General features: G+C 34.9%; 4 protein-coding genes, 1 non-coding gene and 1 pseudogene across 5 annotated transcripts; 2 read left to right on the top strand and 4 right to left on the bottom strand.

The window, feature by feature from the left end:
- Positions 1 to 250: 250 nt before the first annotated feature.
- Positions 251 to 6,053, top strand: LOC145623788 (IQ domain-containing protein IQM3-like). Its single transcript, XM_081676657.1, has 9 exons — positions 251 to 562; positions 698 to 806; positions 1,010 to 1,075; positions 1,172 to 1,260; positions 1,905 to 1,992; positions 2,092 to 2,241; positions 2,357 to 2,449; positions 4,848 to 4,949; positions 5,166 to 6,053. The coding sequence occupies exons 1-9, from the start codon at positions 330 to 332 to the stop codon at positions 5,619 to 5,621; spliced, it is 1,386 nt and encodes a 461-aa protein (XP_081532783.1). The 5' UTR covers positions 251 to 329; the 3' UTR covers positions 5,622 to 6,053.
- A 13,970-nt stretch (positions 6,054 to 20,023) lies between these two features.
- On the bottom strand, positions 20,024 to 20,130 carry LOC145625808 (small nucleolar RNA R71). Its single transcript, XR_014110710.1, has one exon. It is a non-coding gene; the product is annotated as a small nucleolar RNA R71 (small nucleolar RNA).
- Positions 20,131 to 28,448: 8,318 nt separating this feature from the next.
- On the bottom strand, positions 28,449 to 31,233 carry LOC145611147 (protein FAR1-RELATED SEQUENCE 11-like; annotated as a pseudogene).
- A 7,971-nt stretch (positions 31,234 to 39,204) lies between these two features.
- LOC145611145 (uncharacterized) lies at positions 39,205 to 43,967 on the top strand. The gene is made up of 6 exons (XM_081666407.1): positions 39,205 to 39,762; positions 42,405 to 42,539; positions 42,674 to 42,751; positions 42,847 to 42,912; positions 43,028 to 43,093; positions 43,191 to 43,967. Exons 1-6 carry the CDS (start codon positions 39,433 to 39,435, stop codon positions 43,965 to 43,967), a joined length of 1,452 nt encoding a protein of 483 aa, XP_081522533.1. The 5' UTR covers positions 39,205 to 39,432.
- Positions 43,968 to 44,822: 855 nt separating this feature from the next.
- On the bottom strand, positions 44,823 to 51,692 carry LOC145624780 (subtilisin-like protease SBT4.15). The gene is made up of 11 exons (XM_081677869.1): positions 51,609 to 51,692; positions 50,187 to 50,281; positions 49,983 to 50,080; positions 49,702 to 49,848; positions 49,490 to 49,595; positions 48,455 to 48,959; positions 47,895 to 48,010; positions 47,092 to 47,313; positions 46,018 to 46,129; positions 45,514 to 45,727; positions 44,823 to 45,421 (listed from the first exon to the last, which is right to left on the bottom strand). Exons 1-11 carry the CDS (start codon positions 51,690 to 51,692, stop codon positions 44,823 to 44,825), a joined length of 2,298 nt encoding a protein of 765 aa, XP_081533995.1.
- A 3,170-nt stretch (positions 51,693 to 54,862) lies between these two features.
- Positions 54,863 to 69,981, bottom strand: LOC145623787 (uncharacterized). Its single transcript, XM_081676655.1, has 15 exons — positions 69,554 to 69,981; positions 68,974 to 69,112; positions 68,843 to 68,883; positions 67,649 to 67,742; positions 65,600 to 66,759; positions 64,150 to 64,290; positions 63,316 to 63,388; positions 62,976 to 63,015; positions 62,702 to 62,774; positions 62,305 to 62,370; positions 61,956 to 62,033; positions 58,829 to 59,001; positions 57,006 to 57,052; positions 55,378 to 55,633; positions 54,863 to 55,296 (listed from the first exon to the last, which is right to left on the bottom strand). Exons 1-15 carry the CDS (start codon positions 69,919 to 69,921, stop codon positions 54,953 to 54,955), a joined length of 3,093 nt encoding a protein of 1,030 aa, XP_081532781.1. The 5' UTR covers positions 69,922 to 69,981; the 3' UTR covers positions 54,863 to 54,952.
- Between the last annotated feature and the right edge of the window lie 2,108 nt (positions 69,982 to 72,089).

Raw genomic sequence — 72,089 nt, 5'->3', positions numbered from 1 at the left:
TTTAATTTAATTTATTAAACTAGATATTCTATTCATAATATTAATTATTTAATTATTATTTCTATTCATAAAATAAACACGCGCGACTAACAAGTCTACAACTAACCACTACGAAAATGCCAACCTGTTTATAATAACTGCTATTAATTCAATTTTAATTTTTATAAAATTACGAAATTTCCACGTCACAATTTCCGGCAAACCAACCCACCCTTATTTAATATTTTTATATTCTCTCTCCTCCTTCTTCCTCCATATATTCCGATCATCTCCTTTCTCTCTCTTCCACTCACAAAAAAAATAAAAATTAGATAAAAAAAAGGGCGAAAATGGAGGTTGACACTCTGAGTACAAGAAATGCGACGCAATTTACCTTCACAAACCGTCGTAAATGCAACCTAGAGACCGAGTTACCACCGAGTCAAAGCTGGGTTGACTCGTTGGATGAACCATCTCCGGTGAGTTCTAGCGTTGGTGCTGCGTTGAAGGTTCAGAAGGTTTACCGGAGTTATCGTACTCGTCGTAGATTAGCTGATACCGCCGTTGTCGCCGAAGAACTCTGGTATAATTATTACTACCTCCGTTACATATTATTTGCAACGATTAGACATTTATTTTTCTAGACAATATTGCATTTTGTTATTGTTAGTTATTTTTGTTGCGAGTGTGATATTAATGGCGGTTTTTTTTTTGGTAGGTGGCAAGCGATTGACTACGCTAGGTTAAACCATAGTACAATCTCCTTCTTTAACTTTCCTGAATCGGCGGCGTCTCGTTGGAATAGAGTTAGTTTGATTGCTTCCAAGGTTTTCATCCACTCTTTTTTGTTGTTTCTCTCGCATTCGTAATTTTGTTTAATTTACGACAAGTGTCGGTCAGTGAGTAAATTACTTTTTCGCGGTTGTCAAGGGCTGTGTATATCATTTTCCTTTTTTCAGTCGAAGAAAGACGACTGTAATTGAGATGAAATTTTGGAGTGGTGTTTGAATTTGGGTGTTTATGTAAACAGGTGGGTAAAGGTTTGTCTCAGGACTCTAAAGCGCAGAAGTTGGCTTTTCAGCATTGGATTGAAGCTGTAATTTTCAACACTTTTTTTTTGCTCTTGTTTTTTATTTATTTATTTTTTTTGGAATTTTTTTGACCAAATTATTGATTTTGTACTGTATTATAGATTGATCCAAGGCATCGTTATGGACATAATTTGCATCTTTATTATAATGAATGGTGTAAAGCAAATTCTGGTCAACCATTTTTCTATTGGTAAGCATCTGAGTCTGGAATTATTCTGTTATATAGCGCCTTTTCCGGGAATTAGATTTGGGATTGTGTTCTTTTGGGATATCTTTGTAGATGAAAATGTATATTAATAATGATTATTGGATGTACATTGTTTTTCTATGCCATTTTGTGATACAATTGGAATATGGTGTTTATGGACATTGCATCTTATATGGTCTGGTGAGGGGCTGATACGCGAGTGTAAGGGTTAGGTTCACTGTGCTCTGAATGGCTTACTCAATTATCGGAATCGGGAAACCATCTATTTGTGCATGCTTAGAAATTGGTTGAGTTGGAACACTTTTTTCTGCTGAATAAGGGGAAAACTATTGATCCCTTAGGAACTACATTTGATGTTGTTGACATCCCATGAACTGTCTTTTGCTTGTCTTGCTTTTAGTGTGATCTTATGTTGGTTATTCTGTTTGGCAATGAGGAAACATCCCATGAATATGACATAGCTTAATCATAGATTTCGTATGATTTCAAAATTAGTTGATCATGAGTATCATGTGCTCTTACAGGAGGCTAGGATTGCTCAAACAGTATTGTTAAGTTTTATGCCTTTTATACATGATAGAATGGGTTAGGATTTAGGAATCATGTTTGTTATTGTGTTTTTGTAGGCTGGATGTCGGAGATGGAAAGGATTTAGATCTCAAGGCATGTCCCAGATCAGATTTACGTGAGCAATGCATCCAGTATCTTGGACCTGTATGCACTTCTGTTAATAAAGTTGACTAGTGGAAGCACTTTTATCTTTTATAGTGTTAATCCTTTTACGTCTGTTATTGATTTATTTGGTATTTTCAGCAAGAGAGAGAACATTACGAGTACATTTTTTCTGAGGGGAAGATCATCCACAAAGTTACTAGGGAGTTGCTCGAAACAAGGAAGAAAACATCAGAGATTACTAAATGGATATTTGTTATGAGCACCTGCAAGAAATTGTATGCTGGTGAGGTAAGATCTCCTAGAGGCTAGAGAACTCAATAGCAAAGGATTGTCTTTAATTGATTTTATTCTTGTTTTTGTTTTGGGTAGTGACGACCACTGACACCTTCCAAGCTTATTGCAGAAAAAGAAAGGAAAATTTCATCATTCTAGCTTCTTAGCTGGAGGTGCTACTGTAGCTGCTGGACGATTTGTTGTGGAACATGGTACTCTCAAGGTACAGTTTACTTTCGTGATGGATTTCCATCACTTTATTATTCCAGTCTGTAGTTCATGTTAGAACAGTTTTCTGAGGTAATTATTCCAGTCTGTAGTTCATGTTAGAACAGTTTTCTGAGGTAATCCAGTCTTTTGTCCTGTTTTTTTTAGATATTGTTAATCTTCAAATAATAAATTGTGTGTTAATGTTGACTCACTTTATTTCCATCATGGGTAGAATTATAGGCTTGTAGTTTGTTTGCAACTTTGCATGGGTGTGTAGGATAGTTTGAAGCTTGGTTCTCTGCAATGTGAGGCACATGTGACTGCCACTGCAACGCAAATATGTGTTGGGTGCCAGAAGCAAAGCTGCATGAGTGTCCAACCCTGTGGCATGTTTGTTCTTCTCTTGGCTTTTGGGTTTTTAACTCCTCTTCTTGAGGGAGATTTTCAGATTAATTACTTTTGTCTTTCAAGCTTTGTTTGATCTTCCAAAAACACTATTTAGATAGCTTGCTGAGTTATCAATTTATTTGTTATGTATGCCCAAACTATACGCTACATTCTCCACCAAACTTTAGAATGTGAATTAGAATAGAAGAAAGACAATCATTTATCCAATGTAATCTGAATCATTACATAAGTGTTTGAGTAATATAGAGAACATTTGTGCAACTTGGGCACAATTTTTGCAAAACTATTGAGGTAACCCTGATGCTTATCCTGTTGGATCTGCTTTGTAACTTGGTTCTGGCAGGTGAAAAAGAGAGGGAGGGAGGGGGGGTTCTCACAATTTTTATAAAGCCAAACGTCATAATTTTTTTTTGTGGTTTGTATCTTATTAAGTTTAAAGCACAAGCTACACTGAACAAAGGTTTGCATATAAAAATAAAGACATAGCTGAAATTCTCCACTCATACCCAAACATCTTCTCACTCTTTGAGCTTCCTCACAATGAAAAAACAAATCAAAGCATGTGCTGTTTCACCTCTGTCAAAGTAGATATGTTTTGAGAGGGAACCTTGTGTCCTTGTCGGATGTTTTGTGTATAATATTATTTACTTTTTAAAGCTAATCCACACTTTATGTCAGTAGGCACTTTGGACCTCCATGCGAAGGCCAAATAAGCACAAACGGGAATTTAATGAGATAGATTACATGCTCATGAATAATTATGTGAATGAATTCTCTATAAGAATAAAGATCCAAATTTTTGTTTTCACATCAAAAGGTATTTTACAAAGTTTAAAACACCTGGCATAGCAGAACACCTTAAATTCTGCAATTGTTTATCTTGTGGGATTGAAGATTTTGGGAAGGGTACACCCTCAGTCACACAAGAAGCATCATCAAGGAGAACATGGAACAAATGGGAAAATCTTGTAGGAAAATGGCCCCCTCTTTTCCATGTATCATCCTCATTGAAGAACCTATCTATCTGTAGGAAAAGAGAGACACATCACACAAGTTGAATTAGCTACAAGTGAAATCACGAGTATAGTAATGGAGCCAACATAGGAATTTTGATGGTTTTGCAGAAGTTTATTCAATGTTTCGGGGCCTTATACTGCCGGATATCGGTTTCTAAAGGGAAAGCACTACCATCATTACCTCATTATGATATTAGTGGACTTCATGTTTTACCAAAGCCACTCTACCCCTTATACTTATATACTTGCTTACTCTGAATCTAACACCTGACAAAAGACATAATTAGTCCAGTACAGACATACAGTGTTATTATCTGAATATTGAAGATAAAGCACTAGAACACTTCCCCTGCCCTGCACCCTATTCTTTGTATTATTGATTATAGGTCTTTGCTCCCCTCCAATTACTGTTACTGGTATGGTCTTTGTTTGCTTCTTTGCTGGTTTCAAAGTCTTATGTGACTCTCGATAAGTGTTGCAATGCAATTTTTATATCATGGATATGGGACTGTCGTGCACATCCTGATCCTGAATGCACATATTGTTAAAAATTAATGAACGTATAGTTCAAAGATTGTAGGCATATTTTCCATGTTTGTAATTTTTGAACTCTATTTATTTGCTGCTGAAGTAAATGAGAATTACTTGTATATCTTTGAAACCTATAAACCATGTGTTCCTGTTGGATTTGAATGAATGACTACTGACCAATGACCTCCCTAGGATTCAAGGTGTGCTCATTTCTGTGTTTGTGCCCAGGAAATTTCCTGTGCTATCATCAGGCTTGAAGCAAACATTTAGTATGGTTCCTGCCTTAGCGAAGCAGAGAAGCATATTACCGTTGATGATTTGACTTCCTTAGTTAAAATATGTTTGTTATTGAGGATCAAAATTCATTCAAGTCATTCTTTAACACTACATTCACTTTGTAATAGTTTGTTCTAATCCTTTTCTGAAATCTAATTTTTATTCAACCTTATTTTGCAGTCCATCTCAGCATACAGTGGACATTACCGTCCATCTGATGACCGCCTTGACGCCTTTCTTTCAGTTTTAAAGGATAATGGTGTAGACCTCAGTGAAGTTGAGGTAAGTTGGTGGTTCTTTTCCTCCCACTTTTCTTGGATGTGTAGAGAACTAGTTAACATCTTACATCCTGGCTTAAACAAAGCGATGTGTGATTAATGATATTGGCCAAACTTGGAAATAACCTCTGGCTCTGATGAAAAAATGGATGGAATGGAAAGGTTACTCTTTGAAATGTTGACATTAGCAATTCCTAAATTTTGCATATTCTACTTTCAGATTGAGCGACCAGATGAGGACTACTCTAGTTATGGTAACAATCAATCCAGTAGTGTGACCAAAATTGAAACTTCAGCTTTTGAAGTACCTGACAGTGATATTTCTTCTATAATCAATGAAGAAAGTGTGAAACAAGAACCTTCTATGCCGGAGCAGGCTGAATCCCGAAATGAATACAGGAGAACTTTGTCTGGCGGTCTTCAAAGTCCAAGAACAGAGGTTCCCAAAGAAGCAATACTCGAAAGGATCAATTCCAAAAAGATGAATACATATGAACTGGGACATCAACTATCGAGGACCTGGTCAACTGGGGCTGGCCCTAGAATTGGATGTATTGCTGATTATCCCTTAGAACTCAGATTCCAAGCACTGGAATTTACTGAACTTTCTCCCAGAGGGCTGCCTCCTTCTTCACCACACAGGCGTGGAGCTGGCTTTGCTCCTTCTATGCCGTGATCATCATTCTAGAAATACTTCTCTGATCGTTGGAATCGTGAGAAGTTTTGTACTTAATCCATGCACAACCACCCAAAACAACAGGAACAAGAAAAAAGTCTTCCTGAAGGAAAACTTATTTTCACTGAGAAAGATAAAAGCTTGGAAATTTCGTCCTGCTTAGCAGTCCAGGGGGTTCTGAACATCATGTTCATGTTGTGGATTTATTTTATCTAACAATTGCTTTACATGTTTTCGGCAAGATAAATGATCTTGTTAATCCCTTTAAGTTGTACTTCCGCTTGCTCTCATGAAATTAGAGTTTGTATGGGATTGTTAAATTTTGGAACACTAATATCATTTCCCCTTAAGCCTTATTGTGCTTTCTGGTGTATATGTGTTTTAGTGTTATGTAATTCATCTATCATATAGTTGGATTTTGTTACTGATTTCTGTAGTACTCTGTGATCTATTTTGTACCGCGAGATATGAGCATGTAAACTGTGTTGCTGCTTTGGTTTCTTGTCTTTGGTGTCTTGGCGATCAAGCGTACACTGTGGTATTCTTGATCACCAATGACTTAAATGAGGGTTGTTGGATGTTGATCAATGGCTGATTTTTCTTAGTTGCAGTACAATCACACAATCTTTGAACTTTTTTTTTGAGGGATCTATATTTGATATCTGTAACTTGCCAATCAACAACAAAAAAAAGCAGCTTCACCCCGCATAAAAAAACTCATATACGGAGTAGGATTCACTGCAATTGTTTATAGTCCTTTGGTTTAGGTTGTGTATGTTCTTGTTTTTCCTTCTCTGTCCTTGTTTTTTTTTTTCCTCTTTGTTCTTCTAATTCCTTTCTAGGTTGTATCCCTTGCTTCATATCTTATCTTGGGTATTTGGTTTTGGGGATTGTTTTAGAGTGTTGTCCGAGTTTCATGTTTTAGTAGTTCTGTGAGCTTTTGATTTGTAGTAGTTGTTGAGCGGCTGTGCTTGGGGGGAAGTTTTCTCATGTTTGTTGTTACAGTGCTTTGTGGAGTTTCTTAGTGTAGAAGTTTGAGTCTCAATATGGAGTTATTTCCGGCCTTTATTTCTTTTCATCTTTCCGATGATTTCAATGATGAGAGTATTTTCCACCTTCTATATATCATCTATGGATAATCCAGGTGATGTAGTTGTTTGTTCCTCGGAGAAGGAGCAAGGAAACTCCTTATTTGAAGCTGGCAACTTTAAACTCTAATTTTTAATTATTTTTTTTTTATGTATGAGATGGCTAGTAAATTGTTGTGTCTTACTATGTCGTATTCTATTGAAGCTTTTTCTTCGTTTCGATCTTTGACATCTGCTTTGCATCTTAATCTTGCGGCTTGTGCTTTGAAGCTTTTGGATTATTCAGTTGTTGTTGAGCTTTAGTTCCTTCGTGTTAGAGTTTGAAACTTGTCATATTAAGGCTCTTTATAGGAGGGTCTCTGCTTATTAAGAATTCGGCAAGCTTCGTTCCGCTAGAAAGGGTCTGGTTAAGGCTACTAAAGGTGATCCTAATAATACAAAGGTGGTAACAAAATTACATTGTGTTAAGGGTTTGCTACATGATGTGTCTTTGGTCGATCAGAAACAAAAGGATAAGATGGTCCAGTATGTTATCCAAGTTGAGTCGACTTTCCAAGTTCCCAATGACTGTGTAACTAGTTGTCAAGTTAAAAAGGATTGTTGTGTAGCGGATGTGGCTATCCGATTGTTGAGCTTCAGTGTAGTGTGTTAAGTTCAATTGTGGTTTCAGAACCAGTATTATCGCCTAGTTCATATGGTGGTAATAAGGATTGTAATCTTCCACAACGTACTGATGAATGATAGGAATTCAAAGAGTGCTGATATGGAATGTTTTTTTTCAATTAGATTCAATTGGTAATGATAGGAATTTAGAGAGTGCTGATATGAAATGTGTTTTTTTAATCAGATTTAGTTGGTGATGACATCATTTCAGAAACTGCTGATATGGAATGTGATTACCATTCAAATTCAGTTGGTAATGACAAGAGTTGTAAGTCTTTACCACCTTTTTGTCAGGAAGCTGAAGTCCCTCGTATGCATGAATTTGTTTCTCGAAATGGTTCGGTTTCATCCATTCGGCTTTCTTCCTCAAATTTGGAGCAGGTTAAGCAAGGCAAAGTCATTTATTTCTACTATTCTAAGTCCATGTCGTTAATGTCTATTCGGGTTCGTTCGAGTAAAACTTTTATCCGAACAGAGGTCCCCCAATATGTAGCTTCTAGGGTAGCAGAGGCCTCTATTTCTACTTCAGTTAAGTTTTCAAGTGGATTGGAGCAACAGACGGTGTCCATTTTAGAGTTCCTGTCAGCTTCCATTTTGTAGTCCACGTATCATCCGGTTTTGCAATTGTTACCGGAGAAGGTTATCCCCACTGTTACGACAGAGGTCTCCCATAATGTGAAGTCCAGTGTAGCAATGTCCTCTACCTTTACTTCACTACAGGTATCTTGTGATGAGGATCGACAAACGCTGCCCATAAAAGAGTCTCACCCGCTTCCTATTTTGCAACAGCCCTTATGTGCTTTAGTGGCGCAAAACAATAATTCAGAGTGCATTATTTCCCTTTTTGATGTTGATAGTCATATGGGAGGGTTAAATTCCAGGAATTTGAGGGAAAAGTTTGTGTTTTCAGTTTTGAGCTCGACACTTCGCATTCCAATACCAAGCCTTCAGGTCAACCGTTTCGCCATCACAGGTCTATTTTTCATCCTCGGTTTAGGAAAATGAGTTGTGTGGTGGACCGACCCATATCAACTGCAGATTGCAAGGTGGTTCGTGTGGGTATAAAGCGTGTTCGTGGGCCTAGTGTGGACTTCAAGTGCTCCAACTTAGCTCAAATAAAGTTTGCTCATAAGTGTCTCTTTAGTGTTTTTAAATAGTGTTATTTGTTGGTTGTCTTTGTTTTTTGTATTTCTCTATTAGTACTCTTTGTCAAAACAAAAATGGTTGAATGTTTGCATTTTAATGAACATGGCTTGGTACGTATTACGTGCTTCCCATTGATGATAATGTTTGTTGATGAGCCTCCTCTCCTTCCCCAAAAAAATCCAAAACCCAAAAATCCAAAGCCCTTAATCCAAAATTTTTAGTTAGTTACTCATATCCTTTTCTCCTCTCCTAATCTTCTTTAGCTAGTTCCACCTCCCTTAGTCCAATTCTTTAGCTAGTTCCTCTTCTTCCCACCTAATAGGGAAAAAAAGTGTTTTATTTTTATATTAGGCTTTGTATATATTGTTTTTTCCTGTAGTCATTTGGCTTGATGATTTGATTAGTGTCTTTGATGGTTAAACGAATTCAAGTAAGCATATGATATAATCACCATAGTTTTGCAAGCAATAGCTTATCAATGAATTGTGGAATGATTGTTCGACTCTAATCTATATGATCCACTCATGCTATTCTTTATTGCTTTACTACTAATCACTATTCTTTTATCATCTTGTTTATATACGGAAGACACTACTACACCAAGGAAGACACTACTATTCTCACACCACCCATATCAAAGGAATACGAACCTCGAAAGGTAGTATTTGATCTCACATTGTTCCCAAAAGTGGGGTTTTAATATTTTTCAAGCCTACTACATTTTGAATGAGTGGCAAGGATCCTCTTTTACTTAGTACCTATATCGAGAACTTGAGTCCCAACTCCTAAGATCGCAGCTTAAACTATTCTTAGTGTTGATGAAGGTTGTTACATATTGCTTATTTGCTAAAATAGGTTTCTTTAGTTCTTTCTTTTGTTTATTACAATTAGTAGTTTGTGATTTAAATGTTCAAGTTTGAAAAAAAAATTGTATGTATAAGAAAAAAAAAAAAAGAACTGATGAATAGCCACCACCCTAGCAATTAAACAAGGTTGGGGGTACGTTTCTATTTTGAATTTATTCATGGTTTGTAATTTGTGTCAAAGTTAGAAACCTCCTTAGGTTTGCTCTTAAAGTGATACATCTTAGATTGACTTTAAATGCAAATACTTCTAGTTTACTATATGCCTTAATTTGTGTCGTAATCCTGAAGTTGTGTAATGTTAGTAAGAATAGTTGAAGTCCTTGTTGATGGAGGCAGTTGGTTCACAAGCATATTGATAAGTCTATTTTATATATATTTTTATTCCCCGTCCCACGGTCATATATGTGTTTATTTATGCTCTATGGAGCTATTTTTATTACTAAAATACGTTTTTTTAGTGTTTTTGTAGAGTTGGTATTATTTTGTAGGAATTTGCTGATTTATGATACTTCTAGAGCTTCTTGAGCCACTACAAAGATATTGGAGTTTAATCGTATATTATGACCATATATTTGAAGCCCCAGGTCAAGCTAATTAAATTTAGTTTGGTGAATACGGGTTAGGTTCGTTTGGAATACTAATTTTATCACAAGTCCAATAATTGTATATCAAGAAGAAGGAGATTGGGCCAAAGAATTAATCAGCCCAAGCATACAAATACAAGCGTACATGAGATTGTGGGGCGTGAAGCTGGCAGGCCCGATCGAATGGATCAAAGCCTGACCGGGTTGATGTTTTTGAGCTGCTGATATTTTAGTTTGAGCTTTTGTTTTGGGTTAGAAAGCAAGTCGGTGGATTTAGGGTCTGTTCTCATTGACTGAACCGAATTGAACTAAACTGAACTTATTAGAGCTGAGCTAAACTGAACTGAATATTTTATAAGAGAAAGAAATTAGAAGCTGAATTGAACTGAACTTAATAGAGCTGAACTGAATTGAAAATAATCGTATCAAAACAAGGCCTTAGTTTTTATTTAAGTGGAGTTTTGTTTTGTTTGAGGAGTTTATGTGGGAATAGAAGTTTTATTTTAGTTTTGTTTTATTTAAATAAACTTCTTTTTTTTTCCTATAAAAGGAGGTTGTAGTAGTTACGTGGGTAAGCTTTCATTAGGTAGTTTTTAGTTTTATTTTATTTTAGTTTAGTTTTCTTTTCTTTTCTTTTCTACCTTTCATTCAAGATTTATTATTTTGTTTTCCTACTACTTGAATACTATTATTCTCTTTATCTTAATTCTTGCTTTTTACTATGCTTTATTTAATTGCTTTGATTAGTTTAGATTTAATTATGTATGAGTAGTTTTATTTCTAGGGTTGTGGGGATCCATGAATAATATGAAGGGATAACTTATTATTATTAATTGTTGTAAGGAGGGTGTTCCCATCGTAGGAAACCCTTCTCCTTAGATGCCCTGTGGCCCTTTAAAAGCCTAGGACTTTAAACTTGTTAGGATGTATTAGGATTTAAATTCCTGACTGTTTGGGGGACCTTGAATTAGAATTGATCCTATCATTACGCTTTTTTTGTAAGAAACGAGTAGGAGTCGCCAATAAGTTTTAGGAAAACTCATAAAACTTGTTCATGCCTTTCTCCCAAGTAGAGTTCAAGGGATATTTATCACAAACCGTAAGTTTACCCATGCCTAAATTGGTTTACATGTACCATAAATGAGTTCGGAAGCGAGGGTACTAAAATAACGTTCCTTTTAGGGAGGAATCACTATTCTATCCCTAGTATGACCTCTACTAGCTCTTCATTTTTTCACAATTTCATCACCAAACAATATATGCAACGTGGCTCCTAAAAACTAAAGTTAGTTGATTTTATTTACACGCGTTAATCATGTAGGAAGTACATTGCAAAAGTCGTTATTCTTATTTAATCAAATTCGTGAAAAGAACAAGAAATAAACTAACAATATTCGCCTTGTCTTAAGTGATAAAACAACAATTAATTATCAAATTCTAGTCTTGATTAACGAAAGAGTACTATGTGAATTAATTAATTAAAAGTTTGTTTAAGTGATAAAACAACACTAATTAATCAATTAAAGTTATTTAAACAATAAAAGAAAAGTGATTTATCTAAGTGCTCAGGAAAGTAACCGTTCTTCTTTTATGTTAAATCTCCGTTTAATGCGTTTAAGGACTTTTTTTCTTCTTCGTACCTCCAAGGACTTCAATGGATTCAATTAGGGTTGGAAAGTATTTGGGAAGAGAGAAGAAAAGTAGTATGATAGTAAGAGGGTTTAAGAAATTAAGGATTTCAGAATTTAGGGTTTTTTCAATTTTTTTTTTTTTTTTTTTTTGTCTTCTTTCGGGTTGAACAAAGACCCTTATTTATAGGCGTAGGGATCTAGGTTTAAGTTTTTGATGAGTGTCATTTATGGCACTCATAGGGTAGTCTTTTAGGGTTATTTCTTTCCCTTTTTCATGCTTTCTTCTCTTATTTTTGGTCCTTTTTCCTTTAGTTTCTCTTTCTCCTCTTTTCTTTATGGTTCTCGTGTTTTCCTTTTATTTGGCTCTTTTTCCCTTTTATTTCCTTTCTTTTTTTGCTTGTGTAGGTACTTGGAGAATCACCTTTGCAAAGGAATCAAGTTGGGACCTTAATGACCAAGCAAGGAAGAAGCATTTGGCTAGAGAGGGCTTAGAGAGGCCTTGGAGAGGCCTCGGAGAGGTCTCCAAGGTATTGCCAGCAGGCCGCGGGCGCGGGTCAGTGAAGCCGCGGACGCGGGCTCAAGAAGCACAAATGGCCAGATTTTGGCAGGAACTACCCGCGGTTGCCCCGCGGGCTCTCCGCGGGCGCGGGAAACTTGGAGAGGGCGCTCCGTCTCAGAGAGACCGCGGCCCCCTGATTGAGCTTTGGGAGCAGGGGATTAGACGCGGGCGCGGCAGTGTTGCCCAGATAGCCCGCGGAGGGTTCCGTAACCATTTCTCCGCGGCCGCGGGTTCATCGGGAGAGGGCGCGGGATTTGCCGGTTTCTTCTTTGCTTATAAATAGAATTGTAATTCCTTTTTGAAACCAACTTTTTGATAATATTTCATTAGCTTAGTTTTAGAGAGAGAATTTAGAGAGAAGTTAGAGAGAAGTTCTTGGTTTTGGACTTGTAACTCAACATTTGATCAATCAAGTTTGGATTTCTTCATTTTCAATCATCAATATTAGTGAGAATCTCTTCCTTCTTTCATCTCTTACTTACTTGCTATTTGATTTATGCTTGTTGCTTGTTTTTCTTTGGATTTGAGTTTGATATTGTTGAATATTTTGATTTCTCTTAGATTTTGATATAGAAGGATGATCAATGCAATTTCTAGTTATTTGTTCTTGAATTTCACCATGATTAGTGAGTAGATTAGTTGCTAGGGAAAGACGGAAGCATGTTTGATTAATGAAATTGCTAGTTGATGCTCTTTGATTGATTGATTTGTTGCAATTAAATTGGTTGACATAGTTTTGCATGTGATTGATTAGACTAGGAGTGATCAACCTATAAGATTAATCTAGATTGCATTGCAACTCTTAATGACATGAACAATTGATTTGAAAGTTGCTCTAATTGATTGGGTTTGCTTGTGATTCTTCTTGATTTGCCTTTCATAGTGACTCCTAGATTGGCCTATAGGAGATAGCATTTGAACTCTCTTGATTGCTACTATTGTTTGTCCATTGCAATACTTGAATTAATTGATTGAGCTCTAAACTAGCATTATCATTGAACTTGCATGTGTAACCCATATCCCTAGTGTTTAGACCTTTGATTTACTTGATTAGACTTGTTTTAGTTTACCATAGTGCCAACCATAATCTCAACTCCTTCTTCGAGGTAGCTTGACTTAGACTCTAGTTTTCATCATTGCATTCCCTAGGGATCGACCCTTAACTTGCCCTATATTCATATAAGGTTGGTTAGGTGTTTACAAATTTAGTTTGACTTGGGGGAAGGGTAGATAACGACATACATTTTCCTCTTGTCAAAATGGCGCCGTTGCCGGGTGGCGCACGCAACTCTCTGAGTCGCGCAAGGTGTCGAGTGCAACCCACTGAGTTGCGCTAGGTGCGGTTTGCCTTATACGAAAACGCGTTTTTAAAAATTCCATAACTTTTATTTGCAAAGTCGGATTAAGGCGTGTGAGATATCATTGGAAAGCTCTGAATGTCTAATTTCCAATTCCATTAGAATTAGGTTAAAATCTGTTATGGATCAAAATATATGGCCGTTGGAATGCAAGGGTGTTGGTTTTAGGGCCCGGTTTAGTGTTTTGATCATAACTTCTTCGTTTTAGCTCGGAATTGGGCTTATAATATACCTTCAGAAATCTCTTTGAAAGGGATATCCATTTGTATAGGCCATTCATGTAAATATGATGGTTGGTTTATCTTTTTGGCTCGGTTTTTGTAGGGAATATTTCAAGCGTTAACCCCTAGCTCGAACCCCACTGTGATCATACACTAAAGTACAGTGGCGTCCAAAAGGGAAGAAGATAGAACAAAAGAGTCGCCAACAAGTTTTTTAGGAACTTGTAAACCGTTCACGAGGTGAAGGTTACATCCCTTAAAGATCCAAGAGATCGTCAACTCCAAAAGGTCTTGAACCAAATAGGGTTTGGGGATGAAGGTACAAATTCAACCTAAAAGAGATTGAACCTGCCCTAATCATAGGCCTCTATTTTATTCTGATCGTATTCATGTGCGCTTTCTGATTAACAGGCAATCAGTAAGATTAACCCTAAACTTGTTTATCTGTGTTGGTTGAATATTAATGCACAAATAAAACTATTATTGGTGATCACTTGAATTATAATCAAATTAACCCTAAACAAGATTATTAAATATCTTATTAAGCGTGATTACAAGTACCAATTCCCTTTAAACATGCATAAAAGGCGTGATCAAGCAATAACAATAAAAATCAAGCAACATAATAATAATCAATCATAAAAATAATAAAAATAATCATGAATCATGTTAAAGCATAATAATAGCAAGATCCTAGGCATGATACTAACATGATTAATAACAAACCCTAGCATGTCACTAAACAATAAAAATTAAATCTTTACCCTAACATGATACTAACAATCATAAATATTAAGAAGAACATAAAAGGCATCATACTTTAATTTTAATCATATTTGATATTAAAGTTACCCTAGACATGATACTAGGAATATCATAATAACAACCTAAACATGATTTTTATATTATAACATCCATTAATACCATTAAAGTACTTACTTTGATACCTCGTACCTCTTTCTAATAACAAAATACACACGTTAGTAACTTCAAGGAAAATAACAAACAAAACAATTAAATTAAATAATTGAAATAGAGATTTGGGACCAAACCCTCAGAAATTAAACCTTTCACGTCTAGGGCGAAGGCAACTTCGAATATGGCTAGGTGTTTCTAGATCTAATGAATGCGGAATTTTAGATTTGAGAGAAGCTAGTTTAGAAAAAGAGAGAGAGAGAGAGAGTAAGGGTAATCAAGAAAATCTTAATGAGAGTTGGTATATGATTAGAGAAGAGAATGAGAGAGAATTGATGATTGTTGGTGAATGAAAATTAGTTGTAGATGAAAAATGGTTATCGAAAACGGAGTTTTTAATACGTTATTTATAGAGAAAATCAGCCAAAAAGATAAAAACTCAAAACAGAGTCTGGCGCACATAAAATTGAACTAGCGCCAACGCTGGCTATTGGCGCCAGGCGCCAACATTAGTGCCAGGCGCCAATGCTAGCGCCAGGCGCTACAGCTAGCGTTTGGCACTGATCTCGAAATTCACGTGTTTTCTTAAAATCAGATAAAAATTGTCGTACAGGAGGATAAAATCGTATCTTCCTCAAAAAACGTTCTTTGATTTTAATTAAAACTCTGAAAAGTCAACAAAAGTCAATTTATCAATGCTAATTGAATTAGGAATGAAAAGAACCTTCTAGAAGAATCTAAAAGACTAAAACCATTCCTAATTGCATTAGGAATGATAAGTCTATATTAGGCCCTCCCCTAGATCATTGGGCCGCATATAAGGCTCAAACCGGGCCCAGTTTAGTAAATTGGCCATAACTTCCTCAATATTCATCGGAATTGGGTTTATAATATATCGTTGGAAAGCTCTTGTCAAGCCCTATCCAACTACACTACTATTGGACCCATATCATGGACCAACCAAACTGGATTGGCTGTTTTCTTAAAAATAAGTTTTCAAAAACAGAGAGAAGAGAAAAGAAATTAAAAATATCCGCAACACTAATCTTTCCACACTTTCACTTCATTCGATTATGATTCGACGCGAAAGGTACTCATCATTGGGTTTGGTTTTGGGGAGACACAAATGGGTGTCTACAGTTTTCAACAATGTAAGATCAATTGGATCGAATCATTGCATTTGCCCCATTTGGGTCCGTTATTAATCAAGTTTAAACATGTATGAGCAAGTTTTAGGCCTAATTAGTAATCAGAAAAGGCTCTAAGATAACATGGTCTCAAATATGAGTTTTAACTTACTTCATAATGCATTTTGTAGTCCATAAACACTTCAACTTTGATCTAGCATGAAGAACGGGTTTTTGTAACATCATCGCACTTCCTTGTACAAGAAGAGGCCAAAAGTAGGTGTCTACAATTGTCAATGCTTAAATAATTTCCTCTTTATTGATTTAATGCTATGCAATTAGATTTGATCAGATTTAATTGTATGAGTTATGCAATATTGATTCGAGATTCGAGAGATGAGAATTGATATTTAGGCTTAGTTTCAATAGGCAGGTTAATTTATAAATGGTTAGGTCAAGATTTGAGAGATGCAAATTAATACCGGTAAATTAATTCAGTGATTTTAATACGTAGCGAAAACCCTTTATGATCTGATTAATTGATGCATTGATGATTGATTATTGTGTTTTACCCTGGAATATTATTTATTGGTGAACCTTTGCCCTAGGCTTTTATTTATTGATTTCTCCCTACTTTAATTCTCCTTAGTTTAATTTCCCCAATAATATCTTGGTTTCTTATTAATTTATATTATAATAATTTATTAGAAATAAAATAACATTGTTTCCCTGTGGATTCGACCCTACTTCCCCATCTATTTAGTTAGTGGTTTTAGGAATTACTTTTGATTAGGTGATACGACTTTAGCTTGCCACATATGGAGTGGGTACTTAACATTGAGATGTCGAGTGTTGTAAGACCTTCTTTTGTCTATTTTTCTTCCGGCTCCTTCAGAGAGTCATGAGACATTCACTACAAGAAAACAGCTGAATTCCAACGGAAAAAATCCGTCGGAAACACCCCGTTTTCCGTCGCAAAACCCGTTTCCGACGGAATTCCATCGGAAGCGGTTGTCGCAATAGAAGTTGTCGGAAAATTGATGTTTTCCGACAAAAATTCCGTCGGAGTTTTCCGACGGAATTTTCTCTGTCGGACGACAAATTCTGGCCCAGGAAGATATTATTCCGCCGAAAAATTCTGACGGAAATCCCGTCGGAAAATTCAATTAAAAAAAAAAAAAAAAACTACACCCCACCCAGAACCACCAGCCCGTTCTTATCCCACCACCACCAACACAACCACACCAATAATGAACCCTAAAAAATGAAAATAAATCCCGAAAACACCAAAAAAACGAAAATTAAACACCGAAAAACGAAAATTAAACCCAACGAAATAAAAATCAACCCCAACGAAATGAAATCCACCCCCAAAAATCGAAAATTAACACCACAAAACGAAAATTAGCCCAAAAATCTTAAATTAACAACGAAATCGAAAAAATCCACCCAATTATCCAATAAAATTCATAAATTAACATAACAATTACAAAAATATACAATTATCCAATAAAATTCATAAATTAACATAACAATTACAAAGAAATTAACTAGATCTACAATCTAACCTAAATTAAAACTAGATCTACAAAACAAAAACCTTGAAAGTTGTTGGCTTTGTTATTGTTGCGTCGTTGTTGTTGCTGTTGCGTTGTTGCTGCCGACGTTGGTGGTGGTTGACGTTGTAGCGTTTGTTGATGTTGTTGCGTTCGACGTTGGTGGTGGTTGACGACGTTGCGGTCGATGCTGGTGGTGGCCGGAGAGAGAAGAGTACGACGGTGAGAGAAAAAATAAAGATAAGAGGAAAGGGAAGAGGAGAAGATGGAGGATTGGAGAAGAGTAGAGGGAGAAGAGACTGACAGGATGGGCAGAGGGAGAAAAGACGGAGAGGAGGGGCAAAGGGAAAAGAGGAAAGAGAAGAGGAGAGGGGAAGAGAATGTGAAGGGTAAAGTGAAAAGAGGCGGAACGCGGAAGAAGGGGATTAGGGTTAGTATATAAATTTTTTTCTGTTTTTTTTTAAATTATAATTCCGACGGATTTTGTCGTCAAAAATTTCTGACGAAATATTTTTCCGTCGGATTTGACCTTTTTCGACGGAATATTCCGTCGAAACGTCTAATTATTCCGACTGATTTATTTTCCGTCGGAAATTTTGATGTGTCTATTTTATATAGTATTTTACCCTCGTCCCTTGGTCATAATTAGTAGTGTTTTTGGCTCTTTAGAGCCACTTTTATTACTAATTGGTGTTTTCTAGTGTTTTCGTAGATTTGGTTGACTTTTGCAGGGATTTATACTTTTGGAGTATTTTCCCGAGATATTTTGGAGCAATCACAAACATTGGAGAAGCACGACCAGATTTTATAGCCCAGGGCCGGTTAGAGCCATCGAAGCGGTGATTAAGGGCTTGGTATGTGTGATACCGGGGCATTTGGACCGAGTATTCAAGAACCAAAGAGGAAACCCAGATTGGCCCGAAGAATTGGAGCCCAATCGTAGTCCAAATAGTGGCGCCCAGAGGCGCGCCCGGCCGGGCGGGTGAAGCTAAGGCTGGCCCCCGGTGACGCGCCCATCCGGGCGCGAGATTATTATTATGAGCAAAAAAGGCGCGCCTGATCGGGCGGTGCCTCACCCAATCGGGCGCGTGTATTTATTAGTTGACGATTAGCGTCGTTTTAATTTGTTTTAGTTTAGGATTTTGTACGGAGTATTAATACTCCTCCGTAATACGATTTTAGGATCTCTTCTTTTCTTTTTTTTTTACTCTTTCTTTACTCTCTTAATTGTTCTCTGAGATTTCTTTCTCTTAAACCTTTGTTCTTAATCTACTCTTAATTCTAGATTTATTTTGGTAACGATTTCTCTTCTCTTAATCTCAGTTATTTACTTTATTCTTTTTATCATGTCTTGCTTTATTGCTTTGATTAGTTTAATTTCTACTATGTATGAGTAGTTTTATTTCTAGGGTTTATGGGGATCCATAAATAATATGAAGGGGTAATTTGTTGTTGTTAATTATCAATGCTAGATTAATTTCCCATTGATTGAATTAATGCTCTGTGACTAGATTAGGCATGATCTTTTATGCATGAATTTGGCAATGTTAATTCGAGATTCGACAGATGAGAATTAATGTTTAGGTCTAGTTTCAATAGGCAGGTTAATTTATAAATGGTTAAGTCGAGATTCGAAAGATGAGATTTAATACTGGTAAATTAATTGTGTGATTATAATACGTAGCGAAAGCCCTTTATAATCTGATTGATGTATGCATTGATGAATGATTATTATATTCTACCCTGGAATATTGTTTATTGGTGAACCTATGCCCTAGATCTTTTTATATATTGTTTTCTCTCTATTCTAAATCTTAGTAGTTTAATTTCATATTTAAATATAAATATTGGTTACTTCATAATCTAGATTACTTTAGGTAATTAGGAATAGAAAGACTTGTTTCCCTGTGGAGATCGACCCTACTTCCCTATCTGTTTTAGTTAGAGGATTTAGGAATTACTTTTGATTTGGAGATACGACTTTACCCTGTCAAACTTTGGCACCGTTGCCGGGGAAACAGTTTATTTTTATTTCTGATTGTTTTTGTAGTCTAGATTATTTCCCTTTTGTCTCAGAGAGCGTTAGTTCTCTGAGGCAAATCTCACATTTGCTTCTAGTTTTTGTTTATGCCTAGGTGTTCCAGATCAGGTTACATCCCATTCGATCCTGAGATCGCACGTTCCTTCCATAGACAGAAAAATCTCTACAAGCAAATCCTGGCGGATTCTGGTGATAATAAAAATAATCACCGCGATCCTCCGACTGGTTCTAGCGATTCAGAGGCATCATCAGACGCAGAATCAGAGATGACGGCTATAAAGAAGCTTAGTGATTATTCACAACCAAAGCTTACGGTTTTTCCACATCTCACCCCTACTCCGGCTCTTGATGGGGTTCAATTTGAAATTAAACCTCAATTTATAACGATGATAGAGAGGAAGCAATTTAGAGGAGCCAAGGGTGAAGACCCGAATCTTCACATTGCTGACTATTGTCAATATTGTAACACCATCATGCAAGCCGGGGTCACTTAAGACCAAATCAGGGAGATTCTCTTTCCCTTCTCTTTAACTGGAAAAGCTAAATTGTGGTTTAATGGCTTAAATAGAACTACACTTGGTATAACTGACTGAGAAACTCTTGTCTTGAATTTCTATAACAAGTATTATCCTGCAGAGAGAACAGCCGTACTACGGAGTGCGATCCAGAACTTTGCCCAAGAAGCCGATGAATCTTTATATGAGGCTTGGGAGAGGTTCAAGGATTTACAAAGAGATTGCCCCCACCATAATTTAGCACAATGGCAGTTAATCCAAGCCTTTTATAATGGCCTTGCACTACAAGAAAATAACCTTTTCGTAGCGATTATATATTTTAACCTTTAGTATCGATTTTAATTGCAACAAAAAGCTTTCCCAACGAATGATCATTCGATACAATATCCCCCGTTGCCTTAGCCTTTAGTAGTGGTTTTCAATATCGCTGGGGTTGGCCTCAATAATCGATACGAAAACTACATACAATCGTGGTGATTATTGTAGCAATTACAATCGCTATAAATGTTTAACTCATTTTCTTCAGAAAAAAAAAAAAACAAAAAACAAAACAAAACAAAACATGCGTATGATCTTTACAAGATTCGAGCATGCAACCTCAAACTCTTATATTAAATGTTTCACCAATAAGCTATGACATATTTTATGTATTCTTTGTCAAACAATATTTATATATCTAGTGTTAAAAAGCCTTTTCGTATCGATTTTTAGGATTTAGTGGCGATTGTAAATGATACGATTTCTCAAAATTATATAAATGTGTAAAAATAGTGTGGATATGTATTATTATGTTTTCCGTATCGATTTTATATAGGAAAACCATGGTGATTGTAAAAATGATACGGCATCCTTAATTATTTCACAAACATACTTTCATATTGTAGCGAATGTACAATTGCTACGAAATAATCGCTACAAAAAGAGATTTTTCTTGTAGTGTTGGAAATTCTTCTCGAATAATTTTAGACTCTGCAGCTAGTGGGAGATTTATGAATCTTGATGTTGAATATGCAGGTCAGGTTATTGAAGACATGGTGATACACAATTCCCAATACGAGAACCCTAGAGGATTTGCTAACAAGGGGAAGCATAGTGTCGACTCTGTATCCTTTTTGCAAGCTCAACTAACCTCTATTTGCCAAAAATTAGATAATCTTAGCTCTGCCAACGTAGCTAAAATTTCTGCAATTAATAATAATTCTAATGAGGCTTTCTGTGAAAATTGTGGTATTGTAGGTCATTGGAAGCAGGATTGCAGAAGTTCCGTGGAGCAAGTTAATGCCTTCCAAGCTTATAGGCAGAATAACCCATACTCCAACACTTACAATCCTGGGTATCGGAATCATCCATACCTTTCCTACCGGAGCATTAATGTTCAAAATCCACCACCACAAGAACCACAAGTGCCGCAGCAACAGCAGCAGAAATATTATCATCCCAATGCTAGCCAGAAGAACCAACCACAACAACCCTCCTCATCTTCTGACCCTTCTCTGGTGGAAATTAGAGCAATGTTGGCCAATATGCAAAAGCACATGGAGAGCAGAGATGCGACAATTGATCAAATTCTAGCGCATAATAAAATTGTAGATAATCAAATTGCGCAACTCTCCGCTACTCTACAAGCCCGCCAACAGGGAGCTCTCCCGGCACAGCCGACTAGGCCTACGGATCAAGCATTTGCAATTACTCTAAGGAGTGTTTCAAACTATGAAGGGCCCTCTATGCCCAGAGTTGATGAACCTGTTTTATTAAATAATGCTAATCTTAATTCCGTTAAACCAAACAATGTAGTTGATAGCCCTGCAGGGCTAAGGGATAATACTAACATATTTAATTCTACATTGCAGGGTACAACTCTAGAGATGGTGGCTACTCCAGACAAGAGTAATAATGCTCCAAAGCCAATTATCAAACTTCCATTCCCCAATCGTCAATTGAAGACAAACTTGGACAAGCAGTTTGGTAAGTTCCTGGAGGTGGTAAAAGATTTGAAGGTAACCGTTCCCTTTACTGAATTGATCACACAAATCCCCTCGTATGCAAAATTTATGAAAGAAATATTGACGAGAAAAAGGTCTATTAGTGAGGTAGAGACGGTAGCTTTCACTGCAGAGTGTAGTGTCGTACTTCAAAATAAGTCTCCACCTAAATTAAAAGATCCGGGTAGTTTTTCTATCCCTTGTCATATTGGAAATCTCTTGATTGATAATGCATTATGTGATTTGGGTGCTAGTGTTAGCGTCATGCCATCATCTGTGTGTTCTAAGTTGAATATGAGTAAATTAAAAGCTACCAATATAACTCTACAAATGGCCGACCGTTCTTTCAAATACCCCTTAGGTGTTTTAGAGGATGTCCCCATTAGAGTAGGTAAATTTTATATACTTGTAGATTTTGTTGTTCTTGATATGGCTGAGGATATGCAAACCCCAATTATTTTGGGTAGACCATTCCTTAACACTGCATGAGCAGTCATAGATGTAAGAAGTGGTAAGTTAACATTATCAGTAGGGGATGATAAAGTAATTTTTAATCTGAATAATGCCCCTAAAAGCTCCATGACTGAGGAGAAATGTTTCAATGTTAATGTGGTTGTAAATTATTCTAACAAGCCCCAACCTCTTAAAAAAGATCCCTTGGAGGCGGTATCTTGTGTTACATCCTTTTCAGATGAGATAGACAAATGGCAGAAGGAAGTCGATGCAATAGAAAGAGCACTCTACAATGTTGGTCTTGGTTTCAAGGATGAACAGGTGGAACCGATCGAGCAAGTTGTGCGAATCGAGCCTACGGTAAGTGTTCCGCCAGATCGAGTTGCAAGTGTTGAGCGCAATGACAATTTGAAGCAACCTTCGATCGAAGAAGGATCTTTAGTGCGTAGCATTGAAGATCCTCCAGTCCAAGTCAAGGAGGATCCACCAAATAAGGTGATTTGGCGTCCCACAGGTTATGTCAGGAAGCCGCATCGCAGCCTGAACACCGCTAGACCGGGTGAGAAACCACCCGATCAAGCGTTAGGCCAAGGGTCCTAGATATTGTACTTGGTAAGAAGGTCGTGCGGGACCTAGTTAAACCAGCGCTTTGCGGGAGGCAACCCGCATTTTTAATGCTTTTTAGACTAGTTTTTATTTCCTTTTTCCTTATGAGAGAAGAGATGAGGAAATTTAATAAGTTTTATGAGTGTTTGTACAGGTTTGAAGAAAAGAGTTAGCCAAATTTTGGAGATAAGAAGAAGAATGATAATTAGACGATTTAGCCTCGGGCCCGATCGGGCGAAGCTAGCCCGACCGGGCGCGAGAGCAAGGTCTAAAAATAGAGTAATTTCGCCCGACCGGGCGCGAAACTTGTCGTTTACGGACTAAATTGGCCGCCCGATCGGGCAAGCCTCGCCCGACCGGGCGCGAGACCAGGAGAAATTTGGTAATATAGATCGCCCGACCGGGCGAACGGCGCTCGACCGGGAGCAAGAAATGGTCAAAATCGGATTGAAAGATCGCCCGACCGGGCGAACTCCGCCCGACCGGGCGCGAGAGCCAGCCCAATATTCATGATTAGATCGCCCGACCGGGCGAGCTGGTGCCCGACCGGGCACGAGCCTTACCCGTGCCTTTTTCTTCTTCTTTCTTCACCTTTTCTCATTCTTTATTCTTTCTCCATTACTTTCTCTCTCTAAAACTCAAATTCTCTCTACCTTCTCTCTAAGATTTCTCCTCCATTTCTTACCCAAATTCAAAACTCTTTTTATATTTGTGATCCTCTCTTCATTCTTTACACTTTCATATAAAAATTTTTCAGATTTAATTCAATAAATTTTCAAACCCATTTCCTAAACATGGCTTCAAAGAGGGCTAGGTCCATTTTCGGTAGGAGCTCCAGTTCGAGGGAGGAATACGACCCAGACTTGCAACTCCCGTACTGGCCGACGATCCGGATTGCGAGCCGAGAGCAAAAGGAGCGGCTAAAGCACTTAATCGGCCGCGAGCTCTTCTGGTGCAGGTGGTGCAGGTGGTAGTGGAGGTGCGGGTTTCGGCTCGATGGATGAGGATGATCAGGACTAGATATGCTGGGCTAGTTCCCGAGCCAATGAGGACATTGTCTGATTCTGGCTTGGGGGAGATTTTGATTTGGTATATTTCTTTTTCTCTTTTCTTTTATTTCTTTTGGTGTGTTTTCTTAGGTTAGATTTCCTGCTTTCTAGGTTAGTTTTATTGCTTTCTTATATATATAAAAATACAAAAAAGTTTGAAAAAAAAAAAAAATCAAAAATACGTTCCAATGAATTGTAAATTATGCTTCCCTGTGCCCCTTACTTGAGAAAATTGTTTTGATTCTTGGTATTTGATGATAAGTATTGTGGATTAGTTGATCATGATTTGATGTTTGATTGCCTTGAAACCTTTACATGCGTCAATTTTGTCCAACTACTTGTGAATATAGTGCTTGACTAGTTGATTTGGTAAGGAATGTGTGATAGTTCCATAGTTCCTGGTATGTCAATGAATTTGAGTATTGGTTTGCAACTATTAGTAATATTTATATGATTCATTAGTATGCACATTGTGGAGGACGAAGGCATTTGTTCTTTTAGGTAGCCTCCAGATATTGTAGATACATTTGTTCCCTTCTTGCTACCCATGTTGTTGCCTTGACTTTTTGTTGATTATTAGCCGCATTACAAGCCTATTTTGCCCCATTGGTTACTAGTCCCAAGCTTGGCTTGGGGGAGCCATTAGTGAGTGAGGTGAGGGAGTTTGTAGTGTGCTTATTATTTCTTCAATTTGGGTGGGATTTGAGTAGTTGTTTTGTTGATTATTCATGTTTATTTTTGATGAGTTTGAGAGTTGTATTTTCTTGAAAAAATAAAGCATGATATTATGAAAAAAAAGAGAGAAGTTCAAAGAAAAAAATGTGAAAAAAATAAGTGAACTTCAAAAGAAAAAAAATGTTCAAATGTTCTAGTTGGAGGTCGATCAAAGAAAAATAATTTTGAGCTCCAATGAAAAATTCAAGTTTGGAAAATAAAGTTTGTTTATTCACTCTACTTCTTCATTATTATATCTTATGAGTGAAATTGTAAGAGTTGGGATTATTTATTAATTGGAGTATATTTGGTTGGTGTTTGAGTTGGTTATGTAGGAGATGTATGATCACTATTTATTTTGATCATGGGTTTTATTAGGATATGGCTCCTTTAAGCATAGCTTTTCTCTCACTTATTCCCAAATTTATCCTACCCTTTACCCTAGTCTTACATTACAAGCTTTAAAGACCTTTCGACCTTTGTGCATAGAATTGTATGAATGTGAAAGTGTTGTTTATCAATGCAAGTTATGATTTGGCATATTTCGAGTCGACTAGTAGGATTGAGCGTTCATTGTTTTATAAACACGAGAGTGTGAGTTGGGAGGGCATTGTTCACATAAAGGGGGTTGGATGGAGAGCGATCGAGTACATCTTTTACTCGCCACATAAATGAGAGTTGAGTGAGTGAGCACTAGTCTTGAATTCTATATGCTCTTGTGGTTTGCTCTATTTGACAATTGTTAGGGAAGAAAGGTAAATGGATGGATTTGATTGGTTGACTTTGAAACATGTTTATTTGATTTACCCTGGATCGTTTGTGCTTGATTTTTACTTTTTGGGGTGAAGCATATTTATTGATTCATTGATGAGATCTTTGCTTAGGGACAAGCAAAGGTTTGGCTTGGGGGAGTTTGATGTGTCTATTTTATATAGTATTTTACCCTCGTCCCTTGGTCATAATTAGTAGTGTTTTTGGCTCTTTAGAGCCACTTTTATTACTAATTGGTGTTTTCGTAGATTTGGTTGACTTTTGCAGGGATTTATACTTTTGGAGTATTTTCCCGAGATATTTTGGAGCAATCACGAACATTGGAGAAGCACGACCAGATTTTATAACACAGGGCCGGTTGGAGCCATCGAACCGGTGATTAAGGGTTTGGTATGTGTGATACCGGGGCATTTGGACCGAGTATTCAAGACCCAAAGAGGAAACCCAGATTGGCCCGAAGAATTGGAGCCCAATCGTAGTCCAAATAGTGGCGCCCAGAGGCGCGCCTAGCCGGGCGGGAGAAGCTAAGGCTGGCGCCCGGTGACGCGCCCAGCCGGGCGCGAGATTATTATTATGAGCAAAAAAGGTGCGCCCGATCGGGCGGTGCCTCGCCCGATCGGGCGCGTGTATTTATTAGTTGATGATTAGCGTCGTTTTAATTTGTTTTAGTTTAGGATTTTGTACGGAATATAAATACTCCTCCGTAATACGATTTTAGGATCTCTTCTCTTCTTTTTTTTACTCTTTCTTTACTCTCTTAATTGTTCTCTGAGATTTCTTTCTCTTAAACCTTTGTTCTTAATTTACTCTTAATTCCAGATTTATTTTGGTAACGATTTCTCTTCTCTTAATCTCAGTTATTTACTTTATTCTTTTTATCATGTCTTGCTTTATTGCTTTGATTAGTTTAATTTCTACTATGTGTGAGTAGTTTTATTTCTAGGGTTTATGGGGATCCATAAATAATATGAAGGGGTAATTTGTTGTTGTTAATTATCAATGCTAGATTAATTTCCTATTGATTGAATTAATGCTCTGTGATTAGATTTGGCCTGATCTTTTATGCATGAGTTTGGCAATGTTAATTCGAGATTTGACGGATGAGAATTAATGTTTAGGTCTAGTTTCAATAGGCAGGTTAATTTATAAATGGTTAAGTCGAGATTTGAAAGATGAGATTTAATACCGGTAAATTAATTGTGTGATTATAATACATAGCGAAAGACCTTTATAATCTGATTGATGTATGCATTGATGAATGATTATTATATTCTACCCTAGAATATTGTTTATTGGTGAACCTATGCCCTAGATCCTTTTATATATTGTTTTCTCCCTGTTCTAAATCTTAGTAGTTTAATTTCATATTTAAATATAAATATTGGTTACTTCATAATCTAGATTATTTTAGGTAATTAGGAATAGAAAGACTTGTTTCCCTGTGGAGATCGACCCTACTTCCCTATCTGCTTTAGTTAGAGGATTTAGGAATTACTTTTGATTTGGGGATACGACTTTAGCCTGTCAAATTTCCGACGGATTTCCGACGGAATGTTTTAATTCGTCGGAAATATCTGACAGAAAATAAATCCGTCGGAAATATCGATTTTTCCGACGGATTTTAAGGTTCGTCGGAACCGATCCGTCGCTATTTGACCTGATTCTTGTAGTGACTACCATTAGGGGGAATTTGAACTTTGTGTTGAGGATGCAGTAAGATTGGTTGTATGGACTAAATAAAGTTGAGTACATTCGGGAAGGTTAGCTAGGCATTGGCTAGTCAAGACCGTGGTTGATCTTAGGCATGTACCTTATGCTCGAGTTTTATTGCTTAAGGATTCTTTTATCTTTACATGTGTGTAGGTAATATTTCAAGCGTTAATCCCTAGCTTGAACCCCACTGTGATCATACACTTAAGCATGGTGGCGTCCAAAGGGAAAGAAGATAGAGCAAAAGAGTCGCCAACAAGTTTTAGGAACTTGTAAACCGTTCACGAGGTGAAGGTTACACCCCTTAACGATCCAGGAGATCGTCAACTCCAATAAGGTCTTGAACCAAATAAGGTTCGGGGATGAAGGTACAAATCCAACCTAAAAGAGATTGAACTTGCCCAAATAATAGGCCTCTACTTTATTCTGATCGTATTCATGTGCGCTTTCTGACTAACATTCAATCAATAGGATTAACCCTAAACCTGTTTATCTATGTTGGTTGAATATTAATGCACAAATAAACTATTATTGGCGATCACTTGAATTATAATCAAATTAACCCTAAACAAGATTATTAATTATCTTATATAAGCATGATTGCAAGTACAAATTCCCTTTAAACATGCATAAAAGGTGTGATCCAGCAATAACAATAAATATAATCAAGCAACATCATAATAAACAAAATAATAATAATAACGGTCCTGCTATATGCAGCCCTAAGGGCTGTACATAAAAATTAGCAAATTCCCATAATTAATGCATATTTACTTATTTCAATGGAATCTAATTAAACATTGTATTAGATTGATAATAAAACTATTAAATGTTGTTTGAATGCTATTAATTGAGCTGTCCTACCATCCCTTCAATAAATATGTCCAACCAACTTTAACTGAAATAAATAATTTTCTCTCCTAAATTTTTTTATAAAAAACAAAAAAAAGTTACTGTACAACTTAAATTGATAATTTCCTCCAAAAAAAAAAAAAAAAAAAAAAAAAAAAAAAAAAAAAAACCCTTAAATTGATAATCATGAAAGCTAATCATCCAAAAATTACGTGATAAATATGACAAAAGTTGAGCCAAAGAAAACCTTAGATCCTAAACAAATGTCTCACAAATAGTATCTTCCAGGTTTCAAAAAAAAAAAAAAAAAAAAAAAAAAAAAAGTATCTTCCATATGACAGTACACCCAAAAAAAAAAAAAAAAAAACGATTTTCTCATAATATCATCAATTCTTGTTTCATCAATCTTCATTCTTCAATCTGCACATTGTATAGATTATGTCAGAAAAAAATAAAAATAAAGATATACATGTTAAACTTTTATATAAAAAAAAAGTCAGGAGAACATTACCTAAAATTTCAAAGAAAAGATAGGGTTTAGTCCTAAATCCTCTGCTGTTTTCTTATGCCTTTTATGTGATACAGTAGAATTACCATCATTTGTAGTTTGTGAGGGGAAAATATTTTCTTTATAAGGGCATGTAGGTTTTGTATGACCAGGTTGCTTACAAATGGAACAACTCTTAGTCTTCTTTTTTGCTACTTCTTTTCCACCCTTCTCACGCTTCTTTTTGGGACGCCCTTTAGTTTTGGATTGTGGAGGGCACAACACATCACCCATGGATGCATTAATCGTCAGAGTAAGTTCCTCTCCGGAAAACATTTCTTCTTGTACAACTTCTTGAGTACTAGTATTAGCTTGTAATGCATCTTCTTGAGTACTAGTAGTATCTTGCAATGCATCACAACACCATCGTAGAGGTAGATAGGATAAAGGGATCTTGAAACAATCTTTGTGGAACAACACCCGTAATATATGGCGACAAAGTATACCCCAAAACTCAAAATTTTTACAACTACACATGGCTGTATTTTTTCCATCCCAAAAGACTCTATGAGAGATTTTATCGTCACCTTCATAATATCTCACCGTGAACTCATGACCTTCTACATGAATTATAGAATATAGAGTTGCCCTTGTAAGTTCATCTTGAAACTGAAAGCAAATGGCGTAAACACTCCAAAAACTTGTTCTTCCAAAGGTGACTTTGTTTTCAAAGAAGTTGGTTTAATTAAGGCATTCAAGCTCAAATGTGCATGTCCTTGAATAATTTCTTCAACACCAATATCCACCTATATTATTTAGCCATAAAAAAACAAAAAAACATCATCCATAAATTTTTATAAGTAATTTTTTAAGTGCGAAAATATATGGTAGATACTAGGGAAAAAAAAACTGTACAAAATTTATTTAGCAACTAGATATGTGTATAGAATATATTTGAAGAAAATGGATAGAAAATTTTCATTGAACTAATCTAATCAAGTGTACAACCATATATACAAGAGCCTAACATAATTCTAGGCTACAAAATCGGCAACGATTAATGCCCTTTGACTATACAAGATAAACACAATATATTTAGCAAATATGATACCTAACAAATATTATCAGACTTATATTTAACAAATAATCAAATATGATACCAAACAAATATCACTATCAGAATATATTTAGTTTTTGAGATAAAAAATAAAAATACAAACCTGCTTAACAAATTCAGTCAGACTTATATGAGATGAAACGAACCGCTTGATAAACGCGTTTATACTTTCCGATCTTCCGGTAGTTATCATCCCTCCAAAAAAACTATCACGGAGATAAACAGGTGCCCAAAAACCTCTTATTTCGTATAGACCTTGAATGTGTTTATTGTCTTCCATGTTATACTTTGCTACCATTAGAGGCCAATGTTGTTCAAACTCTTCAGGATTTGTCATTTTGTATAGCTTGTAAAAGTCACCACACCAAGTTTGGTAGTCATCACGTAAGAGTGCAGCAAACCAACAACTAAATTTTGAAGTGATATGCCAAATACAAAAACTATGCTTTGTGCTTGGCATCTCAATTGCTATAGCTTCGGACATCCATGGATCTTGGTCGGTTAAGATAGTTTTTGGTGCTTTCTTCATAATAGTAACAAAGGTCTAATTCACAAAAAAAAAAAAAAAAAAAAAAAAACAAAATGAAAAATGTTAATAAGGAATTACGTACTGTATATATGAATACATATACTAGATAATTATTATTTTTTGGGTAAAAAAAAAATGAAAACAATATTAAAAATATACCTTCATTAACCACTTAAAAGTTGATGTTGTCTCATTACGAAGGAGAGCACACCCAAACAAAATTGTCTTCCCATGATTATCAATACCAACAAATATTCCACAAGGCATGTTATATGAATTGACTTTGTAGGTAGTATCAAAAACCACCACATCACCATACTTTTGGTACCAATCAAAACTTTGAGCTCGACACCAAAATAGATTTTCCAATTTGTTTTCATTATCAATTGTGTAAGCATATTGAAATAGTGGACTTTCTTGCTTTGCCAACTTCATATGCTCAAAAAGATTTTATATATCATCCATATCAAGCTCCCTCTTAACTCTACTAAACAAATTACGAACATCTTTTTCAAGAAAAGATAACTCCCCATGCTTAACATTTTTTTGTAGTTCCATCACTCGAATTATTTGTCTTACCGGCAACCCCGCTTCCTTGTATAATAAAATTTGTTTTTCATCTTCTTTTGTGATAACTCGATTTGCTGCAAGAAAACGCATTTGTTGTGGTGACACCATACCATGGTTATGCTCCTTAACAAATTTTGTTACATGCCATTCCTCTGGAAATATGTCAAAGCACTTCTTCAAAGTAATCCTCACATGGGCTTTGCAACTACATCTTGATGATCCCTTATTTCGTTGAGCTATAGAGGGATTAAATACCTTTAAACGTTGGTTACCTCCACGATGACATAAAAGATCTTGTCTAATAGTTCTACCATGTTTAGTATCCGAACGATCTTTGCGAGCTACAAAACCCTGTCGTTTTGCATAATTATTATAAAAGACAAATGCCTCTTCTTGACTTGAAAAGGTTTGTCCAATAAAAGGTTCATCATAATCCCTCTGATCTTCCTCATTAAAAGGTTCATTCAAATCAAAATCAAGCATCACTAAAATCTGTTTAACAATTCAACCATACCTTTCTTAGATAAAATTAAAATGCACACAAATACTAGGATAAAACAGTAACTTTGATAGGATTTATTTGTCAGAAGAAATTTTGATGGAATGTTGATTGATATCCATTAATGAAATTTTATGTTTGACAAGACCATATAATGGAAACTGAAGGGATGCAAAATTTTAATAGAATATGGCGCCAAATTTCCCCCCTTTTTATTAGCCAAAACTTAGTGTTGTTAAATATTTTATTTGGAATCATAAAATTAATTAATTGAGATTTGTATTTATATTATTGGAAATATAAGGGAATCTTATATCTAATTAATGCTTATATGCAGCCCTTAGGGCTGCATATAGCATTTGCCTAATAATAATCATAACAATAATAAAATTATAATCATAATCATTATAATAAAAATTAATAGCAATCATGTTAAAGCATAATAATAATAGCAAGACCCTAGGCATGATACTAACAAGATTAATAACAAACCCTAGCATGTCACTAAGAATAAAAATCAAAGCTTTAACCCTAACATGATACTATTATGAATATTGGAAGAAAATAGGAAGCATCGCAGGAAACACAATTGTCATATTTGATATTAGAAAGTATAGTTGTTACCCTAAACATGATACTAGGAATTTAAAATAACAATCTAAGCATGATTTTTATATCATAATATCAATTAAACCATTAAAGTACTTACTTGGATGCCTCGTATCTCTTTCTAATAACAAAATACACACGTTAGTAACTTCAAGGAAAAAATAAACAAAACAATTAAATTAAATAATTGAAAGAGAGATTTGGGACCAAACCCTTAGAAATTAAACCTTTCACGTCTAGGGCGAAGGCAACTTCGAATATGGCTAGGTGTTTCTAAATCTAATGAGTGCGGAATTTTTATATTTAAGAGAAGGCTAGTTTAGAAAAGAGAGAGAGAGAGAGAGAGAGTAATCAAGAAAATCTTAATGAGAGTTGGTGAGAATTGGTGAATGAAAACGGAGTTTTAAGCACGTTATTTATAGAGAAAATCAGCCAAAAAGATAAAACATCAAAAATAGAGTTCTAACGCGGATAAAACGATGTTAGTGCCAAACGCTGACCTTAGCGCCAGATGCTAAGGCTAGCGCCAGGCGCCAAGCGTAGCGTCAGGCGCTACAGCTAGCGTTTGGCGCTGACTCAGAAATTCACGCGTTTTTTTATAATCAGATAGAAATTGCCGTACAGGAGGATAAAATCGTATTTTCCTCAAAAAAACGTTCTTTGATTCTGATTAAAACTCTAAAAAGTCAACAAAAGGTCAATTTATCAATGCTAATTGAATTAGGAATGAAAAGAACCTTCTAGGAGAATCTAGAAGACTAAAAACATTCCTAATTGCATTAGGAATGATAAATCCATATTAGGCCCTCCTCTAGATCATTGGGCCGCATATAAGGCTCAAACCAGGCCCAGTTCAGTAAATTGGCCATAACTTCCTCAATATTCATCGGAATTGGGCTTATAATATATCGTTGGAAAGCTTTTTTCAAGCCCTATCCAACTACACTATTATTGGACCCATATCATGGACCAACCAAGCTGGATTGGCTGTTTTCTTAAAATGGGTTTTCAAAAACAGAGAGAAGAGAAAAGAAATTAAAACTATCCGCAACACTAAACTTTCCACACTTTCACTTCATTCGATTATGATTCGACATGAAAGGTACTCATCACTGGGTTTGGTTTTGGGGAGACACAAATGGGTGTCTACAATGTGCTTTTCTTTGAGCGAACTAATCTGTTATTTTCTTTTGCGCCAAGTAAATTACTTAGGGACAAGAAATTGGCTAGCTTGGGGGAATTTGATATGTGTTTTATTTGTCCAGTCACTACAAGAAAAATGTCTTTTCGTAGCGATTATTTCGTAGCGATAGTACATTCGCTACAATATGCAAGTATATTTGTGAAATAATTAAGGAAGTCGTATCATTTTACAATCGCTATGGTTTTCCCATATAAAATCGATACGGAAAACATAATAATACATATCCACACTATTTTTACACATTTTTATAATTTGAGAAATCATATCATTTACAATCGCCACTAAATCCTAAAAATCGATACGAAAAGCCTTTTCAACACTAGATATATAAATATTGTTTGACAAAGAATACATAAAATATATCATAGCTTATTGGTGAAACATTTAATATAAGAGTTTGAGGTTGCATGCTCGAATCTTGTGTCATTTGCGTCATTTGCGTCATTTGACAAAGAAGTTTATCAGAAGAGTCATTTGCGTCGCGCCTTTATAAAGGAGCGACGCAAATGACTCTTATTTGCGTCGCGCCTAGTAGCGACGCAAATGACTTTTAAGTCATTTGCGTCGCGAGCAGTTGCGTCGCTCATAGAAGCGACGCAAATACACTATAAATGAGCGACGCAAATAAGCCTTTTTCTACTAGTGCATGTTCGAATCTTGTAAAGATCATACACATGTTTTTTTTTTTTTTGAAAAAAATGAGTTAAACCTTTATAGCGATTGTAATCGCTACAATAATCACCACGATTGGATGTAGTTTTTCGTATCGATTATTGAGGTTAACCCCAGCGATATTGAAAACCACTACTAAAGGCTAAGGCAACAGGGGATATTGTATCGAATGACCATTCGTTGGGAAAGATTTTTGTTGCAATTACAATCAATACTAAAGGTTAAAATATAATCGCTACGAAAAGGTTATTTTCTTGTAGTGACTTATCATGGTATTTTTAACACGGTTTTGTAGTAATTTTCCTTACTTTAATCCCTTTTTATCTCATTGTGTGCATGATTGTAGCCTTTGGCATTCCCGTTCCTTTTTATGTGTGTGTTGGCCTTTTGTAGATGCAACGAGAATTGATTCATATATCACCAGCATGAAGACTCTTCAATAAGGCACCATGCACCAGCTGAGGAGAGGGCTACACCTTGGTAAGAGCAAACACTCCTAATATAGGCACTAGCTACAATCTACCATGTTGACTTCCAGGGGGAGCAGGCACGCATCAAATCAGGAGTGGGCTCTCCTCCTGGCTTTCCAACTTCCTGCCTCCACTAATGTAGCCATGAGCGGGCGCTCACTTGAGGAGCGGGCGCTCCTACTGTTCTGAAGCCCGATTTTTGACGAAATTTACAATGTAACTTTTAGGTGTTTAAACACGACCCTTGGCTTCAATTTTAAGGAGCTTGTTTTCCCTTAGTTTTCTTAGACCCTTAGTTAGCTCTCTAAACTCTTATTAATTAGTTTAGTTTATCTCAAACTCAATCATTGGAGTACATTAATTGAAGTTTGTATTCTCAATTTCAACGTAACAATTTCTCAACTTTGAAGCTTTATTAGTAATCTCTTTCCTCTATCTCTTACTCTTTATTTTCTGTTTTGAATTGCTTAATTTGAATTGTTAAGTTCTCTCTATTAACCTTGATTATTTGTTGTTGCATGTTCAATCAACATAAATTCTATTACTCCTCTCAACTTGTTAGATTGATGCTAGAATTAGAACTTGTAGCTATGTTGTTTTTCACCATGTTTAGTGAGTAGTTTTTAAGCTAGGGGTTGGGTGAAGACCCAACCAAGCCATGGATTGATTGATATTTGTGCTTGCATGTTCATTTTGGGTCGATGATTGATTGTTAAATAATTGGCTAATTGCATGTCGTGTAATTGGTTGGCCACTTGTTGCTCATGTATTCAGATCACTTCTATGCTTGCATTAAAAGATGAAGTTTGGCTGTGAACCTTTTCTTGTATGATCCGAATTTCTATCTTGATTACAGTTCCTTATTTGAAAGATGTAGTAGTTTTAGTTGCGATAATTAGGTGAGAAATCCCAATTACTTGTGCCTTAATGCTATTTTGGTCCGACCGAAAGACAAACCCGAGTTAGTAGTCTACTTTCTATCATTGGGACTTAGTTGGCCTATCATGCTAGTTGAACTTGGTTTAGAAATGTTTAGTTTTGTGGCTTCAATTTGAAAGAAGACAATGTTGAGTACCCTCTCTATCGCCCAGTTTGTGTTCATGCTTTCCTACTGTATTGTACTATTGGTTTGGTTGGTATCCATTCCCAATTTCCCCTAGCTAGTGTTTGTCTCCATAATAGTTAATTAATCAAAACCCCCAATTTGTGACTAAACTAGATTACATCCGTTTCATATTCTCGGTGTACTCATACTCATTTCTCGTGGATACGATCCTTTATTTACCTTAGATTTGTCTTTGGTTGGGTTTAGGTAGAATTAATTGTCCAACGACCGATTTATCCCTCTATCGATATGAAAAATATATATATATATATATATATATATATATATATATATATATATATATATATATATATATATATATATATATATATATATATATATATATATAAGTTGTAAAAAAATACAAACAAGTCATGCATTGCACGGGTTTCATCTAGTTTTTAATATCTATGTCTTATATACAAATTAATTATATTTGATTAAAAAAATACAAATATAACTTATAAATATTATAAAGATAAGGATGATGGCATTAAAACAAACACTAAATTAATATCGAATTTTAGTTCGTTTTCAATGATTCAAATTCTATTTTGTGATGTTGTCTTTTTGATCAAATTTTCATATCAACAAATCAGGATTAACATTAAACCTGATTTAAAATTTTGATATTGTTTAGATTTTAAACTAATATTATTAATATATATATAATACGTTTTTTGTCTTCAAATACTTTAATAATTTAACTTTCGTACTCTGCATTATACATGCATTAATATAACAACATACTTTACTTATAAAATTCAAACGTATTATAGTATTATATTACATCTACTTTATTGGTTTTTCTTTCATTTTTTTTTTCCAAATTATTTTTTATTTATTTTATTTTATTTTATTTATCATTTACTTATTTTTGCTACATAATCCTTAAACATTTCTTCAACTCCACCACTATAAGATTGTTTTTTTCAAAATTTGAATTTTACCAATATAAATGGATTGAGAATATTAGGTTTTTATGGCATATTTTGAATATACATTTTTGCTTTTAATTTTCATGACCGGTTGGCCCTAATAGCTTTTTTTAAATCCTGGCTACGCTTATGAACAAGTGTGTCAATCAAATTGTTAAAAATATCATGAATAGAGTATGCAGTGTGGATTAATACTTGTATAATTCTAGATTGGTTACCATTTTGGGATATCCAAGCACAAGGGTTAATGAGTAAACAAACCTAAAGGTTGGGTCTATCTTTTTATTTTTCGATTAAAATAAAGTGTACTAAATTGTTGTCCAAAGAAAGCAAACAGAAACGAGGGCACAAAATTCCATGAATGCCGCCACAAATCAACCATCTGGAGCTCGTCATATCTGTTTCACCGCTTTAAGACTTTGATCTACAGCCATATAATTTGACAATATCTTGTTCTTCTTTAATTGGTTCCCAAATTTAACTACTTGTCTTCTTTACAATTGATTGAATAGAAATACTGAAATATTCCTTTAAATCTCATATTAACATAACATTGTATTACATAAACTACTAATTTTGTTTAATTTTAAATGTAATAATGTATAGAGTATCACATAAAGTTCTTATAAGTGAAATCACACTCCATTAAATAAAACTAATTCAGTAAATATCCTAAAATAAAATTGTGCAAGTTACATCCAAAGCAGACAATATCATATTAATATGGAGTGAAGGCAGCCTATAACATAGATGATTAGGGCTTAGTAAGTTGACAAAAGTATTATCTTGCAAAACTTTGAGGAAATTATAGCTTACAAAATGTAGTTAATGGTAAACAATATCTTAAATAAATCTGTCTTGATTTAATTTTTGCGTGTCAAACACTTTAAATTGAGGGCGAATGAAAAGAAAGTTTCACCTCCATATATAAATAATTGAAAGAACAGAAATTAACCTACTAGCCACTAGGTGATAAATTAAATCTCAACGGACAATATAGATATTTATATTCCGGTAATGACCTTCTCCAATGGTGAGACTCAAATGAGTATTTTTAGGAGAGAGTATTTTTTGCAATGTATACCAATAAGTTGGTATCTAAACTTAGCAACTCCAAATGAAAGTTGCTAAGTTTAGATACTCAACTTTGAGTCTCATTTGACCAAAAAGTGTGGGCCCCTGGTCAATATTCTATTATATTTTGTAATTTATTTAAATTTAATTTTTTTTTAAAATCTTACAATATTTAATAATAAAAAAAGAAATGGATTTGCAGAGCCATAATTAAAAGTGACATTTGTATATTTTAGAAAGTCTTATCATTGAAAAATTAGGGTTAAAAAATTACTAAATTGAGAAGTGAGTATAGTATCATCATTGAAGGTAAAAAACAACTCATTTTGTATTTCAATACTTAATTTTGAGTATTACCAATAGAGATGATGTTAAGAAGAAGGTGCTTTATGGAATCAAAACCTTAATGAGTTTACTGTACTTATCTACAACTACGTGTTAAAAGCTGTTTGTATTTGTAATGCAAATCTATTACTTGTATCATTCAACACATTATTGTCACCAATGTCACAAATAATAAAATAATTATTATTCTTGCACAGTATACGAAGCCACCGCCAACCCATTGTAATGAAACAAGCAACGAAGAATTGAAGCAAAAGTTCTTTTTTGTGTAATGATAATGTAGTAAAATTTTCTCACTGTATTTTTGTTTTTATGTCAAGAGGTTTCCTACAATTTAAGGGAACTCTGTAAGGGTTTATCTAAAATATGTTACCAAGTATAATTTTGGAATATATGTCAAGAGATTTCCTATAGTTTAAGGGAACTACATATGTGTAATTATGGTAATGAAAGTCATTTGTCTACTCTGATCTAATTTTGTGCAGTTGTGTGCATCTTAAAACTACACTTCCTGTTGCATGCATCCTAGCTAGTTGAGAAATTGTTATATATATCCGGATACACCGTATACTCATAAATGTTTAATTCTCATTTTGATGATTTTTTTTTATTTAATCATCAAATGAAGAGCAAAAACTAGTCTTAGTTTAGTTAGATGTACGATATATCCGGGTATATATAACAAATTCCAAGCTAGCTAGTTAAGTATGCTTTCACTAAAACAAAGATGCACACATTGTTGGTATAGGTTGCCCCATCATCAATTCCTCTTACTAGAGGTGTAATTCGGACAATTGGTTCAAGTTTGGTTATGTCTGGCTAGTCGGGTTGAATTTGAGTAATGTCTAGTTCAGATTTAATTTGAATCAGATTAGTTTTGAATCGGATGAAATTGGTTCATGTTTTTGACATCTTAACCTCTTACACAAATTGTTAACATTCTAAAATTGAACGGACTACTCGTATATGTATTGTGATGACCATATAGGCATATATATATGTTTAGGCAATAGTTGAAAGTTGATTTCATAGACTTATTTGCTTATGCCAAATATCCTACTTCTACAATTGGTAGGTTACCGGCGGGTTGTTATTCAAATAAGTTGTGTTTTATGGTTTTTCAATATTACAACTCGTTCTGTACAAAATCAATCAATATCGAATGAATTGGTTAAACATTCTATTAAGGTGCCTGGTTTTGACTCTTCTATACGATATTCAATTTTATTCGACTCTTTTAATCACATTTAATCTAATTATGTAAAATTCAAAACGTTACAACACACTGTAATTAATTTAATAGAAGTAAAGGGATAACATTATCCGAAGATATGGAGATTGGAGAGAGGGGGGTAGCATGTTATGGGAACAACGAACGAAGAAGTGTCCAGCGTGGACAAAAGGACACGTGGCGGCGAGAGATAGCCTGAAAGTGCCAACAGTCCACATGTGTCAACATAGAAATGGAGTTATACACCTGGCTTTTCCACCCTCCTTTAACACCCCAACCTTCTGCCGCCCAGCAGTCATCACCCTTTTCTCTAAACAATTATTTTATTTTCCTCTTCTACCCCCTATAAAAACCATACATTTTTTGTTGCACCATTTATTCATCATATATCATCCTTCCTTTGTCAATAACAATATTATCATCCTAATATCTTATCATATCATATCATTTGTTATAAATAATATTTATATACATACTTATTTGTACCAAGTTATATAGGTTTTGTGTACAACGACTGATAAAGATCTGAAAATGAATTAAAAATAATCATCATCATGATGAGTTCACATAATAATATTGGTGGTGAGTCTAGTGGTTCTTCTTCGGGAGAGTTTGAAATAGCAAGGGTATTGGCGAATTTAAGGAAACACGATAGCGCCGCTGCGGCTGTGGCGGTGGAGGTGGAGGAGGAGATGAGAGGAAGTAGTGGCGGCGGCCGCAGCGGCGACTCGGTAGGACATCAAGGTGATGGTGGTGATAACAGTAACAATTGTTGGGGGAGTAAAGGGAAGCGGTGGATGAGTAATAAGCGTGTAAAAGAGTCTTCTTCATCACTTCATTCTTCTTCTCCTTCTGTTTCTCCTTTGCCTTTCGATCTTAACGTGGTACTTTAATCTCTCTTTTTTTTTTTTTTTTTTTTTTAATGTTATTGTTACATGCAATCTATGTTGCACAAAATTTAACAAGTTGAAATTAAATACGAGGTACAATAGTTATATGATAGGGACATAAGATGTAAGAGTTCCTCGTACTTTGTTCATATGACGGTTGCAAAAAACTATTTGTAGTAGACTAGTAGTCATATTGTAACAGTAGAAAGTAATAGGATGCCAAGTGGTTGTTTGAGCATGAAGCCATGAAGTATGTGGGCTCCAAAGTATATCGACTTAACATTATACAGTGGACACGTTTTGACTTTTGACACTATTTATAAATTTGACTTTAATTACTATTTGTGATTTATATATATTATATGATAAAACATAGTCATGTAAATTTTTACTAAATCTGTTTTAAGGAAAGTATAGATAGAGTATAGACATAGTACTTTTTCACCATGCTATCTTAATTAGTAAAAAAATGAGTTTGAACTTGTGACCTCAAAAAGTAAAAGAATTCTCTTAACCTTTAATTTTTTTTCCTAAGAGTTAACTTGTATAGTTGAGATGATTGACATGTAACTATGTAAGAAGATCTAAGGAGTCGCACGGGTAACAAGTAACAAGTGAAGTCTAGTTAGTTTGTTTGTGTAATCAAGATTTAGGTTTAGGCCGTGTTTGGTTAAAAGCTGAAAGCTGAAACTGACTGTGTTAGCTGATTTTGAATAACTTATTACGTTAACTGATTTGACTGACTTATCATATTAGCTGATTGTATAAAAGTGTTTGTTAAATAAGCGATTTTCTAAAGCTGATTGAGTATGCAAAATGACCAATAAGAACAATGATATATTTAATTTTGAAGGATATTATTACACAAAAGATAGATATATTGTTAGATATATTTACATGCTATGTATATATTATTGGGCATATGATTTACCTCACAAAAAAAAAAAAATTAAGGCAAATTTATTTTTATTTATTTTTTATTTTTTTGGTTAAAAAAAATTAATGAAAGAAAACTAAAAGACACAAAACCAAAACAAAGAATATTGAGGCAAAGATAATTGAGAAGACTAACCTTGAGATCTACTATGAAATAATATGGAGTGGCAGTGGCTTGGGAGTGAATAAAAGAAAGTGAAATTAAATTGTGCTAGTTGTAAATTTGTGATAAGAGTTGGGTAATAAATAAGGGGCAAATTTGTAATTTAGCTCATCCTACCAAATCATCTCTTTGCAAAACGCTGCTCATGCCAACTTTTTGTAAAAGAGCTTATTTAGGCAAATCATCTCTTCCAATAAGCTTACCATCAGACACTAGCATTAGCTTATTTGACTAGTCAATGAGCTAAAGCGGGTCAAATAAGCTAATTTACTCCTAATAAGTTGTTTGCCAAACACCCCCTTAGTATAAATTAACTCTTATAATTGAAAGATTATAGTGATCACAAGATTTGGACCTTTTAGTTTTAAGGGCCTGTTTTGATTAGCTGAGCTCTTTATAAGAGAAGGAAATTAGGAAGTGAATTGATCTGAAGAGAACAGATCTTAAATGACGTTCTTTCTTTATAAATCCAAGATGAAAAATGAGTAAACAGTACCAAAATCTTATCTTTTAAACAGGGTGTTTCTAAGACCAAAAGTTCATGTTCATTAATAACCAGAATATGAACAGATATTAATATTTTGCACAAAAGAGCAAAGGTGTACGTCTCGCAGCCATAAAATCAAATAGGAAGATCAGAAAGAAATCAGAGACAAGATAAGATTGATATACCACGACCGCTAATATTCATAAAAAAAATTTACATCATGATTGATGGAATCAAGATAAAATATCATAGAATCAAATTTAAGTTATTATTAATAGCATGAGTTGTAACATATTGCTTTTTTGGAATATGCACTTTATTCAATTATTTATATATATAGGATCTTGCTAACGAACGCCCCCGAGCGTTGGATAAGCATTTTAAATCTTACCCAAATTGGTATTAATTTGGGAAAGCATGATAAAATCACGCGTCGATCGGTGTAATTAATGTTAATTTTAATTTAATCTTTTTACTTTTAACTAGCTTAGCCAACGCCCCCGGGGCGTTCGTTAGCCTTAGCCATATGTATATAATCCGTATTTATTTTGGGTCTTACATGTTAGTTCAATAGCAAAAACACACACAAACAGAATGGAAAAAAAATAAAATAAATTTGCGTACAAGCATTAAAAGCATAACATGCTTCATCATAAAACCAACCGACTATAGGTGGAATAACCCACTATTGACATAATTGTTTTTAATCATCGTAATATATGACTTTCACAATTGTCAATGTACTGTTTAAAAAACGTTACTTTTGAAAATAATATTGAGATGAATCTGACAAATCCTATTGACTACTTCATAAGTATATCCCGGATTTTGCTTCTAATATGATAACAATGGTGTAAGAGTTTGTGGTAATTGACTACTCTACTTTCATCAAGGGTTACAGATTTTCTGACTACATAAATATATTCACTGTTTCTAATTAAATCTTGTTGCAGGAGTTTGTAGTAATTAAAGTTATTTTGCAACACTACGAATGATAGAATTATACGGTACAATTGTGCAAAACTGTTTTAACATGTTTTGTTTGTGTAGGATCAGCCTAATGTATTTCAAGAGGAGTGTCAAAGTCTTGATGTAAAACCTGAAAAGAGCTACGAATCCGCTGAACGAGTCCGTGTTTGTAATTCAGCACATAATACTGGGAGGTCTAGGCATAATCTGACTGAGGTATATGACAGAGGTCAAGACATAATGGTGATCTAATTAACCTTTACTTCCATGATTGTTTTTGACCGTAAATGGTGATCTAGTTTGCCTTTTTATTCACATTCATAATACGCTATATATTCTGAATGGTTTAGGCAGAGAAGGAAGCACGAAGAATACGTAGGATACTAGCTAATAGAGAGTCTGCACGACAAACTATTCGCAGGAGACAGGTATTTCTTTTTCCATAAGTATTGTAAATATATGATATTGTGCTATTGTGGTTTTGATCTCTAAATCTCAATTATTAACTTAATGTTTGTTTCAGGCTTTTCATGAGGAACTAACAAGAAAAGCCGCGGAATTAGCATCTGAAAATGAAAGATTAAAACGAGTAAGTAGCTTTGTTTTTCCATTTGCTTCATGACCTTGGTACAATAAGTGTATCTCTAGTTTCGGTGTATCTCCATAAACTGACATCGTTCCCTCGGTTTCTTAATATTCAAAAGAACAAGGATTTGGCTGTCAAGGAGTTTCAGTCTCTACAAACTACCAACCAAAAGCTAAAAGGACAGGTAGACATTTACAACATAACACCAAATAGCACAAGATTTTGTTATAAGCTTTTGATATAAACAAGGATATACTTTACATTTCATTAGTGTTATGCAGTTATCTCAAACATTAGGCTTCAAACTTGGAGAGAATGAAGGAGAAGCTCAACCATGTTGTCCCGATACTCATAACGTTAACCCTCATTCAGCGAATTGGGCACAGTTTGTGTACAAGAAGTTATCTGCAAGTCCCTTTGTAATCCCTGCATGTTTGCCGCCTTCTGACTTGAGCGTATCAAATTTAACTCCCTGCAGATTCTCTGAGCAGGATAATTCTCGGAGTATGAATGGCCAAAATATGCCTTGGTGTATATTACCCTGCCCTGTGTTCCTTCCAATACATGATATCAAGAATTTTTCTTCTTTACATATGAAAGATAGAGATGAAGGCACTTCAGTTGATTCTAATCATGTTCATAGTCCATCTTCAGATTATAGTCCATCATCAGTTATACGTTGCGTACACAACTGTCAGCTAGTTAGTCCTGCAGATAGAATAAGTAGTGGTCTTCCATCAACACAAGACGATTGCAGAAATGGTTTCCATCGATTCCCATTTGGATTATCTCTAGACGGAGGGGGTCAAAAGATGGTACCGTGTTGCTCAAGAGGTGATTTTGCTATAGAACGAGAGGATTGTGTCACACCGCATACTCTAGTTAACACGAATGTTTCTTCGGCAGCATGTGTAGAGTCTGCAAGTGCTTTAACGGAGAAAAGAAAAGAGCATGTTCTAAAAAAGAGGGAGAGAAATGTTGCAGGAGCAGAGGCCAGGAAAAAACGGAAGGAGCTGATGAAACTAAAGAGTCGCCTTCACTGCCAATTAATAGGATGATAACAAGTATCTGAGAAATAAGCTATTGAGCTTGTGTTAGTGTTTCTAACTAACTGATAAATTTTTTTTGTCTCTTGAAAGGATAAATGGCTTCTTTCCTCTCGGAACAATGCTCGACAGTAGAACTAATGCTGCACCTTGCTGGTTGAACCAGGCTAAAGTGTCTTGCAGCGGTTAGCATGGAATTACTTCCATAGGCAAATAAAAGAGCATTTTGAATGAAGAGCTTTGTATTAGCAAATAGCAATACCATGGTATTGTAAGCGTTTAATGGCTTACAATAGTTGGTATGGATTATGAACATTTTGTATGAAGAGTGTTGTATAGCAAAGACCATGCTTATGTAGTTGTTGCTCAGTTATCGGTTGTTCAAAGTAGCCGAGTATGTGACTTGAAGGAACTAGTTGGTTCCAATTTTTCTTGCATATGTTAGGAATTGTTCTGTGTAAACTCTGTTCTGTTATTAGATGTTGAACAAATTTTGCTATGTTGGTTGCTAAATCTAGACTACATATAACTATATATGTGACCTCCTCTAAAGATTCTCAGTTGTATAACCACGACTCGAATCTAGCTAAACCGTCTATATCCCATTTATGACCTCTCCAACCTCACCACATGCTCCCCAAGATGTACGATGAGGGTGGAAGGTGGAGTCTGCGGAGGAGCTAACCACCCTGACACACTCTCGTATTCTTTTGTTATTACTGATTTATTCTTAAATTTCACATATTATTCCGATGCTAGTTCAAATTTACATATGAAAAATAATGTACCATTAAACAACTAACTAGCAACCTACAAGCCCTCAAACACTACATTACTAATTCTAACTAGTTTCAAAAACCCGATTTCTCAATTGTATGCCCGGTAGATCACAATAGGGCTTCTAACTCTTTGATTAGAGCTAGACTCAACCCACTCTAAGAATGAATTATGAGTGTAGACTGTAGGATCCGACCAATCATCTAAGGTTGAAGAAGAAGTAGGATCAGTTACAGTTCCTTTCACCACAACATTGAAAGACCTTTTCTGTTGCGCTTTTGTGAATACCAAGAAATCAGGAATGACTTTGATAGACACACCCTTATTCGGCGATGTCACTTGGGCTTTGTAAACTGCAGCACCGTGTTCTACATAGGTTACAGTCCGATGAAAGACTCCTGAAATTCGTGTTACATTAGCAGCAAGTTGAAGGTGCATTGAAGGATAGTTTAGGCCATCAGCTCCAACCCCTTGTTTGAATTTTGAGCAGTTGTAGTGATTTGTACTGTTTTCAATTCCATGGATAAGGGATAGCGCGCTTTCATTGTAACCTTCAAAGCACAGGTACCGAATGTAATCCTTTGGTGAGATGTCGTAGACTAGGCCTGGATGAACTGCATCAACAGGGTTCAGCAGCCCGGCTCCTGAGTTCAATGGATCCTCTGAGCTATTACCATTCACAGGTTTAGCTGCAGTATGTACACAGAAAAACAGAAATCAGCATTGGTTTGTGATTTAACTAAATTATACAGCTAACAGTTTCTAGTAGTGAAGACTTTACCAGTGGTCATGAGAGCTGATTTGATGGCAGCAGGCGACCAGTCAGGATGGAATGTCTTAACATAAGCAGCAGCACCCGAGACATGAGGACAAGCCATGGATGTACCGGTAATGATGTTGAAGACATTGCGTCGTTTGTCCTCTTCGTAATCTGTTATGGGAGCCAGTTTTGAGAATGCAGCAAGAATGTCCATCCCAGGTGCACTTATATCAGGCTGTATCATTCATTTACACCAGAAATATAAATTTTTCCACTTCCAAAAATAGAGAATTATATCAATTGTAAGCTTGTTGTACATCTTGGTTAAATGATTTATTTTAAAATTTAAATGGTGCTTCTATGTACAATGTTTTCTATGCACGTGCACCACGTAAGTAAGTAATGCACCTCTTAGTCTCTCACAACTCCTGAAATATATCAATTTTGTGGGTCGGGTAATAGAATAAAAAAAAATAATAATTGACTTAGATCGAATAATGGTTGCAATATTGGTAAATTTGTTACCTTGAGGATGTTCTTAGCTAGAGTTTGTGGACCTCTTGATGAAAATGAAGCAACCATAGGAGCGTTTGTTGTATGAACAACTCTTGTTTTGTGTATTACAGCTTGTGGTGACCTGAAATTTCAATTTTATTCAACTTAATAAAATGCCTAAAACTCAAAATGTTGCATGTCACGCACAAATTAGACTACATTCAAAATTTAATTAATGTTAGCCGCTTAAACTTTTAAAGATTCTAATATGTGACCAATTGTAAAATTTTTAAAATAATACGAAGTACAATTTAACAAATTTACATGCACGTCATGATTAATTTTACATTGAAATGACTGAAAATCATACATATGAAAAAGGTATTGGGGTGTTTGGTAATTGGCTTTTTGCCTAGCTTTTGGGTTTTTAGTTTGGTCAAATACCCAAAAGTGTTTTTGGTCCTATTTGACAAAAGTAGCGGTAGCAAGTAACTTTTAGTGGTCGAGTGACGGATAGCTGTTAAGGTATCGAGTAACGGTCAATTAGTAGTGGGTAGAGATTAGCTGTCAAGGTAACGGTTGATAGTATGAGTGTTTGATAAAAGTAGCGATTGCAATATCAAAATATATCAAAATTGAAATAATTATTGTTTTAAAAGTAATAAAAAAAATTGTCAAATGCTACTATTTTTAACGTTTGAGAAAAGCTACTTAAACGCTACATCTATCGCTAACCGCTACTAGATCGCTACTTTACCAAACACTCTCAAATTTTTGGTAGTGTGTTTGACTGGTCAAAATGCTAACCACTACCTTAAACGCTAACACCAAACAGGGCCAAAATTATTAATGGTTGTGAGCTGTTTATTACCAAACATATTAGCCAATAGATAAAGCCAAACACTTTTTTAAACAACTGACTTAAACAACTGACTGAAAAAACTAATTCATACAGCTAATACTTCCAGCTAGTCAAACAAGTCAACAACCAACCGTCGATTGCCAAACAACCCCATAGCATATACTACATATAAATTAACGTATAAAAACGGTCAAAGTAGTATTCTGTACGAGTGAGAGTCAAGTCAAGTCGAGTAAACTTACTTGGTGGTGTTAATATATTGGCCAATGTGTTTACCAGCCTCAGCAGAAACAAAAGAAGCAGGGATAAGAGTAGTGTAAGCGGATTCAATGGGGTCATCAGCAGCAATGATGGCACCAGCTCCATGGGCTACACTCACGGTATAATCTGCATATGCATAACCCAAGCATAACAATATCTTCCCCTCAGCTTTTTTCTTCGACAGAGTATCTATTTCACATGTGCTGCCATCCATTAAAGTTTTAATTTCTTTAATTTTTCTAGTTGATAGATAAATAATTCAAACAATAATTTATGAATTGACTAGAAAAGACACAAAATGGAATTAGAATGGCTCGAGTCATTACTTGAATATGATTTGAACTAAATTCAATTATGAGAATGTTTTATATACTTTCTCTGTTTTTTTTTTTTAAAGTGTCTCAATTTGATCATGTAGTTTGCATTTGATCAGATATGTTTACCAATGTACATAAAACCAATAATATTTTGTATAAGGATAAATTATACAAGGTTGATATAAGGAAACTGTACTCACATAACTAAGGTTATTTTTAGGATACCTTATTAAAGAACCTTACTGTGTATTTTAGATCAGACCAAAAAATAAATTTTGATCAAATTAGATAAAAAAAAAAAAAAAAAAAAAAAAAAAAAAAAAAAAAATAGGTTCAAATCATATTAAATACACTAAGAAAGAATAAGATGAACTACACATAGTGCAAATGTTAAAGCAGGACACTAAAAAGACAAATAATAATGAAAATCTATTCAGTATTTGACAATATGAACTCATAAGTCATACCTTAGATTTGATGAAGGACTCAAAGTGCGGTTCAACACGGTGTCATTTAACGCGAAAATGGAGCTTGTCAACGGATACATTCTTTTTTCCGGAGAATATGTATTCACTGCTATCCCCTGCTCCACAAAACGGTCCAACATCATTAACATCTTATGCAACAAATAATACTGCATATTATCCTTTGATGTATAAAAGAACTAGTAGAATTTTCTTAATTGCCTTAATTCATACCCAATTAATATTATAAATAGTTTTGGCGGGAAAATTTTTATAAGAAGTTGAAACGTGTATAGTGACTTGTTTTAGTAATTAAGAGATGGTAAAGATAATAATGTCACAACTAAGCTAGTATAAGGCAACCAATTGGCGGTTGGTGTAGCGGTGATTGGGACTACACTTGGTAAGGAGGACTCGTGTTCAATCCCCCGCAACAACAATCGGGAGGGGACAAGAACCTAATCACCCAGAACTGATCCCCAAATCCGGATTAGCGCAAAGGTTGAACCGAGTGGAATACCAAAAAGAAAAGCTAGTATAAGGCAAAGAAATAAAGGACTTACATCGAATTTCAAGCCATTACCAAGCTCTACCAAAGTCATAAACTGTCGATCCAAATTAGTAGCAGCAACAGTCAAAACCCAAGGAGCCACATTGCCTACAGTCCCACTATAAGGCCCGTCATTTCCCCCAGCACAGACTGTCAAAATCCCCTTCTTCATGGCGTGAAACGAACCGATGGCTAAGACATCTTTCGAGAAGTTCCTCACAGGGCCGCCGATGGAGAACGATATGATATCGACTCCATCAGCAATTGCATCGTCGAATGCAGCTAGGATGTTCGTGTCCGAACACCCTACACTGCCACACACTTTATACATGGCAATGCGCCCGCTAGGTACCCCGCCTCGGACTGTTCCCTTAGCTACTCCGTATAAGCTTGCTCCCTCTACGGACCTCCCTGCTGCTGTTGATGCTGTGTGTGTTCCGTGCCCTTCGTTGTCGACCGGGGTGGGTTCCATTCCTGTGTCTTCTCCTAGGTTGTAGTACCTTGCTCCTATCACCTTCCTACAAGATGTAACTTAAGCATGTTAAAGAATTGACTTTAACTTAATATTTGACTCTTATTACAATATTTTCCCTCCGTTTCATTTTTCAAAAAATTAAGGCAGCTAATGCGCGCGCCATAACTAGTCATATTCGAAATCTCTTTCAGTTAGGTATTATATCACAAATTTAGTTATTGGCAAACATGGTAGCACGATGAAAGAAAATATATAAACAATAATTTAAGGGTATAAATGTTCACGCGCTATTTTTAAGAGTTTTTTTTAAAGGTAATTATCATTAATGAGGGCAAAATAAATAAATAAATAAAATTTTAAAAAAAAACATTTATATGGTATAATTGTCCACACACTATTCATTATGAACAAACTTATACTCCGTACACATTAATGAGGTTATATATTTAAATACATATTTTAAAGGGTATTATTGGCATCACGCTATTTATAAGAGTAATCTTGTACGTTTTATAAGGTAGGGATGCCGGATGCACATAAACACGCATATATTTGCAAGAAAATAAAATTGACCTGTTACATCCGGTGAAATTTTTGCCTGTATCACATTTTCCTTTCCACTTGGTTGGGGGAGGACCATATCCTTCATCATTGAAGCTTGGTGCTTCAACATAAATCCCTATTAACACATAGCAAGTTTGTACGTGCCATAAAAGTTATAAGAATGTCATTTAAACAAAAATGAATCAAACAAACAAACATAAAAATAAAAAATAAGAAGTAACCTGTGTCCAACAGCCCCACAATAACCTCACTTTCTCTTTGAAGGTTACGTTGCTTCAAATTTTCAGGCATTCCCAAGAAATCCCATGATCTTGTTGTGAGAAGTTTTCGTATTGTGCTTGGAAATACCGATACTACATTGCTTTTCTCTACATTTCTCAATTCATCACGAGTGTATTCCATTAATTAATATATATATGTGTAACAATATATGAACCACACTAATATACCTTGTCGGACATGAAATTAAAATCAGTCTACTAATATGAATACTATTTAGTACCTGATAACCTTTGTGCCTCACTAGGCAATAATCTTGCTGCAAATCCATTAAGACTCCTACCATAGCTATGTATCTTAGCTGCCTTGGCCACACTTTCACTGATTTTTTCAAATGTTAAAAAAAATGTTTCTTATTAATTAGGTAATTGTTTATAATTGTTGTTAATATATTATTAAATATATTAGTAGAGAAAAAAGAACATACTCTCCAATAGTTTCAGCAAGCAAATTGTGATGATGCGACTCCACTGTTAGTTGTTCAAGTCCGCTTGACGACTCCCCCATGTATACTATGTAGGGCTATATATTATATCAAAGTTTGTCCAAAACAAAGAAATTTGAAACATGTTAGTTTTTTTATCTCACTTTTAAATTTAATTAATTTTGTTTAATGGGATTTATATGAATAATAATGGTTTTTTTAGACATTGTAGTTGGACTTGAATTTTAGTGGTGTAAATTACTAGTTGTTCTCTCATATGTTTAGTTGTTAAATGTGAAAAGCTATTAAAATGCAAAAGATTCCCACAACATTCATATATCAGTATGTAAAATGAGGAAAATAAATGCAAGTGATCAAAAATTGATTGTTTACGTATTTTGTCACTATTTAAATCTTTTTTTTTTTCCGTTTTATATGGACAAGTAAGCTCAGCATCCACTAATTTCTCAACTTTTTAAGAATTTTAAAAGCATTTAACAAACCTACTAAAACTTAGATATTTGTACCTAGTCTTTCTCTTTGTATTTTACATTATGAATTTTAGAAATGGGTGACATTAGTAAAACAAATAGTGTATATTTAATTTGTTTACTCCAATAGTAAAGTAATGAAAACAAAAGGAATACACATGTGGAATTGTACTTCTTTACTAATTACACATTGTTAATTTTTTTTCAATCCAACACTAATTAAATTAATGACATTTAGTGTTATATACAAAGTACAATGTAATGATATATAGGAGAACATTATCAAATTAATAAAAAATACTCCTTCCATCCTCAAAAGTTCGACCCTTTTGGCCTAATTTTAGTTCCAAAATGATCAACCATTTGCATTAAAATACCTACCAATTTACAACAATATTTGTGAAAAGTTAGCTTCCCGGTCCATATAAAATTTTGTTTTTTCATGTACTTTTAATACTTTCTCTCTATTTTTTTACAAACCCACTTTTTCACTCTATTTTTTTTTACAAACCCACTTTTTCACTCTATTTTTTTACAAACCCTATGTAAATTTGTCTTTCCAATATATTTTACTTCTTTTTATTTAATTTTCTTAATACCCGCGAAATCAACCTAAAAGGCTCGTTTTTTCGGGGACGGAGGGAGTACATAAGAGTACTTTTGAAAAGTTTTCGCATTAATTATCAAATAAATTGAAATTAACTATGACTACACTCCTCTTTAAGGAGCGAATTGACAAATTACTATGGAGTACTTCCAATCACAAGGAAAACTTTTTAATAATAATACGAAATATTTCATCAAAGTGATACACAATCTAATTAAGCATTGTGAAATGTCTCACCAACCAAATGCAAAAGAACTTAGCTTGATGATTATGTTATAGTAGTAATTTTTGTGTTATCACATGTTCACATCAGTCACAAGTACATACCTTTCTTTCATTATTGTCGTTTAAACCCTTGATCAATGTAACTCCAACATTTATGAAGAATAAAAGAAGAACAAACTTGTTCATTATTCTACTCTCAATCTCTTACTCTTTTTCTCAATAAACTCACACAATTAGGAAAAGTGAGAGGATTTGTTTATGACTAATTAAGTATTGATATTTTGATTAAAAAAATGGAATAATGGTATTTATAAGAGTTGACGAGGCTGCTGATCGAGTAGAATCATCTTTCCTCAAAAAAAAAATGAAAGTTGAGTTAATCTTGGCTTTCATTCAGGATCGTAAAAATAATAATTTACTAAAATGAAGAAATCAGTCTTCCCATGCACATCGGAAGGACTGTTTCAGAAATTGATATTTGCTAACAATCAGTAGTAATTTGTTGAATGTGGCCCATAAATCTATTACTTCATCTTATTACGGAGTATATTTTAATACTTTATACTTCTTCCGTTAAATAATATTACAACAATGGATTTTTTATAGTACTGTCAAATTTCAAACCGAAATCGTTTAACTACTCGAAACAACCGAACCGATTAAAAATCGAAAATCGACCCAAACCGTATTTATGTAAATCCGAAATCGAACTGATCCGAATAATGTCAAACCCTATAAGAATCGAACCCGTTAATAAACTGAACCAGTTCTAAACCGAACTGAAATCAAACCGGACCGAAAAAGAATCAAACCGTTTGAACCAAGGTAAAAACCCTTTATACCAAACCGTTAACAAATTGCAACCCGTTTGCACCGAATCGTTTGTAAACCGAACCACTTACATACAAATCGAACCGTCTATAAATCAAAATGTAATTTGATGTCACAACAACTTATCAAATCATGATTATGACATACTTCGTATCAATTAGATGGTTAAATAAGAAGCAGCTCATAATCTAATAGTAAAACAATAATAACACATTAATTAATGCACTAAACTTTTATAATCTACTTCGTAATAAACTAGTGAAATAACATGATATGTATTTACAAAATCCATGAGAATTTGTACATAATATAATGCCTAAATATGAAGTGATGAAGTCTCGGCTTAATATAAAACTTGTTAACCAGCAAAAGGTTAGCAAGTACGATCAAATTTCCAACCAAAATCATTTAAATGCCCGAATCCAAACGACCCGATAAAAAACCAACTTTTTGAAATAATAAACCGTTCCGAACCATATTTAGTAAACGCGAAATGAAACTGATTCGATTAACGTTAAACCGTATAAGAGTCGAATCACCGAAACAGTTAAAAACCCAAACTAAAATAAAACTGAACCGAAAAAGAACTGAACCGTTTCTAACTCGAAACCGTTTCCAATCCGAAACTGTTTAAACCGGTATAAAAATCGTTTACACCGAACCGTTAACAAACAGAAACCCGTCTGTACCGAACCGTTTACAACCCGAACCGAATTTAAACCACTTAAGAATAAACCGAAACCAAATCGAACCGATAATTAATTAAACCGAACTGAAACCGACCCGTAAGACACTTGAACCGATTTCAAACTGACCCGATTTCAAACCGAACCGAAACCAAATTGCAAACCGATTTGACAGTACTAATTTTTTGCACTATTCATCACTCTTGTTTGACCATATAATATGATTTATACGTTAAGTAAAATATAGTCATGTGGGATCTGTTTAGATTTGACTCATAAAATACTTTCACAATATTAAATTTTTATAATTTTTACTCTTAAACAATTATAGATATCTATATCTATATCATATATTAAAAGGCGTTTATAAAATTGAGTATGTGCCACGTGTACCCCTTCTTACACTCGTATTACGCCACATCATCATTCAACAACCTCTACCATCATGCCACTTCATTGAATAAAAACCACATGCATTGCCATCTTAGCTAAAATTAAATTATAATTTATGTTTTCACATTTATGTATAAAAATACATATAGTACAAGTATTATAATGTAATATAAAACAAAAAAAAAATAGTCCAAAATGAGTTATTGTTGCCTTTGTTTACAAATTTACCATGTAAAAAAATTATGAAGTACGTCTTTTAAAGCGTCTAATATAAAAACGAAATTATTCAAAGTAACATCCGGGGCAAAGCCCAAGCCACACACTAGTTTAGCATTTAAAATGTGCTTTGAGATGCGTAATTTCATCGTTGTTGCAATATTAATAGAACAGAGGAAATACGTGAATAAGACATAAAAAAATTAAAATAAACATAATGTATGATTATGATAGAATCTTATATGAATAAGTAATTGTTACTTTATAACAGACTAAATATTAAATTTTCGAGTACTATAAAAATTAATTGTTAGGTTAGAATATCAGTAAAGAGCCAAGACATGTGGCATTAGTCTAATAATCCTTACTTAAAATTCTTTTTGACACAAAATATAATGTTAATTACCCTTCAAAAAACCATACTTGTATGAAGTACTATATACTAGAATATTCATTACACTTTTCAGGCGAATTAAGATTTTTTCACCTTGTCACCCTTTGGGCTAATCTAGATTCAAGGTTTAATTTTAAGTGGTTAAATTTCAATCCCCTCCCAATTGTTGTAGCAAGGGATCAAACATACAATCTTCTCTACTAAGTGCAATTTCAATCACCACTGCACCAATAGCTAATTTGTTTAGATAAATTAAGATTGTTTAACTAAGGGAATGGTAAACTGGTAACAATCGTTGGGAAGGCGGTCAATTTGTTAGACAAAACAGCTATAAAAGTTTTTAAACCAAAAAAAAAAAAAGGTTGGAAATTAGTTTCCTAGTACCAGTAATTTATAAAAACTGGAGTAGTAAGTGAGCTACACACAATGTTCAAAAATTACTTAAAATGATCTAAGTTACTTCTATATATTTACATATAAACGTTAGAATATTTATATAGATAAGTTACATCCTTTGAAGGAGCTAAAATTGAGCTGGCAATTCCTGACACAACACAACAACACGGTCAAAACCGGCATGACACGAACACGAAATTACTGAGAGAAAACACGAAATCAACCGAAACTAAACCGAACACGGCCCGTTTAGATAAAGTGGTCAAATTATGCAATTATCCTACATTGTAAATAGTTTTTGATAGATTTTGTGAACATAAAATCGACATGAGAACAAACACAAATACGACACGACACTATTTTTTGACAACTCTACTTGATAGTGGGGAGTCGGGGAGGAATTTTTTTTTCTATGTTAGATAAGAGTGGAGACCCAATACTGGAGGGCAGAAAAACTGCATAGACTAGTATCCCAATATATACAATTAATACAAACCTAGCACTCTACAAACAGGAATTAAATCTCGGAGTTACCTCCTTAAAAGTTTCTTATCAAACTCAGGGGCAACGATCTCCTGACACCGCACTATTCCAGCTGCTCCTCCATAGCACAACCATTTCTCACTTCCCTTATTCATGTTCCATCTCACTTTATTCATAGAGACCGCCTTTGGAGGAAAAACATCGATTTCAGCAACTACTTCTGCTTTGGGCTCTGGTTTTCCATCAATACTCTCCCCATCTCTATCAGCACATATCAGTGCTTGATCATCACTATCCTTTCTCGATTTGATTGATTTTCCTTTTCCAGCTTTCACACTCGTCTGAGCCTCATTTGTGTCTACACCTCCAGCATCATCACCGTAACACAATGCTGCAATATTGTGGTAAGTTGCATTAGTGCAGATGACAGAATAATCCCAAATACAAAGAATAAACGAGATGAGCAGCTTACCAAGAACCTGATCATCTGGTTTTTGGCCTTTTTCAGTCCCTTTTCTACTCCTTTTTGCCTGATTTAAACCCGTTGCAACAGTTCTTGCAGGTCTAGGCGTATTTGCCCATTCAGTTGCTGACTTTCTCATTGGCTGTGGAGAACTTGGTAATTGAGTGTTCATAGTGACTGCTGATTCTTCACTTGAAAATGAACTGCAGATAAAATGTGGTGCCCGATTTCTCAATGGATCTTTGTCCACTGCTTTATGTGTTAGCTGGTAACACCAAAAACAAAAGGATTAGTTACAACGGAAAAACTTCTTTAATATAATTTCAAAAGAAAAACAGTTACTCGTACTTTAAAGCAGCTTCCCTACCCTAAACAAAAGAGCCCTTAAAAGAGAACAAAATCAAATTGTTCAATACTTCTACACTAGTGCCAAACATTTCAAGGCCAAGCTTCTTCTGGTTTAGCTAGGAGGACCCTGACACTACAACTTGAGCAAACACTAATGCCTAGAAAACTGATGAGTTCCTTAGAAACCTTGCATATATTCTTATAGCTCAAAGGAGAAGCTCCAACTGGAACTTCTGAGTTCAAATAACGGATAGACAGAACAATTCACTTGATCAGATCTCGGAATTTCACCCCTACCAGCAGAAAAAAAATGGAATTTTATTTTTATTACATTTTTTAGCATTAATAAAAGACTGAGAACTATTCAAAATGGCGTCTTGTGATTCAAAGTTACCAAAACCAAAAAATGAACTAGGGAGTACCTCTAAATTCTCAAGCAAAAATTTAGTATTTGATAAATGTGCAATCAATATCAGCCATAGCCTATGAATTCATAAAGCTTCTTTAAACAGAAAAAATAGCAGGTCAAATGGCATTGATGCCCGATGCATAAATCTGTTATATAGATCCCAACATCAAAGATGCAGGTCTCAGTCAAGCAGGTTACACCATTCAAACAATTATGTATCCTATTTGTTACTTAGTAAGACTTCATACATGAATCGAATATCAACCTAACGATATACAGAGCTAGATGATACTCATTGAATCCAAGTACAATGAAATAGAACCATAAATATTTAAGAGAATTTGGCATACATATAATAGTAATAATACAACAATTATCTTACATCAACTAATGCCCAATTAATACTCTTCTTATAATTGTGTCTAGGACAAAAAGAAGACTTACTACATCTTCTGACATTGATGCGAAGGTACCATTCATCTAGAACATTTCCTTCGAAGAAGAACTATTGAAGAGGGTACTAGGGAGATAGATGTAAACAGCATTCAACAACACAAAACTAGTAGAGAGGAGGGTTACAAAAGATCCACAGTAGAAAACACTTCACAAAAAATAGTAGTGAAGACTAAAGACAACAAGACAACACTAGAAGAAATTATTGGAGCAAATCAGTGAGTTGAACAGAAAGTTTGGATTATCTAAACGTTTACTCTTCTCGGAGGAATATAGAACTGCAGATAAAAGTGAAGAATTGTGATGGGAATTCTAAAATTATAAATCATGTTTCCAATCAAGAAACAACACATAATAATGTAAGTAACCATCAAAAAAACAGAAAACAGCAAGAATGATGTTATTGGGAATTGAAGGTGCATCTTACCTGAAAATAGAGTACAGTTCCATCTGCACAGCAATATGCAACCATCCCTACATAAGAAAATAATGTCAATATCGGAGGAGAGCGGCATAAACATCGATGTATCAGGATATAGAATATTTAAATTGGGAAAAATGAGGAGAGTGCTTATGAGTTATGACTAGCTAGTTAACACCTCTCTGCTCTCTCATTTATCATTTTTTCCCAATAAATTTTCAAATTTCATTACATTTTTATATAAGTTTTTGCCAAGTATCTCTCCCTTGTAATCTTGTACTTCCTCCACTTCACAGTGTATGACACATTTCATTTAGGCACATTTGTTCATCCAGACTTTCTAATAATCTAATGCAAACATCCTTGATTACATATTAGCAAAAATTATAAATATTTAATATTTTAAAAATAGATGTTGAAACTAACCTAACAAGACCCGACATGAGTATAATTTTTCTCAACACGAAATCACAACACAAAGTCAAAGCAAGTTACGTGAAAGGTAAACAAAGTCAAACTGTGTCATCTAATTTCTAACGGAGGAAGTATATCATTTTTTCTTCCAAATTATGTTCTAAGAAAATTTACCTCTCCTCCATCCCACCAACCTCAAATGCTTAAACAACTATCATAGAGAGCCTTTGAAGGTTCTTATAGTTCCTCATTTCCTTAAAATTGCAACAATTTGACTGGCACACTTGTCAAAGCACAACTTTGACCATTAATATCTCTCATTTGACTAGTATCTTTTCTTTTGCTTTCATGACTCCTAGAGAAGGAAAAAGGGAGAAGGGTAGACATATTAAAGCAAGTTGCTTGTGCCGGGTGTCACTGGGTTAGATGGATAAGGCCTTTGTGGAAACTAGAAAGTAAAGTGTTGATCTCTAGAAAAGAATTGCAAGTGTTGTAAATATAATTGTGTACGAGTGCACCTGGTCCTTGTATCTGTTTACAATTTGTAGTATATTTGCGACATTTAGATCAATTAGTTTGAATTTTTATACGGTTATACTGATATCATAAATGAACTTTGAAAGGATCTAGGCTTCTATGGTGACTTTTTTCAATCATCATGTAAAATTAATTTGGACATCACCATCCTAAGCATTGGCTTTACTTAATACCTCCTATGGTTCCTTTTAATTGCAGCAGTTTGACTTTTACACTATTAATTTTGACCACATATTTTTTCTAATACATACAAAATAAATGTTATAATGGAAGATGTCCCTCCTATTCCTTTCAGATAGGTAGGATGGATGACCTGACCCGTTATGAGTCCTCCAGCCAAGCCTTAGAAGCTCAAGTCCCTTTCTCTCCTCCCTCTCCTTGGGCTTCACAACAGAAGAAGAGAATGTAACACACTCAAATAAAGGAAAAAAGGACATTTAGGAAAAACAGGAAGTACAAATCATGTACTAGCTCTACCACTAAGCTACTGAGGAACTTGAGAATCGATCTGATAGAGTTCAATTCCCGTTCTCAAACCATGACCAATTTGAGTTGAAATCTGATGAAAATATACTAGTAGGAAAAATCTTCCTGATTGACAATTTTTTACCTGTAAGTGGTCGGGGGATCTATATACACAATTTAAGAAAACAGTAACTATATATATATATATATATATATATATATAAAAGAAAACATAAAGAGATCGCTTAACCCAGAATGTTAGGAGCATGGGGAGATCTTTAAAGGCGAATATTAAGCAAGTATCCATCAACTCAAAGCTAAAGATTAAAAAGTCTGAGATGCATAAGATGAGTTCAAACAATCTAGTTATGAAGAAATTAAAAACATGCCATAAAATATAAAAGACAAACCACCTGTTAGTCGTGACACATGAATGTTCCAAATGGCAAATGATGAGCAATAATAACTGTGCAATCCTTGTTGCTGCGTTCCACTAAAAGGCTGTCCAGTAACAGGAACATCATATGAAGCTCGTGATATACTAAGCATCCGTAGTGTTCCATCATCATAGGATACAAGTACACATCTTGACAGGGAAAAAAAAAAAAACATTCATGTAAATAGAGCAGAAAAAAAAAACAATAATATCAATGATTGACCCATACTCTATATGACCAAGATATAGATTACATAAAATATCAACACATTGTTTGGATTGAAGAAAATGGAGAGAAAGGAAAGGGAGGGAAATGTATGGATGGATCATCTTTTATTTGGATAAAAAATGAGGAAGGGAATTGGAGGGGAGAGAAATGGATAAATTAAATTCTAAGAAATTGATCTCTCCAACAATGAAGAGATTGGAAGGGAATCTCATAATTCTTCCCTCCCCTTCCCTTCCCACCTCTTCCCCTCCCTCCCCTTCTTTTCCTTCCTAATGATCTATCCAAACACACTTAAGAGAAAAACAGAGCTATGCAACTCCACCAACTGAGAAGTTCTGGATTATTTTGGCATGATTATTTGCTTCAATTTAAGCCACAATAATCAGGATCAGATTATAGATCAGAAGGAAAAATCCTAAAGACGCACACGTTCAACTTTCAAGCATTTCACTGGTGTTATGACGAGCCTTACAAATTTGCAACCATGACGGTGTGAATTGACAAATTGAATCATTGTAATTCACGAGTTTGTTCAATAGTTATAGACTTTTTGGCTTTGATATACTTTTAAAAACCATCTCATTCTTTTGTATACTACAAAGATAATGACAACTAACAGAGACATACTTGCTCCGTTCTTTTTTAATCGTTACATTTGTAATAATACACTATTCATACATACTCTTTTAACCTATGTTACTTGGACTCTTCATTTTACGTCAAGTACCCGTGTCGGACCTCAACATGCAGACATGGGTATGACACTTAGGCAATTCATTTTAGTTCAAAATCATAGAATTTTTTCACAAATTACCCGAGTCAAACACTTAGACACGAACCCAAGTCGTACATTTTTACCCGAGTCCGAGTAACATAGCTTTTAACCGTGTTTTATGATTTATACATTAAGAAAAATATAGTTCATGTGAGATCTTTTAGATAAATCTCATAAACATCCAAAATATCAACTTTTTATAATTGTAAGTTAAATATAATTAGTGATATAAATGGTGTAAAATGTGCATTGGCAAGCGTGAAACTCTCAAAGTTGCAAAAAAGATTGGAAGAAGTATGAGTATAAAAGTATCTCATACATAAATCCAACTATGTAGTACACAGTGTACACTCAGCAAATATAAAAATTGCCTTGTCTGATCTAGTAAATATGGTCCATACAATCAAAACACAGTCATTTTAATCACACGTAACAGAAAGACATTCTGCTGAACAAGAAGCTCAAAATCGTTACAGAACAACTGTTAAATCATGGAACATCCTTGCTCTACTCAATCACAGTTTAGAGTTGATATGTTCTTGTGCCAGATAATATTAAAGATGAGCAAGCATCCCCTTCAATGAAAACATTAAGAAGCAATTTTAAGGAAAACCCTGAGCTTCCCATATGCTACAGAATAAGTAGAGCTTACTAGCAGATCACAGGCAAGGTCAGACTTTGGTCTAAGGCAGATAAGAGCATGTGAAAACAGGCCTAATAGGGTGTTTCTGGCTGGGCCAGGGTATAAGTAATCAGCTTTAGCCCCAACATAGAATAGAAATCTTCACATGTGAACCAAGATTGCCGGCAGAGACGCTTCAAAGAAGACAACTCACAGTGATGATTCAGGTGTACGGGGCTTGGAAGGTTAGAAGAAACAAGGAAAAGCAGGTAACTGACAGGCAAACTGTTATTGGCTGGATGATCATGTCAAGACAAGGGCCACAGTTCAAAAGTAGGCACAAGGTGTTGGGTTGTCAAAAATGCACACATAATAAGAGACAAAAGCCAATCCCAGAAAGTCAAAAACTCACAATAAACCAAAACTCTACGAATCCATAAATAGCAGCATTAGTAGTCTCACCAGAAAACACGATCAAAGTATAATAGGTTGCTTTAATGTTTCCAATTTTTTATGATGAAGAGAAACCCCAATACCCTTTTGATTTCGAACATTATAACCTCACTTGTGTTTGATAACGCCCCATACAAACCAAACCACCAGACTTAGCTTAGTTTTCAGATACGCTTGATTGATTCTGGACAAAAGATAGTTGGGTTTGGAGGACATTGCTGGAAACGAAATGTCGGTCTCCTTTTTTACCAATTGATGACTTCTTTGGGGACAGTGATGAGCGTCGCGGAGAGAGTAGGGGCCGGTCCTAATCTTTAAGAATTATAGAAAAGATTTGAATATTATTTTACCGGAATCAGGAAGTTGTAAGAATTGAATTTGGAGAGTTTGTTAGGTTAGTTCGTTCTCCATAGTAACAAAGGAAGAATTGGTTCATATGGGAAACAGACGGACGCAAGAGTAAGTTTGGCAGATGTGTGAGGTGAGCCTCTTCCCAATTCATTTGTGAGTCAATCTCGCACAATACACTTTAACCAAAAGATGAAGGGAAGGGGCAACATTCTGTAAATAATGTTTATGTAAAGTTGCAAACATTATATGTAAAGGATGGAGTACTATACCATTTGTTACGAAAAAAAATTCCTGCATAATAACAAGTATACGGTATACCAAACCCCAGCCTATGTGCACTAGTGTGGAGATATGCTGGGTGGTAGTACACCATTTTTTTCAATGTTTCATGAAATCAGGGTAAGAAAGTACTAGAAACAACATATCAACAATCATGAGTCGATCATGCCACAAGAAAGGGTTTTGGGTGACCAGATTTACTCAGTCTTATCCTTTGCTAGTCCAAAACAATACAGAGATCAGTTTCGACAGACCCACATAAATCATCTAATAGGACAAAGTAGGTAAATATTTTCTCATAAAGAAAATAACAACAAAAACAGTGCAGTAATATAAGTTTATAATTCATGTACAAATATATTCCATCAAAAACTAGTAGAAGAATTTTATCATACCTTGGATCAGGCACCCAATCAAGACCATATATGAAACGTTGTGAAGGATTTGCATCCCACAAAGGCCGGAACGGATCACTGCAGGTAAATAGAAGAAGTACTCACGGGTTAATTAGTTGTAGTATATATGAGAACTTGAGAATCCAATGCCCAGAATTAAACAATGACCCCAAGGGAAAATTTGACACAATATCTCTCCTATTTTTTCCCTAATTGGAGGGATGTGAAAACTGAATTACGAAGGTGCACTTTAGACCCACAATATGGTGGAACATACACGCTATCACAAAATTTCTTTCTACCATTATTGCAAAATGAAGAACTTATAAGTTTGAAGTTGCTACATTACCGCAAATCCCAGAACTTCAGCCCTCCATGCCCAGCAGTGACAATAATATTTGAGCTCTCTGGGTCACTAAAAATGAAAGTGAAGATAAAAATGAAGTTAACATTAAGAAACAATAAACAAATTCACGGCACATGATAACAAAAGAAAATTAAATTTTTTTAAAAAAATTGTTTCATTAAACCAGTATGCTTCTAATATATTGCGAAGTCACTTGTTAAATTCTGATCAAGTGTGTCATGGAAACAAGTCAAACAACGTTTCTGTTATTGCTCATCAATATAAGTGGTTCAGCTTTTGTCTCAATTAAAGTAATCACTGCCCATCTCTACAAGACTACAATATTTATCCTGCTTCAACTAAGAACGAAAAAAAATTTATATCAATCGAATACACTTACCCTTCAAATGGGGCCCAAGTAAGGGCTCTAATAGGACTTGTCTCTGCACTAAAGCACAACAGAGGTCTGGCATCTGTAGAGAAAAGCAGTGTTACAATGCAAACAGGAAGGTGAAACTAATTAATTACTAGCTAAGTCCCCTAGCTAACTTGGCCCTATTGCGGCAAACTTAAATTGCAAATTTGAAAAATAATTATATTTCCATTTGAAATTAACAAGGGAGGGAAAGGAAATGATGAGAGGAGCCTAGGTCAATCACTCATAGTAACTGTACCTTCAGATTGAACATCTACTGAAAACTTCCACAAAGCAACCTGCAAAAAGAATTAGAATTAGATGCATCAATAATAAGAACATACCAATAAAATAAAAAAAATAATAAAAAAAAAAAAAAGAACAGGGGGGTGGGGGGGGGGGGGGGGGGGGGGGCGGGGTGCAGTAATCATCTATTCCTTTAGGAGAGACTTGCAGGATAGCTAAAAATCGTAATCAACCAATTCAGCGCCATCAATTACAAAATTTAAGGGGGCACTTGAGAGAGTAAATAGAGAGTTTATTATAATGAGGTGAATGCCTAGTCATGACATGTAACACAAAATTGACTATATTCCTACCACTCCATCATGACATCCAGCCAATAAAAAATCGTGTGGAGGGGAAGCCGACCATTCCACAGTCAGAGGCATACTGCAAATTTGACAATAGTTAAACACAAGTTTCCAAAAAAAGCAATGTACATGAGAACAAATACACTTAAAAGTTGTATATCGTAAATAATGATGATTGATGACTAATAAATGTCAAGCAATATATATAGCAAAAACATCATCTATCTACAACAATAACTAGCAAGCTTGTTTACAGTCGACAGATGTTCTAATTTACAGAATATAGAAAGTTATCAAATACATATCATGACACAATCCCCTTTGACCCTCATAGCTACAGTACACGTTGGGTCTATGCATGAATGATATGATGCGACCAGATTAGTCAGACTTTCTCTATCCACCTACCCAAAAAATATAATTGATACAAAGTGAATGATACAATAAAATCAGAATAGGTCACATAGCTAAACTGGTTTGCATCACTTTTTTTAATTCATACAATTTTGGAAAACGGAGGTTCAGTTAGCTATACGTGGTTACAAAAATCATGAACCTCCGATCGTTAGTGTCCAAAAGCATTTCTAAGATCTTATACATTCATAAAAATAAAGAGCATTCCGTTCTCCAGCTGTGTAGCAAAACAAACACAATACAATGAAATCGTTACTCATTCAATACTGTTGTAGATCATAACATTAACATAAAAAGCTCTCGTGTCTCTCAAAGCCTAGATCTCAAGAGACATTTTAGAAGAAAATATATAAAGTAAAAAAATCTCAGCATCCATATAAAATTTCTAAGCGGTCCACAGACACACACACATCAGGTGTAGTTTACCTCTGTCTAACACCATACTTCAATACTGAGCATCGAAATACAGGCTTCAATTTAGCAAAACGAGGATCTTGAGGATCTGGGCCTTTTGCATGTCGAGATGCATAAATACGATTAATTACTTGAGGAGAAGGAATTTCCCACCTGCAAATGTATGTAAGAGATGTAACTAAAACAAGACTGTGCTGAAGTAAGCAGCTTTAGAAGTTATGAAAAAGGAGAATGTTACAACACAACATCAGGCGTTCAAGAGGCACAATGCATATAAATTAGTGTAAAACCAAGTTGATTATCAATACTGTGGTGTCATATTAACACAACAACACACAGAAGAATTTACTATGTGTTTGGTAAGGTAGACACTTAAGACAAGGTTTCTAGAATGCAGTTCATGATAAGAGAATATGACATGAACTAAACATAACCTAACACAGATATCACAAGCAGGGATTTGGCCACAATCAACTCATTAATTACTGAAATCCACCGATCAAAATAATATATAAAGTAGTAAATTCAAATTGTAGAAACTTTTGCCAGCTCAACAACTATTTCTAGACTAGAGTTATGTACTCCAGCATAAGTAAAGCTTTTATTATGGATCCATATCCACCCTACCGTTTTTTTTATTTTTTTAGAAGAGAACAAGGGGAACAACATTAGAACAACTACTTTCTCAAATCAACAGGAGGTCAATTTTCTATGTTCATTTAGTTTAGTCAAAATCTTTTCTATAATTCAAGTTGGCTGGCTGTTAACCAATTACAATAATTCTTAGCTGGCACACTGACTAAACTGATAAGATTCAATTGTATCAAACCTCCAGGGGAATTGACGTTATTAATAATATACATTATTTTTTAATTTTGCAAGCTACCAAACCATTCTTATTGGGCATTTTCAGCACATCAACCAATGGACATAGTCATATGCTCATATCAAGCTTTCTAGTTTGTTAAAGAATCAAGTGCCACATCAATTATAAGCCTTTAAACTACATTCAATTTTAGTTAGGAGTGTAGTCAGTGAGCATCAAAACTTCTCAATAGGCCTATTGTTCATTGAACACACAGCTCTTTAATGCGTTGTCTTGACTCTTGATATATTCAAATTGACACATGCAAAATTAAATTCTGCTGAGGGGCAACTATTTTTTTTTCTTGCCTGTGCTCACTAGCTATGTTCAAAGTTGCAATCCTAGAACTAGACTTAAACACTTGTCACCGATAGGGAAGAAGGGACCACCCATTACAATCACCAAGAACTCAAAAAAGTTGCACTGTGATACTGCATGTCTTAACATTTGTGCAAACCAAACAAAAGAATGGCAGGGGAGATAATATTAAAGAATTGAGATAATAGCCTGATTTCTAAATGCTATAAATAAATTGAAGAATCTCAAAGACATCACTAAACTCTATAAGCAGATGAGAAGGAGATATAAGATACTTACACTTCCACAGATCCATTCCCAAGAACAACAGCAAGATAGCCCATCCTATGCTCGTTAACAGACTCATCAGCATTAAGGGGCCGCCATTTCACATCCCATGCAACTTTTCCATCATGACCCAGGCACAAGACAACTCTAGGAAGAACATCATCTTTTAGGACATGACTGTCACCAAAACCAAGACAACTGTCACCCATGACATGTTCTTTCGATACCATATTGTCTTTTTGACAGAGATTTTCTTCTATGCTTGCTAAAGAAGGTCCTTTGCCCAAATTTTCTGTTGGCAACCCAATGTTGTCATGATCTAAGTTATTACATGTTTTTGACTTGTTTCTAGACCTTCTCCTCAACACTGCAAGAGTGCAATCCAGATCAGTTCCAAGTACTCTTTTACTGGTACGCCTTTTACCTGTTTCTTCAAGAGGCCCTGAAGTATTCAATAAGCTATCTTCAGTTGGGGATACATTCTTCATACTTTCCGGAATTTCAGTGGCAAGAACTTGAAAAGACAGCCCTTCAGAATTGGATATTCCAGCATTTTCATTCGTTATAATATTTTCATTATGAACATCTTTCCTTTTTCTTTTCTTTGCTTTCTTTGCAGAAGGGTCACTGACTATATATTCATCAACAGGAGGCACATTAAATGGCTCTGGAAGCTGAACAGCAAGAGCTGGAATAAACTGGCCTTCAGAATCTTCAATTGAGGAACTACTTATTGGATTTTTTCTAGCTTTTCCTCTGGGTTTCTTTTGTTTATTTTCTTCCTTTGAAACCACAATATTTTGATGTTTTTCTTCTGATTGACTAATGGGAGTTAATATGTCCTGGGAGGAGTGAGAGCTCAGCATGGTATTTTCTGGAAGCTGCACAACAAGATCTTTACTGATCTGCATTTCAGGATCAGTGGCAGGTTTCTCTATTGGATTCTTTTTAGGTCTTCCTCTAGGCCTTACAGGTTTACTGACATTAATCTCTCCCTTCTTTGCAGCTTTATTTGTTTGATATTTCCGTTTTATGCTCCCTGCAGAAGCTTGCATAGCTTCCTTTTCTGTAGAATTTAATAGACACCAAACCTGAATCATCCCTCGTCCATTAAGAGGATTTCCTAGCTTGTGATATGTTGAATCGGGAGGATGGGCAGCAACAGCAAGAAACTGAGAGACAAGAAAACAAAAAGGAAATGAGCCCTGTATAAGAATGAGATATTGAGAATAAAATTGTACTCAACTTATGGGACTTGAGATTTCTGAAAAAGCATGGCATGGTGATTGAAAATATTTTCAATGTTTTAGTGCTCCACCGGTCCACCCTCACTTTTTTAAGTTTCATTTAAAGAAATACGCCATAAAATTAGTAGTTTAGTTTAATGCATGGGAGCAGAAAAGACGTGACTAAATTAAGCAGAGTAGTAGTTTTCTCAAACATTTTCATTTGTTTTCTTCACATTTGTAAAAAGACGTCACTGAATTAAACAGACTAGTAGTTTTCTCAAACCTTTTTCATTTGTTTTCTTCACATTTGTTTTCCTTCCTTTTTTTCCCCTTTCTTTACATCTCCTCTTTAGCCCTCTTTCATAATATTTCTTCAAAATTTATTAAGTATCCTCATTTCCTGAGTTCCATCTATACTGCCCTCGTTTCTTGCTACATATGTTTTGTCTAAGTTTCCAGTTTCCCACATTTTAATTTATCTTCTTTGACTAGTCTGTTTACTTTTCTTGTTTCAATTATCGAGAGCAGCTTCCTATGATGATTCATATAAGCCAACTCCAAATAATTTTTGAATTAGTATAACAGCCACAAGGATTCCTCATTGGCAACATACTATGATCGTTAAACTAGAATTGCATATATATTTGTCAGGCAAAAAGGATGAAACAAGAGGTGGAGAATGTAAACAAAGCAAAAATCTATAAAAAAAATTAGTAGTTAGATCATAACATGCTTGCTTCCTACACATCAGTATAAACTGAGAGAAGAAAAAAAATTACAAAGAAATATTACAAAAAAAGTAAATAGTAAATAGGAGGAACCATGCTATTACCTCACATTTTACACCAGATTCTATTCCTTGATCAGTCCTAGGACACCAATCCAATGACCAAACTAGTCCACCAACATATAATACAAAGTCTTTCCTGCAACAAGCTCAAATTTAGGGACAGCTATTGCATATGCATATTAAAAAGCAACAAAGTATGAATATGTACATAAAGGATCTAAGGCATGCAAAAGGCACCAAAGATACAGAGTATTGCTTTTATTGCTTTAAACTTGGCAACTATAGTGATTTATGTTTGAAGCGTGCTAAAGCTCATGACTCATAAATTGTAGTAGCTTCGAGTCTGATAAATATAAATTTAATGTCCAAATCTTCAATGTTATATAATACTTCCTCCGTTTCTATTTAGTTGACGCGTTTGATTTAGGCACATATATTAAGGAGAGAAGAGAGAGTGAGAGAGAATGAAAGCAAGTGGGGCAGCTTGTAAATGCAAGGTAAAAAAGTTACCCCAAAAGGAAACGTGTCAACTATAAAAAAAAAATTCCTAAAAAGGAATACGTGTCAGCTAAAAAGAAACGGAGGTAGTATAAATAACACATCACTATGGAAAACGAAGTTTATATTTGAGTTGCATAAATACGGTTCAGGGTAAATTTTTTAATAAAGGACTGTAAAATCATCATACAAAAATGTACACCTCACTTTGCCTTGCCCCTCACCTCATATCTAAGCTCTAATAGTGCACTTCATGCCTTTTAAAACCAAGCAACTACCAATTGTTAAGCTGTAAGTCTGTAAGTAAGAAGACTATGATATAGACTTGAGTTATCTTTAATAATAAATATTTAACATATGATCAAATAAAAAGCACTAGTATTACAAATTTTTCTGTGGTTGATGTCTATAAGATCTTCATGTAATTCCTATAAACTTCTATAAGTTAGCATATAACAAAATTTCAATCCATAGAACTCCACTAAAATAATATACTGGCTCGATTTTTTTTTTTTTTTTCATTTAAAAATTACTTCTTAAGTCTCTAGAAAGTTGATGATTTGAAACTGTATTATGCCATTCAAGCTCAAGTTCTAAAACAACCCAGATAGAAATTGCCTTCAGTGGGTCCACAAAGGTACAAAAGCATGTGGTCTCACTCCTTCATTTAGGGTCGATGAGGAAGTCATATTAGGACAGACAAATTACAACAATACATGAGTATCATAAACAGCAAACCTGGAATCAGTAGACAACACAGCACCAGGAACTTTATTCGCCTGAAATGTAAAAGATAAATAATTAAATGCAACATCCGGAAGTCATTGCTTGACAATGCAGTATGAAATTATTTTGCGAGCAAGGATTACCTCCGTATCACACTTTGGCACCGTAGCAGCTGAGAATTGAGATAAAGTTATCTCATTACAGGCTTTATCGCCATCAGGATGCTCAAATTCAGAATCAAACCGAACAGTTTTTGGTTTGTAATTGAAATACCTCCATTCACTGCACGCACACATATAAGGTTGGTATCATTAAACAGGAACGCGGTATAGAGGAAGAAAGACATAGACAATGCGCATCAACCAATAAGCCAATTACTCAATCGCATCTCACCTACTCAAAACCCATATCACGGTCTCTAACTCGAAGCATAAAAATTAAAAAGAACAATTCAAGGCACAACACATTGTGTTCAATATGTCCACAAGTTGTCAAATTCTATCTGTTTCAATTCTCATAAGTTCTATAATTAACAGCATATTCGCCGAAAAAACTTGTTAAATCCACATACAACTATCGTACACAGACCCTCAATCTTTCAATGTCAAGTCAATTTTTCTACACTAACAGTAGAAATTATTCACTTATTCCAAAAAATAATCTCAAATTAACCATAAAATTAGTCAATTGCATCATAATATATACACATAATTAAACTATCACCTGAGAAACGTGATTGTAGATGCTAGGCGTTCAATTTCGGTATCAATGAAACTGGAATTTCCGCCTCGACCGCAAAGCTTGTTGATTGAATCAATAAACCTAAAATGATTCTCGATTGAATAATCAAACGTTGAAACTTTGATTTCAGAATTATCGTCGGTAGAAGTAGTAGTCGTAGTTTGAGTAGTAGTGGAGTGATTGAAAGAAGGTTCTGGTGTTGATGTAGTTTTTCTCTGTTTTCTGTTGGTTTTGTTTTTATCTACTCTGTTGGTTTTCTTTTTCCCTTTGGTTTTGGTTTTGGCTGAGATGGAGTCACTGAAGTCGGAGTCTAAGTCGGTGTCTATGTCGATGTCGAAGTCGGAATCCATAGCTAAGAGAGTGTCGGAGCTTGAAGACGAAGGACAAGGAGGTTGAATAGATGGGAAACGGGAAACGGGAAACGGGAGAAAGCAAGTGATAATTTTAGCCCGTGCACGGATTTATAAAAAAAAAAAAAATTATTTTTAATCAAATTAGGATAGAATTTTAGAATAAGATTATTAGTTTAGCGTTTTAATTTTTCGCCAAGTATCGTACCACGTTGGATAAATATAGATTGACTTTGTAGCAAAAAAAGTTAATTTAGATTTCAATCAAATTGAATTATAATAGTATAATTTTATCTTAAAAGTCTATAAACTACCCGAGCATCGCCGGGGCACAAAACTAGTGTAATATAATAACCATATTCTATGTTTTTAGGAGAAATAATCATATTCTATTGAAATAAAAGGGTAAGAGAGGGAAACGGGAGAATCCCATCCCCGAAACCACCACAGCAACCACCCTAAAAACCCAACACAGTCGCCAAAACCCCCCTTCTAACCGCCGAAAATCCCCTCTAAGGCCTCTAACCACCGTAAAACCTCGAAACTCTTACCCAAATTCAACCTCAAGCCTATCCACCCCTTGAAGAAATTGATTCATTGAATAATTTTTTTTATATTAATTGATATTAAGGGCTTCGATGGTTTTCGTGGGTGTAAGGGTTGGAATTGGGTCCGTTTTCTTTCTAAGTAAGGGTGGGAATGGGGGTTTCAGCTGTGGGGATGGGGGTTCGACGGTGGAGGAGGGGCTGCCGAAGGTTGGGTTAGAACCTTAGGGTGTTCGTTGGGGCTGGCTGATGGGTTTTTTTTTAAATAAATTTAGAATTTTTTTTATATATATATAGTGATACATGTCACTCAAATTATATAAAAAAAAGTTATAAAAAAAAAAAAAAAAAAAAAAAAAAAAAAAAGTTAACCCAATGTTTAGATTATTAATGGTGAACCGGTTAAAGGTGGGATTATTAGAATCAATTTTGTCCTTTTAAATAAATTAAAAAAAAAAAAAAAAAAAAATAGAGCATTTTGGAGGGAAAATTTTGCACAAAATCATGCCAAGTGTCTCCTCCAATGACTACTTTAGTACGAAGTATATAGTATAGATGAAAATGAAGATAATATACGTTTTTAAGACGGTAAAAATCCGAGTAGGGCATAAAAAATGAAGGGAGTACAAGTTGATAGTATGACTGTTCTAGGGGTACTAAACCACGCCTTTTGGTAGCGTCATTGTTTCCTCAAACTCGTTCATTCATTGTTTGTGTTAATTGATTTTTTTTTTTTTTTCTGAAAGAAGGCCCAAAGGACATTAAATTTCATCAAATAAAGCCATATGACATCTACAATTGACAATTAACAATAATGAAAACGAATTTAACATAATCAAACAAGAATTAATCGGGGAAGGGCTAAGACCTAAGAATCCAAATACATAAATATAACAATTCGGCACATTCTTAATTCGTTGTCTCATACAACTTTTTGAGTGAATCCGTCGTCGCTTCGCAATTTTGTGAGAAAGTTAATTCTTGTGCTAATTCTGTAACCCGAATTCGAGTCATAATCAATCGTAGCCTTGACAACTGGAGACCAAATTAAACACAAATAAAACTTTGTCTTTCGAAGGAGTCCGAAAAACCTTGTCTTTCGAAGGAGATCGAAAAAACCTTGTCTTTCAAAGGAGATAGACCCTTTCTTTTGAGGGAGACATTATTATTGTAGCCTAAGAAACAAAAAACTTAAAAGAAAATAAAGATTGGGGCTTTCTACCGGTGAAATCCGATAGAAGCTCCTTAAAAATTGACAATGGAGGTTAAAGTTTGGGAGAGAGAAGAGAGACGGAGGAGGCTAAAAAGAATTTGCTTGTGTTAATTGTTGAAAAGTAAAGCAATTTTTTCTTTTTTTAAAAAAAAATTATGACATGGAGCGGTAGATGATGGGTGGTGGTTGTTCAGTTGATGGTGGGACAACAACTTAGAGTCTACAGAGTAGTTAAAGGAAATGGAAGTGAAATACAAGTATGATATATTTATACGGGCAATTCACCTCTTTTACTCTCTTAGCTTAGTTCTCTCCGCCTTATTTTTTTGAACTAAAGTTTAATTTTGCTGAGAAATTGAACGTAATACTTATTAAACACAATAAAACTTATTAGTTTTATATCAGTTTTT

Source organism: Chenopodium album, chromosome 3 (genome assembly GCF_948465745.1).
Source record: "Chenopodium album chromosome 3, dcCheAlbu1.1, whole genome shotgun sequence".
NCBI lineage: Eukaryota > Viridiplantae > Streptophyta > Magnoliopsida > Caryophyllales > Amaranthaceae > Chenopodium > Chenopodium album.
Note: the sequence above shows the minus strand (reverse complement) of the source record. Positions and strands in the feature narration are given on the sequence as shown.

Coding starts and splice junctions, on each gene's coding strand:
- LOC145623787 (XM_081676655.1), bottom strand. CDS start 69,921: ATGGATTCCGACTTCGACATCGACATAGACACCGACTTAGACTCCGAC. Junction 63,389..64,149: donor AAGTATGGTGTTAGACAGAG/GTAAACTACACC, acceptor TCAAATTTGCAG/TATGCCTCTGACTGTGGAAT. Junction 63,016..63,315: donor CTGGATGTCATGATGGAGTG/GTAGGAATATAG, acceptor TTCTTTTTGCAG/GTTGCTTTGTGGAAGTTTTC.
- LOC145623788 (XM_081676657.1), top strand. CDS start 330: ATGGAGGTTGACACTCTGAGTACAAGAAATGCGACGCAATTTACCTTC. Junction 563..697: donor GTTGTCGCCGAAGAACTCTG/GTATAATTATTA, acceptor TTTTTTTGGTAG/GTGGCAAGCGATTGACTACG. Junction 4,950..5,165: donor TAGACCTCAGTGAAGTTGAG/GTAAGTTGGTGG, acceptor TTCTACTTTCAG/ATTGAGCGACCAGATGAGGA.
- LOC145611145 (XM_081666407.1), top strand. CDS start 39,433: ATGATGAGTTCACATAATAATATTGGTGGTGAGTCTAGTGGTTCTTCT. Junction 42,540..42,673: donor CTAGGCATAATCTGACTGAG/GTATATGACAGA, acceptor TGAATGGTTTAG/GCAGAGAAGGAAGCACGAAG. Junction 42,752..42,846: donor AAACTATTCGCAGGAGACAG/GTATTTCTTTTT, acceptor TGTTTGTTTCAG/GCTTTTCATGAGGAACTAAC.
- LOC145624780 (XM_081677869.1), bottom strand. CDS start 51,692: ATGAACAAGTTTGTTCTTCTTTTATTCTTCATAAATGTTGGAGTTACA. Junction 50,081..50,186: donor CTTGCTGAAACTATTGGAGA/GTATGTTCTTTT, acceptor TGAAAAAATCAG/TGAAAGTGTGGCCAAGGCAG. Junction 46,130..47,091: donor CAATATATTAACACCACCAA/GTAAGTTTACTC, acceptor TTGAAATTTCAG/GTCACCACAAGCTGTAATAC.